The sequence below is a fragment of the Barbus barbus genome (genome assembly GCF_936440315.1).
Source record: "Barbus barbus genome assembly, chromosome: 19".
NCBI lineage: Eukaryota > Metazoa > Chordata > Actinopteri > Cypriniformes > Cyprinidae > Barbus > Barbus barbus.
The window spans coordinates 16,104,388-16,165,249 of record NC_136747.1 but is presented as its reverse complement, the minus strand read 5'-3'; the positions used below and the strand labels follow the sequence as shown (position 1 = coordinate 16,165,249).

Genomic DNA, 60,862 nt, shown 5'->3' with positions numbered 1-60,862 from the left:
CTCACCTACCGTTCCGCTCGCTCCTTATCCCATTAGGTGCTCTATGGCTGCCCAGTTAACCATGGATACAGGCACAGGGATAATCCACCCTAACACTTAGGAACTCATTCACTGCTCTCTCCATGCCTTTTATTTATTGTTAATTCTATTATGCACAGGGGAGGAAGAAAGAGTCAGAGAGGGAAAGAATCATACAGATTTTCTTTGACTGATCAACAGTGCAGTCCTGAACATGTATATGTATATAAACGTATACATACACACACACACACATATATATATATATATACACACACACACACACACACACACACAAACACATTACATACATACATAAATATACATATATATATATATATATATATATATATATATATATATATACAGTGGTGTGAAAAAGTGTTGGCCCCCTTCCTGATTTTTTTATTTTTTTGCATGTTTGTCACACTTTAATGTTTCAGATCATCAAACAAATTTTAATATTAATCAAAGATTCCCCCCCCCCCCCCCCCGTTAAAACATAACTGGTTTGTCACACCTGAGTTCAGTTTCTCTAGCCACACCCCAGCCTGAGTACTGCCACACCTGTTCGCAATCAAGAAATCACTTAAATAGGCCCTGCCTGACAAAGTGAAGTAGACTAAAAGATCCTCAAAAGCTACACATCATGTTGAGATCCAAAGAAATTCAGGAACAAATGAGAAAGAAAGTAATTGAGATCTATCAGTCTGGAAAAGGTTATAAAGCCATTTCTAAAGCTTTAGGACTCCAGCGAACCACAGTGAGAGCCATTATCCACAAATGGAGAAAACATGGAACAGTGGTGAACCTTCCAAGGAGTGGCCGGCTGACCAAAATTACCCCAAGAGTGCAGTGACGACTCATCCAAGAGGTCACAAAAGACCCCACAACAACATCTAAAGAGCTGCAGGCCTCACTTGCCTCAGTTAAGGTCAGTGTTCATGACTCCACCATAAGAAAGAGACTGGGAAAAAATGGCCTGCATGGCAGAGTTCCAAGACGAAAACCACTGCTGAGCAAAAAGAACAAAGGCTCGTTTCAGTTTTGCCAGAAAACATCTTGATGATCCCCAAAACTTTTGGGATAATACTCTGTGGACTGACAAGACAAAGGTTGAACTTTTTGGAAGGTGTGTGTCCCATTACATCTGGCGTAAAAGTAACACAGCATTTCAGAAAAAGACTATCATACCAGCAGTAAAATATGGTTGTGGTAGTGTGATGGTCTGGGGCTGTTTTGCTGCTTCAGGACCTGGAAGACTTGCTGTGATAAATGGAACCATGAATTCAGCTGTCTACCATAATATTTAAATTTGTTTGATGATCGGAAACATTAAAGTGTGACAAACATGCAAAAAAAAAAAAAAAATCAGGAATGGGGCCAACACTTTTTCACACCACTGTATATAATATATATGTATACATACACAGACACACACACACACACACATATATATATATATATATATATATATATATATACATATTTACAGAAATAAATATGATGCATATCATCAGATTTCCATAGAAGTCTTGAAAGTGGACAAAGAGAACCAAATCAAACAAGTGAGAGAAAAATATTTTCTTTGTCATTTATTTATTGAGAAAAATGCAGAAATATAGAAAATTCTAAAGGGTTCACAAACTTTCTAGCACCACTGCATATACATACATATACACATATTTATTTAGTCATTTAGCAGACGCTTTTATCCAAAGCGACTTACAAATGAGGACATAAGAAGCAATCAAAACCAACAAAAGAGCGACAACGTGCAAGTGCTATTACAAGTCTCAGTTAGCCTAACGCAGTACAGATAAATATTATTATTATTAATTTTTATTTATTTATTATTTGTTTTTGTTTTTTTTTATAAAAAGACATAGATAAAATAAAATTAGAATACAGAGTGCTAGAGTTAGAGGGTCAAGTAAAGATGGAACAGATGAGTGTTTAGCCGCTTCTTGAAGATGGGTAAGGATTCGGCTACACGGATTGAATTGGGTAGGTCATTCCACCAGATGGGAACAGTTAATGAAAAAGTCTGTGAAAGTGTTTTTGTGTGTCTTTGGGATGGTACAATAATGCGTCGTTCACTTGAAGAACGCAAGCTTCTGGCATATAAGTATGAATTAATGAATTTAGGTAAAGGGGTGCAGAGCCAGTGGTGGTTCTGTAGGCAAACATTAATATATACACACACACACACACATATATATATAAATAACCAAACATATCGGCACCCTTGGTAAATATGATCAAAGAAGGCTGTGAAAATGTATCTGCATTGTTAATCCTTTTGATCTTTTTTTTTTTTAAATTCACAAAAATCTAAGCTTTAATTGGATAATACGAATTTAAAATGGGGGGAAATATCATTATGAAATGTTTTTCTCTAAAACAAATTGGCCACAATTGACGGCACCCTTTTATTCAATATTTTTTGAAACCTCCATTTGCCAGTTTAACAGCTCTAAATGTTCTCCTATAATGCCTGATGAGGTTAGAGAACACCTGACAAGAGATCAGAGACCATTCCTTCATCCAGAATCACTCCAGACCCTTCAGATTCACAGCTCCATGACGGTGCTTCTTCTCTTCAGTTCACCTCACTCATTTTCTACAGGGTTCAGGTCAGAGGACTGGAATGGCCATAGCAGAAGCTTGGTTTTGTGCTCAGTGACCCATTTTTGTGTTGTTTAGAGGTTTGTGTTTGGATTATTGTACGGTTGGAAGATCCAAACATGGCCCATTATAAGATTTCTAACAGAGTCAGTCACTTATTGATTTTTTATTTGTTGGTATTTGATAGAATCCATGATGCCATGTGTCTAAACAAGATGTCCAGGACCTCCAGCAGAAATATAGACCCACAAAATCAAAAATACAGCAGCATATTTAATTGTACACATGGGGTACTTTTTATCCCTGTGTTCACCAAACCCATCTTGAGTGTTTGCTGCTAAAAAGCTCATTTTTTAGTTTCATCTGACCATAGAAGCCAGTCCCATTTGAAGTTCCAGTTGTGTCTGATAACTGAATATGCTGGAGTTTGTTTTTGGATGAGCTAGGAGAATTTTTCTTGAAACCCTCCCAAACAACATGTGGTGATGTAGGGGCTGTTTGACCATTTTTTATGACCCCGAGACTCAACTATTTTCTGCAATTCTCCAGGTGTGGTGCTTGGAGAATCTTTAGCCACTCAAACTCTCCTTCTCACCATGCATTAGGACGATATAGACACACGTCCTCTTTCAGGCAGTTTCGTAACATTTTCTGTTGATTGGAAATTCTTAATTATTGCCCTGATGGTGGAAATGGGAATTTTCACTGCTCTAGCTCTTTTCTTAAAGCCACTTCACTAATTTTGAAGCTCAGTTATCTTTTGCTGTACGTCAGAAATATATTCTTTGGTTCTTCTCATTGTGATGGATGATTAAGGGAATTTGGGCTTTGATTTCCCTCCTATTTATGTTTCTGTGAAACAGGAAGCCATGGCTGGATAATTTCATGTTCATAATCACCCTGGAGTGCTCAAAATTGTGAATATGAATGGGAATATACTTCAGAGATATTTTAGAATAGACTTTCTAGGGGTGCCAATAATTGTGTCTAGCATGTATTTGAGAAAAACATTTCATAATGATATTTCCCCCCATTTTAAATTCTTATTATCCAATGAAAGGTTAGATTTTTCAGAATTTTTTAAACAAAAGATCAAAAGGATTAACAATGCAGATTAATTTTCACAGTCTTCTTTGATCATATTTAGCAAGGGTGCCGATATTTTTGGCCATGACTATATAAATAAACATCACTGCAACACTCCACCGATCCAAACATCACTGCAACACTCCACCGATCTGGGCTTTATGGCGGTGTGGCAAGACTCAATCCTCTCCTCAGTGAAGACAAAAGAAAACACACTTGGAATTTACAAAAAGCACCTAAAGGACCCTCAGACTGTGAGAAATAATATTCTCTGGTCTGATGAACCTCAATTCATGTTTGAAGGGAACCCTACTCATCACACGAAGAGTACCATCCCAAAAGTAAAGTGTGCTGGTAGCAGCTTCCTGCTATGGGGCTGTTTTTCAGCGGCAGGGACTGAGGGACTCGTCAAAAGCTCAATGCACCAAAACATTGAGATAGCCTTAATGAAAACCCAGTCCAGAGCATTCAGAACCTCAGACTGGGCAGAAGGTTTACCTTCCAACAGGACAGTGACCCTAAGCACACAGCAAGAGTGGCTTATACACAACGCTGTGAATGTCCTTGAGTGGCCCAGCCATGTTGAAATTTATAGGTTTTTCTCTAATATATATATATATATATATATTCTATATATATATATATAGGTGGAGGAGGGTGAAGCTGAAGAGAAAAATTGTGTATTGTGTTGAATAAAGTCGTTATTTTTGTTTTCTTTCACAAAAAGCTTTGTAAAATTACGTTTGAACCAATGATGTCACATATACTATTTTGACAATGTCCTTACTACTTTTCTAGGTCTAGGAACAATTCAGTTCCATAGCTCTCTATGGAGGGTTGGAAAGATCTCGGATTTCATCAAAATTACCTTAATTTGTCAAAGATGAACAAAGGTCTTACAGGTTTAGAAGACACGAGGTTGATTAATGACAGAATTTTAATTTTTGGGTGAACTATCCCTTTAATTCACTGGGAAATCTGAGGACTTTGGGAAGGATCAACAACTACATCATGGGATAATAGAAAGATGGTGAAAGACAGGTGTGTGCTAATTGTAAGAGGTTTGAGTTGTAAATGGCATGAAGGTAAAGAAAAGAGAAGGAACGAGACACCAGGAGTTTTAATCAGCTAGAGAAAGATGAGGCAATAATTCTTTGGTTGTTGCTAGAATTATGCATTTGAGCACTTTTTCAAACAATAATTTTATAGGAAAGTATAGGGATGACAGGAAATAGTGGGGAAATGAGAAGGGTGTTGAATCTAGAAATGAGGTTAGCTAGATTTGAAGGCCTATTACCGTGCTGAGTGCCACATCTTGCATTATTTATATATTAAAATGTAACTAAATAATTCAAATATAATATAACTTAATACTATATATAGACAAAACTTATGAGTAAAGTAAAATGGCAAATCTTACATTCGTCTTAGTTGTTACTATTTGTTGGGATGTTTTGAAAGACTGCAAGAACAGGCACTCACACAGCACAATCACAAAAACTTGAGTATTATTCTACACATATAAAATCCAGAGGTAAAAAAAATGTGCGCTAATAAACCAATACCAAAAACACAACAGTATTTGGGAAAATATGAAACATCTGCATTTCATTCTCATACCAAATTCTCATCCTTATGTCCATTGGATATAGTTTGTATTCTTTTAAACTGTCATTAAAATTAATATAGGCTTTAAGAATTATGAATTCTGGAATATGTAGGTCTACATTAGATCTGAAAATCTACAAACAAACTGGGCTTTAATTAGAGCTGGTGTGGATGTTCCAAGGACTCCGTATGAAAGCACATTACCTCAGTTTGTTCCAGGGAGATTGTGAATCTTCTAAATTATTACTTTCTTACTAATTATAAAATAGGCACAATTACACACAAAGACATAATAAATATGGCTGTAGCACTTTATTTTTCAGTCCTGTTACTTATGTACATACTATGTACTTATTATAATAATTACAATAACTAAATAAAAACAAGGTTCTAACTCTGAATATGTAGTTAACCTTATATTACCGGTTTCTTAGGTAAGTACACTTTAAGCACACTGTAAGTACATGTAAGTTTACATACTGTAAAATAAAGTGTAACCAATATGGCTTTTCTGTGAGTCTGTAAATCAGTCCTAAACTTTATAGTAACAATATCTGAAAAAGTAGGCTTAGAGGTATTAGTCCACTTTTTAATTGCAATACTTCTGGAATTAACAGATGGTGTTTCCGTTCATAATATGTCATTAATTCTGTCAGAAATGTAAAATGTATTCCAATATGCATACTGTGAAAATATCTTTGATTTCACATTGAAAGACAAATACTGAAACACAACATGACCTCTACCAGAGAGTGATAAAGCAAAATTAATATGAAAATATAATTAAACTGCATTTTGAATGTCTATGAAAGATGAAACTGCAACAAAATGATGATACAAAAATTCAAAGGCAGGTGTCTGTCAACGGTCAGTTACAAGAAGTCACAAAAATGACCCCAGTCACACTATAACATGCAAACAAATGGATATGAAATCTATAAGTCTATACATAATAGTTTTGATCTAAATGTTAAAGAGTAAAATGTTAAAAAGGCATCAAGACAACATTTTGATGAAGTTAATTTATGCCCTAAAATAGCCATTTTTTCTTACATTTCCATATTATACCAGTTATTCTATGCTAAGAAATGTGAAAATATACATTTCCTAAACAACTCATACATGACTTCAGCTCATGTATCTGTACATAATCTATTTATACTATTTATAATAAAATATAACCAAAAAATGCATATTAAGGCACCTGCTATTTAGGACCTCTGTGTGCAAAACTATTTATTAAAACATACATTTCCTGTTTGTTCCCTTAAAGAACCTTTTAGCCAATTAATAGTTTGCCTTTTATTTGATTCTAAGACTATATTTCAATTCCACTGACAAAATATATTCTCTTAAAAGTGTACTTGTCCAAATGAATGTGTCATAACACACATGTACATTTTGATTCACTTTTATGATACATTCATGGCCAACCTAAGTTACTGTCTAGACCGAACGTTTCTAGATCAAACTCCAAAACAGAGTCCGGCAGACTTGATATGTCCTGGTCCAGCCAGGATGACGTGTCTGAAAAGGTGGAAAAACATGGTGAGAGATTTAAGGGAATGACAGGAGAATCTAAAAAGAAATATGATAAGACATACAGGCTATACACTCTACAACAATATAAAGCCTACTGTATCATATTTAATACGCAAACCTGTTTTACACAATCTACTACATGCCTTCTTGTCAGCTGACTGATAGTTTATACTTTTTTAGCAAGTAAAAGTCCTGAAAACAGGTCATAGTACGTGAAATCTTTACTGATTTTTATAAAGTAAACATAAGAATAACTGTTATTGAGTTATAATTATGTTATTGTCAGTAATAGTAAGAGGCAACCTAGCTTTATTTGATTATCCACACATCAAAATTCATATTCAAATCGGAGTATCAAATGATTCATGTGAGAAATGTTTGTTTTATTTATTTCTAAATTATCATTGTAATGCATTACATTATGTTCCCCCCCCCCACAGTAAAAAGTACAAAGCTTAGATCATAAAACTAAGCCTTAAACATCATCTTACTAAGATATTAATTGGATATATTGAGTGGCAAAAGATATTTATATGCATTTCATTCTAGTCTGCTATACTTTTATAAAAATCTAATTGATTTACATTGCAAACTATTAGAATGTCACTTTTCGGCCATATAAACGTCAGCAACTGCACCAAATTGGTTTTGCTCATTACCTCGGAGTAATAAATGATAAGCCTTTTTGGACTATTTGGATGAACGCGGATCTTCTTGGACTATAAACCTTTACATTTTTTGGATCTACGCACAGTATATTATTGGTTTACTGGACTTTCGGACAAGTGTTTGGTGTTACGACCTTCTCTATTCGTTGATTTAAACTGGCTACTCTTACACATCTTACCAGATAAGTTGATGTTGAACATATTTTGTGTCTCTCCAGCACTGCAGCTTTGATTCTGTGCTAGCAGTTCCTTGCTTTCTGCAGCTTCAGAGTTAAGAGCTGACATTCTACGGCCACCTAGAGGCTCCTTTTGAAGCACTCCAAGCTGCACAGAGGATAAACATCTTTGAAGTCAGTCATAAATGCAAAGTCTCTGCACAGCATCAGACCATATGGCCAAGACATGTGCAATCTAAATTGATGATTCATTAAACAAACAATGTACCTGCTGGGAAAGGGCCTTTGTCTGACTAGGGGTAAGATGTAAGCCAACATACGATTCCTGTAACAAAAAAGGTGTTTATTATAATAATTATAATCATTACGTCTAGCTTACATACTCTAATGCAAACAGGGCTCACCTTGTTCAGTTCAAAACCTTTATCCTGTAAACCTGGATTTGCTTCAGCTACTTCACTTTCGTTATAATGAGGGACCTTTGATCCCTTTCCTTGAGTCTCCTGGACAGCGACCTTAGATAGTAGTTTTGGTTCTTCTGCCATCTGCATACAGTGTCTACGTTTCATTTGTGCATGTTGCAAGCCATGTGGGCCTGTTACATGATTCCAGTTTTTCTCCTGATCTGGAGAAGAGAAAGTTACAGGTTGATTCTGGTACTGGCCTTCTTGGTATGGCATCTGCCACTGGCCTGGACACTGGTACTGCTCCTCAGGTATCTGATGAGGCTGGAACTGTGTGTACAGTTGATGTTGTTGTTGCTGCTGGGAAAGCGCTTGCAGTGAGATGTGTGGTTGGGGAGTCTGGGAATGATACAGTAACGGTTGATGATATTTAGCGTGTGGTTGTGAATGATGCTGCAGGGGCCGACTGTGTTTGTGAGTGTAGTGGTGTTGTGTCTGACTGTGTGTTTGTTGATGTTGGGATTGGGGTTCATCTAGACTCCATTGTTCAATCTCTGGGATTGATTGATGCTGTGCCTCTGGCTGGAAATACTGCCGCATTGGCTGATGGGATAGTGGAGGAGCGGATCTGAGGTGCTGAGTACAGGGATACGCTGGTGGCTTTGTCTCCTTCAGAACTTTGTTGGGGTTGAGGAGAGCACCCTGTGTGAAATATTCAGTGCACATTAGAAACTGAACAATACTAAACAAGTAATAAAATCAAAAATTAGGACCAGGGAGATGAAAGTTTCTTGAAAGTTGATTCAGGGTATCTGAATGTTTGATGGAATGAAATGCCTCTTTTAGTGTCAATTTTAAAAATCCGAACCGCAGGCAGTTATTAACTAAAACATTAAATCACATTTAGTCATTTAAATAAAGCTAAAATAAAATCTAATAGAAAAAAAAGATGAACAATAAAATAAATATTAGATAAACGTTGCCTTGGTAAATAACTGAAATGAGTACTAAGCAACTAAAACTGAAATAAAAAAATTAATTAATGATAAATAGAAATAATAAAAAAAAACAACTAAATCTAAAATAAATAACTGAAAATAAAAAAAGCTACTTCAAGTATATATAAATAATTATTTACATATTTAATGTTTCTTTCTGCCTTGTTTTGTTGTCATGACTCATTATATATAGTAAATTACTTTGTACTAAAACTAAATTAATAAGTGAATTTAAGAAATTAAAACTTAATGTAAATAAAAATAAATTAATGATAAATGAAAATATATTATATATATAAAAAAACTAAATATAAAATAAAAAACAAGCAAAAAAAAAAATACTGAAAATAAAAAAGCCAATTCATTTATATATAATAATTATTTACATATTTTATATTTTTAATGCCTTGTTTTGTCATCATTACTCATGACTCATTATATATAGTAAATTACTTTGTACTAAAACTTTTTATGGCCTTAAATTAATAAGTGAATTTAAGAAATTAAAACTTAAAAATGTAAGATTTTTTAAGAAACCTACAGAAACCCTGTGAGCAAACATGATCATCAACAATGCTCATATCTTGCCTGGGATAGAGAAGACATGGTTGGAGACAGTGTGGGTGAGAACTGCTTTGGATGCTGCCAGCGGGACTCTCCGCCACTGGGCACAATGAGTGGGCTGAGCTGGGCTCTCTTGCGTGATGTGGGGGCATGAGTGTGGCCTGTTACACGGGGAGAACCAGAGAGAGAAGAAGAGGAGCAGGAGCGAGAGCCGCCGATTCCGCTGCTGTGGCTGCAGCGGCTGGCCGATGATTTAACGGACTGGTTACTCAGTGAAGAGCTACTGAGGGAGGACTGCAGGGACTGGTTGCTCAGCGATGACTGCAGGGAAGAGTTGCTAAGTGACAGACGCAAAGAAGTGGAGCTGAGAGAGCTGGGCAGGGAGTGGCTGCTCAGACAGGTCTGGATGTTGGGATTGCTGAGTGAAGACTGGAGCAAAGGATTACTTAAAGATGCCTGAAGAGATGAGGACAGACCTACAAGTCAAAATTGAGTGGAAACTTTAGTATTTTTTATTTATTTGCATTATAATGTTTTTTTTTCTTTCAGAATGCTAAAACCAAGTTTATTTCCAAGTTTCAATTAGATTTTGAATTCCAGATTTTTAATGTGGTCTCAGACATTTAGACTACACTGTATAATACAAAATTGGTGAATTTAAATTAAACACTAGTTTTACACGATATTTACTCCAAATCACAAATATTGGCTGATTTATCGGTTCATATATCGGTCATTTACCGATCTGTAAGCACTTTGCATTAATGCAAGGGTTTTCAACCTGGGGTCCAGTTATTTTATTATTAATATTAATATACTATTAGACGTAGTCTGTCTGTGTAGATTCCTAACATTTATAGTCCAGTGACTTTAATAGAAATAAAAACAAATTGAACTATTGGATGTTACTTACTAATATTTGAAATCAAATTTAACCTTTATATTCTCAGTTTTTATTTTTAATTTATTTTAGTCATTTTTTTGTGTGCATTTGTCTTTTTTTTGTCAACATTTCAATTTAGATTTCTTTTCTGTTTTAGTGATTTTAGTACTAATACATTTGTTTCAGTCAGTTGACAAGGCAACATTTTCATTTCAGTTTTTAAGCTTACGGTTTTCATGTAATAATTATATTTTAATATATTTTGTTTCAAGTTAATTTCAATTTTCAAAAATGTTTTGGTTAACAATAACAACACTGATCTGGGGAATGCAAGATGGACGACAGTAAAAAAAAAAAAAAAAAAAAGATTTTACAATTATTTTTTAATGACTGTCAATATTAACATTAAAATTTTCTTCCAAATTGTTTAAAAAATATTACATGTATCATGGTTATATTATTTTAAAACTTAAAAAACATTTTAAACTAAAATATTATTTTATTATTTGTAAATTAAAAATGTTTCTATACAATACGCTTATTAATAAAGTAATATTTTTCAATTCATATTTACATTTGTTTGGCTATAGTACAAAGAAGCTTATTTTTTCAACAGTACAAATAAAACTTTACACACAAAAATACACAGCTGCCTTTATATTTTAGGATGGAAAGTGATTATCATATTTTGGGGTCCTAGGCATCAAAAAGTAAAAAACCACTGCTTTGATCTTAATTCAAACATTGCCAGATCCTAAAACATACCTTGTAAGTTAAAGTCAGCCATAATGTCAGGGTGAGTGTGGCTCAATTGCTCCACACCGCTGTGGGAATCAGAATCCTGGCCTACAGGAAGAGAAGGTGGCAGGTGGAGGCTGGAGAGGTCTGGAAGTGAGCCACTCGTACTGAGGGCCGACGGGACAGGGAGGGACGATACCTGCTGATCGGGCAATGGGAAGTTGCTGGAGAGACAGCAAACAAACATTGTTTAAAAAAGAAAAACTTAAATAGCTTAATGACTAGGACTAAAAAGAAACTTACTGAACCACAGGTGTTTCACATCCTGATGATCCCATTGAGGATAACTACGAAAGAAGATGAGGCTTGCGTTATCAAAGTGTTTAAAAACAATTCATCAGTGTGATATGATTGAGGCAGAATAAATACCTTCTTCAGTTTGGGAGATTGCGTCTCCTCTTGAATATTTTCTTCAATCAGTGGTGCAGGATGTGCAAACCCTTAAAGAATCAGTTTAATATAAAATAAGCATGTACTTTAAAACAAAACACCAACATTTTCACGTTATATTAATATCTGAAACAATCTTATCTTAATGTCAAGTTTACCGACTGATTTGCAGTGCATAAACTGTTTGATATATATGTATGCATGCATGAATATGTAATTATATATGATATGTAATTTTATTATGATACATTTTCAATATGTAATTTACTCCTATTTAATTAAAAGCAACACTGCAACAGTTAAACTCACCATGGTGTCTGGATTGAGGGTTCAGGGTTTGGACAGATTTCGGGTGGCCATGCAGCTGGGTGTTTCGCACACTGGTGTGGAGGGCTGAGTCAGAGTTGGTTCTGTGAGGATGAACAGAATAAGAAAGTGTGCAAAAACAGGGTGATGTGGGAATCTAAATCTTCCACAAAAATGTTCATCCCCAATTAGGGAGATCAATGGGTTCAACAAATACAATTATTGTACATGCACACGAGCTGATCTGGAATCAGCAGTCTGAACATTCATGAGTTCTGTTTACCTATTAAGAGCTGTCAGAGGAAGACGGACCATCTGGCTCTTCTCAGTGGCAGAACAACTAGACCAGTTTCTGCTTGGACACAAGCAACACTTCATTAAAGTACTGGCACAAACAAAAGCTCAGGGAGTTACATCTGATGGTGACTTCATTGTGAAAATCACACGATTGTTTAGCACCTAAATGTAATGGGGTGATCCTGATAGATTTGAGAACACTTTATTTACAATCTTACCTTCTCCAGGTAGGGCCTCGAGGAGGAGAGAGGTGGGTAGAAAGATAGGGGGCACTATTAAACTGTAAAATGAAGTTAAGGCTTATTTTGGTTTCAACCTACAAATTTCATGATTACTGTGTAAGCATTTTAAAAGTTTTTTTTTTTAGATTATTACGGTTCAAAAGTTTTTTGGTTCATGATTGTTTTTTGGAAAGATTTCTCTAATGTTCAAAAAGGCTGCATTTACTTTTTTAAACATAGAACAGTAATATTGTGAAATATTACTGCAATTGTTACAATAATAAGTGTTTTCTATTTTAATATCATTTAAAATGTACTTTATTCCTCTTATGGAAAGCCGAATTTTCAGCAGTCATTACTTTAGTCTTATGTGTCACATGATCCTTCAGAAATTATTCTGATATGTTGATTTGGTGTTCAAGAAAATGTCTCATTATTACTGTGAGATTTGTTTTAGGATTCTTTGATGAATAGGAAGTTAAAAAGAACAGGATTTATTCGAAATATAAATCTTTTGTAATATTCCAAATGTCTTTACAGATCAATTTAATGTGTCCTTGCTGAATAAAAGTATTAATTTCTTTATAAAAAAAATCATACTAACGCCAAATGCTTGACCAATAGCATACTTACTACTGAACAAATATTTCCAAAAAATGTCATTAAATGAAAAAACATAAGAAAAACAAAAAAATTCACTACAGAAATTTGCATGGCTTTTCCTGCCCTGCAAATCGTACATTTTTTGATTATGGTAGAATGTATCATTATTAAACATAACTGTTCTTTGTATACAACTACTGTTGTGTCTGTTATCAGTACAATACAAGACTAAAGCAACACAATTACAAAGACTAGAGTTGTAGAATTTCAATATTCCTTTGATACAACTACAAACATGAATCTGTACGACTATCAGCCATTTTTAAAGTGGGGATACATGTCTTCTGTGCAGCCTGCCAAGAGGACTGGGCTGGACGTCTCTGTACTCTTCATCTGCCTCTAGGAGCTGCTGGGTGAGATAATTTGGGTACTGTAAATAGAAGAAAAGCAAATCAAATGAAATTCATTCAAACAAAAATCTTGAATTTTTCTTCTGCTCATTTCTTCTTTATTTAAAATGATAGGATAATAATACTGAAAAACAATCAAAATTGCACACCTGGGTCTCTGTGGAGCATCTTGAAATCTGATTGACATTTGGCAGCGATCCTCCATAGTACGGGACCAAGTCTCTGGTTTGCCGAATTCTCTCAGCCTGAACCTGAGGAGGGAATGGAAGCCCAATAATAGCAACAATAATAGCCATCTAACACGGAGTTAAACACAAATCTCATCTCACTCTCTCCCAGACTGCTTAACCCTCAGGGGAACACATGCCTGTTGCATCATAATTTAAAACAGACATTGTACCTGGGATTTACAGATCCCTCAGTCTGCAACACTAATGTCAAACAGACCCTAGATGAGTGACTGGCAAAGCTATTTATGTGCATTGACATAATCCACGTGGACCTGCTGAATCACAAGTCCATAAACAGATGGTAAAATACTTCCCAAGTCCAATTTAGTCCCAACTCATTTATCATGACCTTCTGATTTTGAAAGGGTCTAAAAATGTATATGAAAGTTCATCTTTCTTATTTTCATGTAAACATCTTTTTAAACAGCTGTTGATTGAGTTAAATGGCCAATTCAGATGTCTGTGTCCATGCTCCATAAAACATCATAATTCAGTTACAACTACCACATTTAGTACATATAATATTTCAAGGGTCTATTGTTATGCATTAAGATTGCGGTCTCATAAAATCATGATCATGTGTAAACAGCCCTGTTTTTAATAAGTAACTGATTGATATACATTATGCAATTGCAGAGACTGAAGTAACATTAGATAAAACCAAGAAAAAGAACAAAGAAATATGCATTTATTTAAGGATTATTATTTCTTCTTCTCCACAATTGCCTGATGTAATTGTTACTTTATTGTTTGCAACTTTCTGTTGGATCTTATGGACCAAGTTGGTCATCCAGTTAAAATTCTGTCCAGGATTAAAATACATTTATTTTATTATGATTAATATTTATAATAATAATAATAATAATAATAATAAAGGCATGCACGTGTGACTACCTATTCTCATTTAGCCAGGGAAAAACGGGGTTAATATGTACGAAGAGAGCCGTTCCCAAACATAACTGTTTAAGTGTTTATAATAGTTTTTTTTACTTTCTTATTGGTTTTTTGCTTATGAAATCGAACTTCCCTTTACCTAAAGTTGTCCAGTTATCAGGAATCAATAAAACAGACACTAAGGCAAATAACATTTGTAAGTTTAAGCACTTCCTTCCGCTGCAAACATTATAACGGAATTATCCAGGCCAAATGACAACTTTCGTAAATGAGCCCGACGTGTCTTGAATAGAGTTAGACTCACCCTGATGGAAGTCATGTCCATCATAACCTCTCGGAAAGCGGCTGTGTCTTCAGCCTGTCGCAGATTGTGCAGGGCGATTTTCTCGCTGAATTTACGCGGATTGCAGTTTCCAGGCGTCGGTCCTGCCCCGGGCCCCTGTCCGTGCCCTATTTCCCCAAGGCCCGCGCCTGACAAATGCATTATTCCGTCAAATAAGAGAAAGTAAGCGGGCTGACACGGCCAGAGTTCAATAAGTGACCCAAGAAAGCAAGACTTTTGTCAACGGTGAGCAGTGCATTGTGGGTAATGCAGTCCTGAAGGCTGTAGTAAACATCGTTGCCAAGCTCATTCGTTATCTGTGAAGTGCACACGCCCAACTACTGTCGAGAAGGAAAAAAACAACTCTGGTATTTTGGGAAACGTAGTTTATGCCAATTTAACAACTACAATGCGGACAGTTTGCATTTTTGTCGCTTGACTTTTTCGCATTGAAAATAAATAGATAAACTTTAAAACACTAGTTTTGAAATACTGTCATACAGTTGCAACAATTTTAACAAGTTTATGAATGAAAGGATAAATCAAACTTTTTATTAAGTTATTTTACATTAAAATGATAAAACATGAACAGTATAAATTATATTTATTTTAATTTTATAATTCCCCCCTCAAAACACGTTTTTACTGAACTAATATATATATATATATATATACATATACATATATATATATATATATATATGTGTGTGTGTGTGTGTGTATGTATATATAATTGTAACATTTAATTAAATAATTTAATATTCAGTTATTTGAATTGATGCTCTCTGTAATACAGCAAACATGTTCAAATATTGTTTTAGACACTGGGAGCCATGGAGTCAAAAAGGTTGAAAGCCACTGTTTTTGATCATTTGACTACATTTTATCTCTTTTTTTTTGGTATAAATCTGCGGTTCACTAACGAAATATAAAATGAAAATTTTTCATATTAAATCATATATAATTTTCTCAGATTATTTATTCACGATTTCAAACTGCTTTATGAAATACTGACGAAAAATAATACATTTTCGAAGGACTACAAACCATTCGTCATAAACCTACAATTCCCATGTGACCGTCGTCCAGTGACGTCTATTTGATTTACTTCCGTTACGCGGCTGCTAACAGAACAGAACAGAACGTGTCTGCAAAAAAACATGGAGAAAGTTGAGCAAGCTACAAACAGTAAAAATATATCTCTACCTATGTCGAGGGTGCGATTAATCATGAAAAGTTCTCCCGATGTGTCCGCAATTAACCAGGACGCTCTTTTCTTGACAACAAAAGCAACGGTAATTTGATGTGTTATTAATCAATGGTCAGTTGCCAGGTTATCTGCCTTTAGTTAACTTGCTTTAATTGAAAACTGTTTTGGTGTTAGTCACTAGATACAACTGTGATATCCGTTAGCTTTTAGTTTAAATACACATTCCCAAAAATAACAAAATGAATGTGCATAGTTCTAATAACTCTTTTTATTTTTTTAAAAATATACTCACACAGGTATGAGTACAAAGGAAAGTGTATTTCTTGACCACTGACTTATGTTTTTATTAATGCATGACATTTTCATAATTTCGTCATAGGAGCTTTTTGTCCAACACTTGGCTCTGTCCTCATTTAAAAATGGTTCTGGTAAAGAGACACAAACACTGTCATACAGTGATCTGGCCAGTACAGCAGAGGAGACGGAAACATTTCAGTTTTTAACCGGTGAGTCCTGGCCATTTGTGAGTCAAACTAAATCAGCTGGTGTGTAAACTGTTTTGTCTCTTCTATTTTTAGATATCCTTCCTAAGAAAATCTTGGCCAGAGACTATCTGAAGTCACTGGAAGAAATGGAAAAAGATGATGAATAGCAAGTCGGAGGAAATCACTGTGAACTGGTCCTGACCACTTCCTCACTAAAACAGTGGATAAAATCATAGGACATTGTCTTACATATCAGGACATTTCACCCAAGGAGTTGTACGTTTACATCTCTGTTGTTTTAGAGAGGTAATGTACATGTTTTACTTAATGTAGTCTGTATGTTTTAGCACCCACTTACACTATGCCATGTGTCAAAATGTCCAGTAGCTGCTGCAGATTCACAACTGAACCACTTTGAATACTGGAAACCAGGTTATATGATGTTTTGTCATGCGTCATTGGTGTTTTATTACTGCCTGACACCTTGATTTGTATGTTTAGGGACGATCCAAACATCTATACAGTCCATTCCATTCAATGTGAAACCAGACGTTGCTCATATGTCTTGGTTTTTCTCAGGGTTTAAAATGTATCTTAGAGGTATATTTCATGGCCATGCTTGACTCTGGACTGCAGCTGAAGATTTATATAGTGTACTGTATAGTTTTTAAATGTCTGAATTTTGTATTTGAATAAACACTTTTGCTGATTGTGTTCACTATAATCTTATCTTTTTTTAATATGGCATTCAGTCAGAATCTATGATGTGCAAAACATTTGAAAGTGAACTCTTGTGTTTTATTAAGCGTAATATAATTGTACCTTACATTTCATAGGGAACAGTCTATAGTCTGGGGGTATAAAAATAGATTTTATTGCCATTACCTAATATTTATCCCATTTACTTAATGGAGTGGAAAAACAAGAGGAAAATCTGTACCAAAAGAGAAATACAGAGTGCTGTTGGCATGCAGTACATGGTCATACAAGTCTGTTTGATAAAATGTAAAAAAACATGCATTATATTATTTTCCACATGTGTAGGTTGTGCTGCTCAAATGAAATTACTAGGGAAGTAGTTTGGCCAGTCGAAGCTGCATAGTGTTCAAAGACCTCTCCAGATTGGCAAGATGTTTCTCTAGAAGAGCTGATACTTGCTCCTTTTTAGCAATGGAGTCTTTCGTGTTGTCGATTTGTTCCTTCAGACTGAGAGAGAGAGAAAGAGGCAGAAAAAAATGATTCCAAGAAACCAACCTGTGATGACATTTTGCAATCATATGCCGCCTTTCCACTATCTCTGACATAGAGTGCAACAGTCAGATTCCTGGATGTAAGTTTTCTCAACAGAGAAATTGATTTTTAACGATAACTTATAAACCTTTAAAGATGGTTTATGCTTTTAATGAAGTCATCAGCCTGCATTACCTCAACTTAAACATGTTAAACAGCAGAACAGGTGGTAAAATTACAGTAAAAATTACTTTTTGGTTTGGCTCATGGCTTAAAACTATGGAAGCCCGTTTCTGCCACTATAAAAATAAAAAACTTTATTTCTCATAATTATGAGTTTCTCTCTCACAATTATTACTTTTTAACTCGCAATTGCAAGTTTATCAAGCAATTTTGAGATTAAAAGTCGAAATTACCTTTTTTTATTTTTTATACAGTGGCGGAAATGGGCTTCCATATAAAACTCTTAACAAAGATAATTTTGAAATCCTTGGGAAAAATACTTTTGGAAACAAGGCCACTACACAAGTGGGTATGCACTGCACTCTTATTTTTATTCACACTATTTGTCACATTTCATCCTATAGTGGCAGTTGTGCGAAACTTTCAATTTGGTCATGAAGGACACATTATCTTTCATCATGGTAAAATGAATAATGAATGTATGAATATAACCACATAAAACAAATCACCGCCAATACGTTTAAAATATTCAAAACTGCCCGTTTTACAGAAAGTGTTTAAAGATTAACATTTTAGTGCAGAAATATTGGTCATTCTCACATTGTGTCCATAGTTTTAAAGTCTAGTCGCAAAGTTAAAATATTTCAATGCACCAGAAGCTCAAATGGGTCTAAAAATCCTGTATATGTTCGGCTCCAATACTATTCACCTTCAGAAGTGAATGACTTCTGGTTAGTCGTTTGTTGGAGATCGTAAAAAGGTGACTTCATAGTAAAAATCTCCTGAAGGTTTTATATCTCAGCCAAACCTATCTTCCATGAAAACATTCTAAATTACCTTAAGGTGGTATAATGCTCTTTCCCCTCCTTCCTCTTCTCATTCAAATCTATGAACACCTTCTGCATTGTATCAGCCGTCTGGGCCACAGCGAGATGGTCAGCCTGGACTCCCTGCGTGTTCTCCCTGGCCTGTTGATCATAGGATGCACCCCCTTCCTCGAGACCACTAGATGTGGATACTGCCTGCAGTGCCGCCCTGTTCTGCAGCATGAGAAGGCGGGACTTCTCAAACTCCTCTGGGCCTGCTATATCATCCCAGCACACAGGGGAGGATGGAGGAAGCCAGAAGCGCTGAGTGCAGTTGGCCGGCCTGCTGGGCGTCTCTCTGACAAACGGACTATCAGCTGGAAAGCTGTTTAGGAGTTCGTGTAATCCAGAACCCCAGTCCAAATCCTCCAGCTCAAGCTCCGTCACTATGCTGTCTGCTGGGTACCAGACAAACAGCAGGAAAAGGCACCAGGACAAACAAGTCCTTCTCATTCCGTCCTGGAGCAACAGCATACTGGTGATACTGGACAAACAGTAAACAGTATCGAAAGAATTAAGTGTCCTTTCACTGTGTGAGCTTAGTGTGTCAAACCCATATTCCTGAATTTGTAAGCATATGATGCTGCATATAAAAGGATCTCAATACAATGCTTAATAAAGACCGGATGACTTGGAAAAAATATATATAGTTCAATTATGACATTTAAGGAATTTTTAGAAACGTCCCTTTGAACAAAACATTACTGGTGTGCATCTTGAGAACAAAAACAAAGGCACTGATATATTTTAAGATCAGTGCAGTTTCTTTCAGTTGAAACAGCTCAGATTTACATTTTAGGGTTAAGCCTTGTCTGTGAAACCGGGGAATAGTGTCATTCTCCTACATCTAAATAAAAAGGCAAAAAATAAATCTTTAAAAAAAAAAAAATATATATATATATATATATATATATTGGGGTTACACTACATTCTTAAGGTTATCTTAATATTTTTTATAGCATGCCGAAATAATCTCAAATTATTTGTATGTATAGAGTAGTACTCAAGTGGCTTCAGCAAACGGTCTTCAAAAGTAACTCATTTTTTCAGTTTACTTATTTTAACAATCTTAATTAAAACATAAAACACTAAAAATACAACACAAATACCTATCAGATTACATAGGACAGCAAATACTGTCTATTTCAAAAGGGAGTCAAAAATGTTGAGAACCACTGCTAGAGAGAATATTAATGTGGTCATATTTCTAGTTTATTGCTGTTATTTAATACATTATTAAAGTATGTTATTTATGTCTTAGTAATCTGACTCTGCTAAGTGTACTGTACTCCGTTTCCACCAAGAAACAGACTCAAAATGGACCCCCTTGAATAGTTCTTTAGAAGGTTTTCGATTATAGCAATAAATTGTAAAAGAACGATTGGTTTCAAATACATTCATTCAACATTCCTCTAGTTGGTCAGACAAAGAGGCAGGTCGAACCATTACTATTATGTTGAGCCGATGCTCAAACAGAGCAATATTTTATAGTGCCAGAGAATATACACACTTCTGAGGAATCAGACAAAACTTAAGTTGCCTCTGCAGTTATGCTGGAACAGCAGACAGTAACATCGAAACAATGTGTACATTACATGCATCGTTTTACTAGGCTAGTTTACTGTTCTCACTCGCGACCGATCTGAAGTTAGTGTTACTGAAGGAAAGTAACTAACTAAATCTAATACCGCACATGGACGAAATTGTCAAATTTATGAATGGAATATATATTTATTAACTTCTGACTTAATATTCCGTCGAATTCTGTCGCCGTTTATGAAACGTAGAAATGTTCTTTCCACTGAAACGCAATAAAAACGGCGTTTTCGCTATTGAGCTTACAACTAACAAATGAAGAAAAGGAATTTGACACCTTAAAATGTCAAAACTATTCAAAGTTTCAGATAAACTTACCTCACAGACTATTGTATATCAGCAGGCAGAAAAGGAGCTCTCGTGCTGTTCATAAATGAGCTATTGGAAAATCTGACTCTCTCTTCACAGCTCAACTCAGAGCTGCTCACAGCTCATTTGTCTAGATAAACAAAGAAAAGCCTTTTATTTTCACAAACATAATACACTAAATAAACAACGGGCGTTGTACATAAGTGTCAAGAGTGGAGTAAAACAAAACAGACTTTCTGAGATGTGATTTTCCAGTTCCAGAGATTTGATCAGCTGGAAGAGTGGCGGTGTCTCAATACATAGCGAGCTGCCTATCTAGACAGCATTTTAGACATCATTTGGGCGCGGAATAACATTGTTTCTATAACACTGTGCATATATGCACTAGGTTTTGAGACACGATCACTGTAAATGTTTTAAGGAGGATTTCCCTGTCTGTGAACGTGACTTTTTTCTTCTGATGTTGAAGGGGGAAGGAGAGACGGGAGTCTTGGTTTTATAAGAAAGTCTGCGGCTGTCACAATTTATTTTTTTGATAGATACAAGGATTGTCCTTAAATAAACCCTAACTTTTACTTATGTGATCTAAACTGTAAAACATATAGCTTGGTTTTGTACTGTAGTGTGAGAAGAGGGAGTAAACACCAGTTCTGGCCTCAGGCAACATTGTTTTGAGGTTTGCAAGAATCCACGCAATCTGCCTTCACTTACAGATGGTTGGTTGGCGATCTAGAAGACATAAGTGTAGAGGGATTTTAAAGGCCAATATGATCTCAGCAAACAGGAATGGGAAAAAAGCTGCCAAAAGCAGCAGACATTAGCAGAGGCCAGCATGTCCAAAAACATCCTAGCTAGAAGTTAAAAATCTGGCATAAAACATTTAAAACACAAGACACGGCAGTCAGAGGAAATTAAGTTTATTAAATGATGCAATACACAGTCAAGCGAAAGTGAGCTATATTAAATGATACGTTTTCACATTATGTCTTAGCAGGGTTTACAGCATATCTTGGTTTGTAAATTTATTTGTTTTTTTTAAAAAAAAGCTCACACTTTACATTACCAAGAAACAACAACAAGGAGCTTAGCAGTGAATGCAAACGCATCAATCAGAAATGAGAGAATTCATGACAGGAATGACAGCAAATTTAATTTGGCATGTTATAAAGGAGCAAACACAAGGTTAAATGAAAGATAAATTGCTGATGTGAGAGGGAGGTTTGATACCACGACGCAGTGCAAGAAAGCCTTCGAATAGAAACTTGGCTTGGCTTTTCCATCACTAGCATGAATATGGTTTATATAAAAAAAAAAAAAAAAAAATCAACAAGAGTGTCCTGGAATTTCAACTAACTTATGAAAAAAGAAAAGAAAAAAATGATTGTCTACTTATGTACAATTTGGAGGGGAAAAAAAGCCATCTGTCAGTTCCAGGACACTCATACATTCTCAGGAGGTAGTTTTATGGCAAAAACATATGGCCTGATTTGTAGAGACTTGCATGTTGTGGTTAATAGTGCATATTTTAAGGCCAGATACACTTTATGTTCCATCCATAAATGCAGTTCTAAGGCTACATTAAGACACAGGTGAGGGGATTGAGGACGAGAGGCAATAGCAGATACAGCCCTTAATGGCAATACCTGAGTCAACTGTAACTTTTGACTGCAAGACGTCACTACATATCTAATAGGCATGATCAACTGAGCAATGCTCAAGCTAGAGGCTCAGTAATATTGTATCATGTCAGTGAATACGACTAAAAATCTGTCAGAATTGCATTCGATGTGCATCGCTGCTAATCTTTTAAATAGCGGCTCTGGTCAGTCACGTAATTCAGAAGGTGCTTGCACAGCTTGTGGGCATCAAACCTCCCTATAGGGGAAATTGTTTGAAATGAGGTTCACAAAAGAACAATAAATGAAGTGTATGCAGCATTTATCAGGCTTATGAGGTACTTCACATCTATACATTTTTTTTTTTTTTTTTCGAAAAGACCAACAAGTCATATGGTTCCTTAGAATTCCTATTGTAGCAGAAAATACCTCGTCTTAAATAGTCTTAGTCTGTGTGCCCAATTACAACAGGGCATCCTTTAAAACTGCTTAGAAAGTGCAAAATACAAATACTGATCATTCTATGCAGCATTCACTCGAGGTTGCATGATAAATGTACAAATTATTCCATGTGGCGCTGAGTATTAAATTAAAAGGATAGTCCCTCGATTAGGGGTGGGAGAGATTTTAAAAAGGCACACATACAAAAAAAAAAAAAAACCAAACAAACAAACACACTGGACATTTTTAAGCTCACGGATGAAAAACAAGAATCTGAATGATTTCCATACAACCTCTTTGTACCTTAATATTGATCTCTCAAGAAACTCAAATGCCAGTGTATTAGGATGCTAAACGCATCCTTAGTGTCTGAGAGACATCAAATCAAAATTTAATTCCCTTCATAAAATGTAGCAAGATAAATACACATCAATAGCAAAGAAAAGCACTGACAATGTTTAAATACAAATAGCTTATCGCAGACTCATCGTCGAACTTTCATCAAACGGATCTGGGTCTAATGAGTGTGAAACATCTTTATTGCAATACTGGATATAAATCAAGTAGAAGAATCGAGTAGAGTGCTAGCACTCCAAAGACAATAAAGCTCAACGAGTGCCATTTGACACAGGTTGACAAGCTGCTTCATAAGAAATTGTTGTCAGTTTTCCCCGAACATACATTAAACACAGAGCAGTGGTCATTGGACTTTTCTTGTCCAGTATGTTACCCATAATATGGCACAATGCTAGTGACAGACATGGGGATGACACTGCCACATACCAGATCAACCCAACTCAGTCAAGATCCAGAAAAGAACAACAACTTAACCACCATGTTTTGGCAATTATCTTGGCCTGAATTCTGATTTGTTCTCTATGGATACAACCAGAGGATCTGAGAACAGCTCCACTCGAAAGATTTGAATGTACCTCTAAAAGCTGATGAGTATTTATCACTACATTTTAAAAAGGGAAACTTTCGAATCAAATTTTGGTCCCTTGCAATTTTGTTACATGCTGAAACGTCCCTCTTGTTGATCCATCATACAAATTTTTAAAATCGCTTGAAAAAAACCAACAGACTGAAAGAAAACTAAACACTTAACACACAGTATAGGCTTGTGTTGTTTGGTCACAATTATTGTTCTTTGTCATGAGCACATATACATAAATGCATAAGGGATATTTTAATGTTAGCACCTGACACTATTGAGGTAGTTTTCAAAGTTGGTTTAAAAAGCCAGGTCACGATGAAGCTCTCAATTATTCCAATAAATCAGTCTCAAGACCCCATTTTCATCTTGCATGCATGCTCATATTTGAATAAATAACATGTTAGCATGTAATGAACTAATGGAACGGTGCTCTTTAACTGGACACTTTGCAATATTTTTATCCCTCACAACAAGCTTCAATTTTGGTCATTTTAGACTAGTTTTAAAACTAGTTTAGGACTTAGAAATGGGGGAAAAAATCCTAAAAAGTGTTTTGAAACCCAATAAACAACTAGCTGAATGGCAACTGACCTGTAACTAAACTGAGTGGAGGTTTAGTGTGTGCACACAATGAACTGAGGCTCAGCAAGTACCACTGTCATGATTACGGGACCACCACAGAGTGTTTGCTGGTAAAGCAAAAGGGCTTCAATGAAAATGAATTTGGCTTATTGGGTTGATACATGAACATAGGTGTTACAGCTCAAAAACCCTTTGGATGAAACTTTAGTTGGAAATTCTGGCAAACATACAAGTAGTACATGGCAATAAACACGAAACACCAAAACATTGCCTTATGTACACTTTTTACAGTACAGCACCACAAACGTCAGCGATACAAGGATCTTTGTGCCAGTGTGTAATCTGAATAAACTGCCCATATCTGTTAATTCAGTACATCACAACCATGAATGGTGAGATACAGTTCATGGATAAAAGCCCAACAATTCAATGCTGCTTAAAATGTGCATGCATAAAAGTGGAGCAAACAGATGAAAATAACACGGATGTTCTTAACCAATACGTAGGCATATGAAGTACATTCAAACTGTTTGTTTGTATCCTTATGGTTTTAGTAGGTAATAAGGTAGCGTATTTTGAACTTGCCACCTTAGGAATTAAAAAGCAAGTATACAGTAACAAAACTACCATGGTATGTTGAGAGAGGCTTACATTTCTGCTTCGGGAACACTATAGTGCAAAGTTCTAATGCAAATACATTAGCAATATGTTTCTTAAGGTTAAAAGACCACCTCTGATCATCAAGCTGAGGGGCACGATTCTTTTGAGACTGGCATTATTTTTTGTCTGGCATGAATAATAAAAAATAAAAAAAGTTTCTGAAATTAAAATCTGAAAGTCATCAGGGCACCAACTAAGAATCAACGCAACTAACTAGTTTTATTCAAACCATAATGTGTAAAGCGAAGAGGCATGTGGACACTGTAACCCCACACAGAGCTGGAAAGATACTTCGCCAAAGCAATATACAAGCTTCACTCAAGCAGCAAAAGACAATACTCTAGAAAAGACGACTCGAGAGACAATGTTAATGGCATAACATTGATAAATAATTCAAAGTTTCCAGGGAAACTGAGGCACCATTTCAATTTTCAGTTAACACTGTATGTGCCTCTTAAGAATTGAAACAGAGATGCTGCAGCATAGATTAACACGACAATCTCTACAAAACCAGCACCGTACTTCATTCTCCTCCCTTAATCCTTGGCCTCCATTACATTTGCATTCACAGATATTATTTGAATCAAGCAAGCATTTGTATCAGATTGCTAAAAACATCAGTTGATTGTATTGTGGAAGGAGGGAATGAAAAACAAAAAACACCCCACACACACACGTGAGACTTGCGTTCACTCAAAGTCCCTAACTCAATTTGGTATGCATGACAGATTTCACGAACAAAATCCAACAATTTGACCCCTATATATATATATATATATATATATATATATATATATATATATATATATATATATATATATATATATATATAGATAAACAGAGTGAATGGAAATGAATTTCTGAATGAATAGTTTTTGCATAGTGTAACAACTCAAGAGCTCTTACGTCTGTTAACTTTTAATAGATTAGTGCCAATATGATTGTAAATGAAGAAATAAACAAGGCCAAGACTATTCTAATATTGATGGTTCTTCTCTATAAACTTACAATCTGTCCACCAGTATGCAAATTAGTAATACCTCTTCTGATATAGTGCAAAAACATCTAATATTTCATACTTGAGAAATTGCATATGTTGTAGAGCTGTGACTAAGGTGCTGAATTTAAAAAAGGTTAAAATACTAAAACTCAGTAACTTCTAAAAACAACTAAAGCAGGTCATGAGGATGAAAAGAATGGTTTAAAAAAATCTGACTGTTCCAGAGAATATCTATTAGTAGTAGTTTGAGCAATGATATCATCTCATGTTTTTGTTGCTGAATGATAAATACTATTATTCAAACCTAAAGTTAAGAAAAACAGGAAACCTATGAGACACAAATTCAAACAAGTATATGGATAAAGCGACAATGCGCTGCAATTTAAAAAGGACAGAAAATGATCAAACTGAAATTCACACTATACATTTATGAAATTTTTTATAGCTTACTGAGCACACTTAAAAGCATCAAGCCACTTGTTCACGGAAAGCATATAATGATCTTTTGGATTCATGTCTGACTTATGAAACATCAAATGTTTGACATCTGAAACTTGCAGCACTCAATTGTAGCTTTGAATACATAGCTTAAAACTATCATCATAAAACAACAGCAATGCTAAATCATCTAGGCTAAATGGCAGCAGGTATGGCCTCTGAACAAATATGAAATAAAGATGCGTTCAAGATTTTCTGTGACATCTACCACTTTCACTTTCAGAGGGACGAAAAGACGATGTTCCCCATTAGTGCAATTATGAGGAAATGACCAGTGCGGTAATGTTACCATAATACAAGTAACAGGTAACAAGAGGTAGGACATCTAGTCATTTCCACACAACTGCACCCAGATAACACACTCGTGATCCAGATAAGCACCGGAACTAGGGGTCTGTGTCCATTGCTCTTCAAAGTGCATCTACTTTCACGAGTTACAAGATCAGCGCCAAATAACAACATAACTCTAGTCAAGTATTTGAAGAAATTAAAATGCCCCTTATACACAGTCTGTTGGGTTTAGAAAAATAAGGGTTAGGGTTTCAGGGTCAAAAGTCATAGATTTCACCAGATCAAAAACCAAACATACCCATTAAGCTCTCTGACCAGTCTGTGATTCTTGTTTAAAAGTTGAAGTTAAACAAGATATTTAAAAAAATGGTAGTCTCAAGAATAAACTCTAGCACCTACAATTATAATGTCCTATTGTGCTTCAGTTATGGTAGGACATTAACTACAAGTACATATGTAATCTTGTTCGGCTAACAGGAATAATTGAGAGCCATATAAAGAACATCCAATTGTTGATAATAAAAATAGAGTATTTTGTAAGCTAATACTGCTACAGTGGGTACAGGGTTTGCACTATTTACACTACTAAAAGTACCCAGCATGAAAACGACTACAATACAAATGTTCTATATTTAAAATTCATATACACAAACAATCCACTAAAATCTCTTGGTTAAGAATGCATAGTTAGAAAAAGATGGTTAAAAATTTCAAGAATTTCAAGTTAAAATTGAAGAATTATTTGGGGAAGTGATCTTACAGTTATTTCACTAACAATACTCAATCAATCACTACACATCATGATGATATGCTTTAGAAGGGATAAGACTGTTTTCCGACACACATACAATGTATTGCGCTTCAATTTGAACTAAATTTAGATTCAAACTAAATACATTTTCTATTCAACTCGCCTTATGGCCCCAGCCCTGTTACTCTACAAAAAGATTTCACAAATTTGTTTAGTTTTATAGATCTAAAAAGAACATATAGAGTGTTAAAAAGGGATTTTAAACCTTTAAGTTACAAGCTAGAGATTCTTGTTAAAAAAAAAAAAAAAAAAAAAAAAAAAAAAAAAAAAGTGCATTTGAAATTTGTATTAAATTTTCACTCTGACTTTGTGTCATTGCAACTGTATGTGTATGATTCTTAAAAAAAATAAAATAAAATAGGGTTGATTGCCTGTACGGCCAGCTGGAGTGCGATGACAGCTTCTACACCTGGCCAGCGTATTACAGTCAAACTTCACCATTAGAAACAGTGCACAGAACCAAGCAAATCCCAGGGCTCCAGATTCCCCAATGTTCTGCACAAAACTGGCTATGCGTTTCAATGTGGGGAAGATTTGACAACATCATAATGAAAATTTCAGAACAGTTGCTTAAAGTGAAAGGTGATGGTGTTTTTTCCTTAAGGGAGTTTTAGACGCGTTTTAGAAATTTAACTCATACACCCAACCCACTGAAACCTTAGGTTACAATCCCAGCGAACAAATAAAAGAAATGCTCAGGCAGTAGAATTTAAAGAACATACAAGATAATCTCGCTTAGATGAGATTTTTCATGACAATTATCCATATTCTAGAGCTGTTTCCGCACTAAGAACCCCAGCGCAGGTACACGGAGGGCTTCACTTACGAGAACCAGTCTCATGCGAGAGGCAGAGCGCCAGAAAACTGATTGTCAGAACAATTCCTACATTCTCACTCCCAAATGCATTCTTGATTCTGCACATACTGTGTTCAAATTTCATGATACAAGCACATGATATTGCTCGGTCGATCATGTCATGGGCGGACAGGTACAGTAGGATGACCGAGCCCTGGAATGAACAATAAATGACACCACGACAAAAAAAAATAAAGTCATATTAGCACAAATAAATGAAACAGAACAGGATAAGTACTTTTGTCCTGAAGTCCCCATCTGGTCAGTGCACTTGCTTTTGCTGATAAATAATTTAGCTGTGGAAACTGCATCCCCACAACCCCTAAACCTGATCTGCGTTGTCCTAAACTAGCCCGAACCCATTGGTTTGATGAGTTTGTAAAAACTACTGTTCGACAGTCTCCATCACCAGCCTTGGCAATAGTATTGAATCAAGCCCACCCGGATGCAAATGTAACTTTCAGTGTAAAAAATAGTCTGAATTTTTGGATTGACTATGTAAACGTTAACCTCTAATCTGACATGCACATGTATGCAACAGAGACACACAACCATGCCCTCCAAAAAAAATATATATTTTTTTTATAAATTCACATATTACATTTCTAAAAATCATGGATATTTAGTTTGTACGGAAATTGGCTACGTGGGCAATTGGAAACCTAACAGCATGGTCATTCATGTTTTTTTCCCCCGTTTGAAGGTTCTCATTTATATAGTTGAGGCAAACACATAAAAATACACACAGACACACACACCGTGCTGTTTTCAGGATGTGGGGCTTGTTTCTGGCTATGTTCATGCGAAGTACATGGTACGCAGTGTGTCCTGGTGGATCTGCACAGCTTTGGCCAGGGCTTGCTGGTCTCTGCCATTACTCTGACCTGACGTGTGACTGCCTTCAGCACTGCCAGCAAACAAACACAATACACATAAAATCAGATCTATAGGTTTAATAATGCACAATGTGAATAAGGTTTGCTTTATAAAAAATAATAATAATTAAAAAAGTGTCACATTCAGCCGTGTAAGGAAATAAATGTGAATAAGCTGTGGGTTGTAAGCATTAATTACTTATTTTAGCATACTGTATAGAGTGGAGACAGGATGTTGCAGCAGTAAGACCCAGTACCTGTCATGTTCTTTGTCAACCAAGTGGTAGCGAGCACGAAACGCCACCAAGTGGGCATAGTAAGCTGGTGCAGGAATGGAGACAGAGCGGGTGCAGCGCACGTAGGTGTGGCACAGCTGGTAGGTGAGGACCTGCAGCTCATCAGAGGTGAAATGGTTGTCATCCCACAGCACGTGATAGTGGGATGGCCTGCTGGTACCCTGTGGAGATTCAGCAATTATGAAGAACTGAAATCACACACATTTAGACAAGCAGAATGATCACCAACACTAAAACCAATGACAGCTAGGAACAAAGCATTCATAAGCACTCACTTTATATATTCATTAAGTCTATGAATTCTTTATCGACCTTTCAATGGGATTCCATTTGAAATGCTCAATGGTACCTGAATGCCGGCATGACTGCAAAGATAAAAGTCAAACTCAGACGGATGAGTAATTTTGGTGTCAACTGTGGTACCAGCAGGGATGTTGCCACTCTTTCCAACCTTGAACATAAACAGCAAATTAGAAAGGCAAATTAAAAAGACATTTATAAAAAAAACTCAAGGACATGTACTTGTAAAATAAATTAGAATAATCACTCTTTAACAATGAAATGAACAAAGGCTTTTCTGATTCAAAAGATATTTGCAATAATCACATTTCTCACTGGATCCTTCCTATGCAGGAAGTTCTCTTCAAACTGAGCACTGTTTATAATCGTACAAACTGTGTGTACGCATTGCTATAAGCATGTTTTCTGCCAAGAAACACCTAAATAGGCTAAAAAACATTGCCATAACCAACCCGTTCATTCCTGTCCATGCAAAACAGCCTGGTGTGGTGTCTCTTCTGCACTACTACGAAGGTGATGCCTGGTTGATAATCTTTCTCCAGCTTGATGCAGGCTTCACGAATAGCCAGCAATTCATGCTGTAGAACCTGAATAGACAAAACAGAACAATGAAGATTAAACTAAACGTGTCAGCACCACTTAGCAAGCGTTGACAAAAAGTGTAAGCCTGCAACCTACCTGGTTGAACTGGCCCTCTGAGATGCCGTCTCTGTAGTAGATGATGCGCGTTGGTTTAAAGCGTGTGGATTTGTAGAACTGGATCAGCAGCTCTCTCACCATGGTGGCTAGATCCTGAATGATGTCCTGACGGTGCTGCTGCACCCGCACCGTGGCACAGTATCGGCTTGGGTGAGCATCCATACTGCCAACAACCTAAATATTTTATAAATAATTTTTTTTAAATTTATTTAGAGGGCCCCCTAGCTCTGAGATGTTAAAAGCTTTATTAAAGAATTTTGAGGTTATATGATATGGCTTAAAAATGTGTACAAGACGTAGATTGGTCACACTTGAAATATTAGTGCTACTTGGCACTATGCAATTAACATAATTAGCCTTAAAATATCAAGGTTTGTCAGGCTTACAGCAGCAATTGAGGGTTTCTTGCCATCTCCAGCTGGTGGATGAGTCACATCTGCACCCAGAAAGATGACTGGTTGCTGAAACACCAAGGGCCTATAAACAAAAACAGTGATCATGCAATGCAAAAAAACAAAAAAAAACGTAGGTAGCTGTACTTTCTGGTCAAGTTTCATGGGAAAGCAGCCCAGGCGTTAACTAACAATCAAACAAAGACTCAGAAAGTGCCTTAAGCTTTCTGCATGTCAAAGGCTTTGGAAAAGCTGCCCTCACCTGCCCTGTGGAAGAAGAATGTTGTTGACTCCACCCAGTTTGACATTAATCTTGAGGCAGAGGTTGGAAAGGGTCTGAGGTGTGGTTTTCTGTACATTCTTCACCTGGACACACTGTGTGGCCATGCCAAGAACAGTGTCTCCAACACGCTTCACCTCAGCTGTGAGAATTGAAAGTTTACAGTATTTATTACAAAATACACTGCAAACAAAAACACGAAAGAAACAGAGAGGAGCTAAATTACCATAAACCGGAGTCTTCCCAGGTAGGATGACCACCACCAACTGTAAGCCTTGGTATGTGTACTTGAGGTGTTTGAACATGGGCTCCACACTGTCTGCTCCCTGGGCATATTTGCAAAAGCACGGCTGGCCCTGAATGGGCATCCCAGCATCGCGTGATATCTTACGGAGCTGGTCAGTAAATGCCCTAGAGAAAACAAACAAAGGATTATACCATGCAAGGGTTTGAACTCTTAATAATTTCACCAAATACAAAAACTTCTCCAGATCCAGGTCAAAGCTGACTTACTTCAGAAGAAGTTCTGTACACTGCCTCTGCGGGGCAAAGCAGGCAATAGCCCACACTTTGATCTCGATCCCTGTGTGGAACTGCTTGTTCCTCATGTCCCACACACCCTGAACTGGGGTTGCTATTGCTTTGTTCTGAAAAAGCCAGAGACACAACCAAATTAGGAAGACACATCCAGATTTCAGAATTCAACCACAAGGTCAGCAAGACAAATGTCAAGTTAATCAGGACAGGTTCTTACCCTTCCACCATAGAGAATTGAAGGTGCCTGAAGGACCCGCCCATTGACCTCAGTCATCTCGTCTCTTACCATAACTCCAAACTCACGCACATAAGGATCGGTGTTGAAGTTGGCACTTCTCATCTGTCACAACCAAATGAAATCCATCATGAGGTGTGGAGGAGATTTATAAAACTGAAACTGTACAGAGAACTATACATACCAGTTTGCTGATCTCATCCTGGCGGTCAGGCGCAGACCTGGCTGTGGCACGTATCATAGTGGAGGTCTGATTGTCTGTCAGTTTCTTGATGCATCTCTGTCCGGCTACTATGTTACAGACCTGAATTAGAAAAAAAATAAATAAAAGGTTAACAACATTCAGAGAAATAAATGACAGAGATGGGTGGAAAAAGTAAACGTAAGATGTAGTCTTGACCAACCTCTAACGGAAGGTAGGTGTGTTTCTGCTCCTGACCAACTTGTAAACATGGGAGATGTGGATATCGCAGCACCAGTTTGTACTTATCCTTGAAGTACTGGGCGACAGTGCATTCAATGGTCTGACCATTCTCTTGCTGCAACGGAAACCTGGAGGCAAGTAAAATACATTTTTAAAACAGTAACCTTTACCATTGCATCATGACAACGAGGAATATAAAATGGAATGACATTCATACAGGAACACCTCCAAGTCAGTGTTTTTTTTTTTAAGTGCTTTGTGAAAGATCTTACGTTTGATGGCTGGCTGGTCTCCTTGTCACATTACACACCCTGTATTTTCTCTTCATCTGTCCACAGTGAGTGATTTCAACCTTCAGACCTGATAGGTGAAAATAAGTCAGTGTTAAGAAAAATCAAAATTAAATTCCATGAAAACCATTAGGGAGGTCACTAATTACTGTTATAATTTACCTTTGATTTCCTTGGTAAACTTCACTCTCTGGGAATCCGTTAAGGGCTTCTGTTGCTCTTCGATGCTTTTAAAATCCAAAACCTCACACATGAACTCAATCACAGGTTGAGCTTTGTAGAATGCAGTGGCAGACACTAAAGATAAATATTACAAAACAAAGATTAGTATAAGAAGTTTTCAAGAAACATTTATTAATGATATCAGTGCACACTGACCATCAATGTTGAGCATCATCTTCCAGAGGGATGGTCGAACAGACTGATGAAAGCCAAACCAAACTTCTCTTCCTCCACCGAGGGGGTTGGAGCAGCCCTCAGAGGGAGTGAAGAATGAACGTCCGACTGGGGTGTACCTGCAGACACAGCAATGATATGTTCTTAAACGGCATAGTGTGCAGAAAGATGAAGTATGACGCCCCCTAATGGGGATTTATTAAAAACGGAGTTGACAAAACAACCATTAACCTCATAGAGGGCAAATGTCTCATGACAACATCCAGAGCCTGAATGGTCTCAAAGGGGATGTTTGGTAGCCGTCCAGACAGTGCTTCATGTAGAGCTTGCAGACTCACACAAGACACCCATTTTATAGCTACTTTAAAACTCCTGTCTTTTCCCTCTCCTGGAATTGTGACCTCCAGCTCCACCTAAAAGAGCAGTTCGGGACATCAGTATGATGTGAAAATGTGAAAGACTTCAATGTAGCATTTTGAGAATGTACAGAGTAACAGTATAACATATTTCACTAACTGGTCTATCAAACTTAAACATCAAAAAGCCAACACAGACTTTAATATGGCTTAATTAGTGCATACTTTGTCTCTTCCAATGGGTAAAGGCATGGCAGTGTAGAGATTCTTCCTTCCATCATACACAGGCTTTCGATCTCCAAAGATCTGTGTCTTAAAGTGCTGGACCATGTGCTCAACAATTTCTCTACAAAAAAAAAAGTAAGTATAAATGTCCTTCCAAACAATCGGTTGAAATTTCAAGTTTCATTCAAAAGATGTTACCGGTTAACTCTCCGTGGGCATTTCTCAGGCTTTATATCTATGTCGTAATGGTACACCTCCAACTTGGGTATTTCCATTTCAAAGAAGTTGGCCTGAAGCTTGATTGTTCTACCCATTGTGCCAAAGTCTGGCCGTTGAGGTGGTTTGAAGACATACTCTTGTGCTGGAGGAGACAGGGGCGCTATGGGACACACACAGTTAAATAAGATTAATTAGAAACACTACCTTTTTTTAACCAAGTCTATTATTTAGAAATGTCAATTTTTAGATAAGTGTCAACTTAATCCTATTAATTAGGCCCATACAAACATTTAGGTAAGCCTATTAGAGCTCTGCTGTGCCATATAAACTCAAGCACCCCACCTTACATAACATCTTTATTTTCGTATATACAAACTAACTGACTAACTTTAATTTGAAACGTTACTAACTTGCTATTAACTTTGTTTGTTTAACTGTACTGAAAAGCATTATCGCACTTACGCTGTTGTACTGAATGTTAAAACAGAATAATCACAGCCATGTTGATGTTCAGTACAACAGCACTTGTGCTCATGCTCTGTTAAAAAAGATAATTTATTGCCAAGAGATCATCCATTAATTTTTACAGACATTTCAGTTTACCCTAAAACACAACACAATGAAGTGCAAAATTTAAAATACGGCTAAAACTGTAATTTTCTTCTAATACATACAGCATATTGTGCCCTATGTTTTGGATTTTTTTACAGTGCGATACTGTTTAAATAATAAACGTTACTACTGTACTAACCCAATTAGTACAGTAGCATATTTAAAATAATATGCAATACTGAAGGTTTTAGAGAAACAGTGTTAAAACAAAGCTCTTAACAGTAAATTAAGTTTCAAGACAATCATTCCTTTGGATTAAGGCTTTAAACATTTCAAGCAACTTGATAAACAGTACTGAAAATATATGCTAGGCTGTCAAGAGGCCAGCTTAGTCTGGGTTTCTTACCAGAAACATCTGACCCTGTAGACTGATGTCCCTGACTCAGCTCAGCAGCTATAAAAGACATAATAACTGGTTTATTTCAAACAAACCTCTACAATAGTGATCATGTGCAGAAACATATGTAAAACCATGAAATTACAGCCATTTGATTTGAATACAGGTTTCCAGTGCAATGCCAGATTAGCACTGTAAAATTACACTTTGATTATAAAATCAAATTAAAGCAGTTGATTTTAATCATTAATATCCATCAGATTTAGTTGTTTACAAATGTCTAGCATACAATAAAACTGGGTCACAGCAGTGTTTGTTAATTTGGGAAAAACAGGTCAAGTTAGTGTGAAAAACTTTTAATGTACAAGGAGGCAGGGGTATCTGAAGTCTTTCGCTGACAGATTGCTTGAACTGTCTCACCCCATCTTATCACCCCTAAAAACACAACACGGCAGGAAGATACTAGGGACATGAACCCATCCCACTGGTCGACAGGCCTTTTACCTCCTTATCACCAACACCACACAAGCAACTCAACAACCTGTCAAACCCTCCCACACACAAGTACCAGGATGTCTTTTCACTGAACTACAGCAACTGCTTTTCTTTACAGCACTATTTCAGAAGCCCCACACATATCAACAATGCTCTAAAGCATATAATACAACACTCATCACTTTATGAAACCAAAGTGTCAACACTTTACAATAGGGTCACATTTGTTAACATTAAAGCAAAAATCAAACAATTACATTTATTACAGCATTTATTAAGGAGTGTTAATAAAACAATTGACTTTAATACTATTAGCACGTTGAAAGCAACAACGTGTTGTAAAAGTGTTAACTTTTTATTCATGTAAACTAATCTAATGCAGTAAACTAAATGGTACTTTTTTGTAAAGTGTTACCAACTAAGTTTGACTTGAACAAAAAGTTCTGTAGTTTTTCTGCTTCTTAAAATGTGTGAAATGCGTTTGGAGTTTCAATACTCCTTTCTGAAATGTAATAAAGATACATAATACACAAAAACTACTTCTCATATACTCCAATAATAATTTTATGTTCGTAATTTAGATAGACACATTCAACTTTAGATGACTGTGCAAATACACAGGTTACAAATAGACCAGAAACGTGCAAAATTTGGAAACATAATTAACAGTTCATTAACTAGAACGGAAGTTACTAACTTTCAGTACCTGGCTAGCTGCAGAAAGTCAAACTGGTGCTGCACCAGCTAACTTTATCCAGGTAACGTTACTGACCACCGGTGCCTATCTACCAACGTTAAAACATCCAAAACTCACATAAAACAATTAGACAATAAAACTCTAAACTACGCCAATATATCCAAACCTAACGTAGTTAGAAAGTACGTCATTTAACTTTTTAAAATGGAATAAAATAGGAGTTTAACCAGCTGCTGTAAATTCAAAAGCCAGCAGGTCAACAATCTTAGCTAGCAAGCTAACAATAACAATGGGCCTATAAAACAAACCATCAACAGAGATGGAAAAACACTTCAGAACTATAATCTAAAACATTATTTGAACATTCATGTCATGTACAGCCGAACGCCATTAAACTACATTTTTATCTATATCAAAACACCACACTTATTCCGTTAGCGTTTCGTCGCTAGCACGCTCGCTAATCATAATACTCACCACCAGCTGCTCCAATGGGATACATTTTAAACGCTTTCTGCACCAAAATTCAATCGCAGACCGATATTTTTTGCTTTTCTGGTGCCACGTAACACATGCGGTAACAGGAAAGATTAATTTTAATTCAAAACAGCATCGATATAAAGGAGAAAACTAGGATTAAGGAGCGCGCGGAGTTAGTAGAGCACGAGAGCTCTGAGTGGCCCCATCCCATCCCCCCTTCACAGCACGAGCGCCTATTTACCCGACACTCTCACTGCTTCACAGCACAAGGAAACAAGACACTAACTTATGTGTGAGGTATCTCTGCGCGACTTATCCTTTATTTAACGTATTTATTCAAAATTACCAAGAGCAGAAACAAAACATTCATTAAATCGTATTTAACCATGTCTAAATAACGCTGGCGGTCATGATACGTCATTTCCGGCTTTGTTTAAAGGATTTAAAAAAATAATTTAGTAGCATATATTAATGTAAAAGGTTTAGGATATATTTATGTTGTCATATTTATTTTATATCTTTTTATTTTAGTTATTTCTCGCAGTGTGATATTCTGTTATATCACACAATGGAATTTCTGGATTTATTAATTTATCATATTTTATTAAAAAGGTTCGGCTAACCTAACTTGTTTTTAATTTTTTTGCTCCCACATTTTAAATGAGGGAATTTTGTTTCACAAAACAATGACACAAAATTTGTCTCCGACCCTGAGGGTGGGTTTTTATAATTTGATTAAGCATTCAAATTTAATTTTAAATAGTCTTGTTAAAAATATATTTTCTTCATAAAATATATGCCTACTTTATTAATATGGAGACCTACTGAGTTTGGAAACATTTGCTTTACACCAGTGAATGTGTAAATTGTAGTTATTAACTTGATTAATTTGCTTTTGGTTGAACCGTACACTGTTTTTGCTCATGCTTTTTTTTTTTTATGGTCAAAATAATTAATTAGATTGTACAGAATCATTAGGCCTATATTTTAATCGTGTGATCAGTCAAACCTTTTGGGTATTAAATGTTAACCTAACCACTAACCTTGATTTATTACTAGACTGACCATTTTTCATTAGTAAAACAGGTTAGACATTTTCCTCATCATTTATGACTAGTCAACACCTGCATTAATGCACTGTTGCAGTGGCCATGTATTGTCTTTTTCGAAAATAGATTACAGATGTAAAGAAACTTGGACCACCATGACTTATATCCACTTGGTGGCACTATTTCATCACTATTGCTGACCACCTCACTGAATGCTTGCTGGACGACTTTTCATTAACATTTAAGAAACAATAATAGTACAAACTAGCAAAATTTTGAGTCGTTAAATTATATTGTACAGATCAAGGTTTGTGTCATTATCATAAGATCAGTCACACTAACCGTGCTGTAAGCAGGTCTTTTCATGCATTATTACTGCCATAATCCTCAAGCATCCGCTGCTGACACTGATATGAGATCAAATCTTTAGTGTATAATGATTAATTATTGGAATCTGAAAAATGTGTATTTTCTGTTTACACATATACAAATCAATATGTAGGTAAGCACAGGTAAAACAGAAATGATTTAGACAGAATAGCCTACAAAAACAACAAGAAAACTGTTTATACGCAGAACGTCTGAGAGGATATAAACAAAACAAAACAATAGCTGGATATGCAATTGTATCTGTCTTAAAAGTAGTAATGTGTTCCAGACATATTTAAGTAATCAGACATTTCTGTTGCATGGTGAGAGGTAGATTTACATTGAATAGATCAGCAGCCGTCTTCTTTTCGTCCAGTGAGAGACTTATATCAAATAATAATCCATTTCCCTTTCGATTTGTTTGTAAACATACCATAAACACCTCTATTAAGAGTTTTTTGTTCTTCTGAAACTGGTTGAACGAGTTGGGGAGTAACTGCCGTCTGCTGTGCTGCTTGGCCAATGGCACTAGATCCTCCCTGCAGTGCGTAACAGCGCAATTTAGGATTTAACCAAGTCTTTGCTGCGGGGCTTAAAGCAGTCTTCAAGAGAGACGCTTGACGCTTGCACACACAATGTTAGTGTAGACTCTGTGGACCCCTATAGAGTTAGACTGCCTTTTTACGTTGTCTTATCCAAACTATGACTGGAGTATTCGACAGAAGGATTCCGAGTATTAAACCTGCAGATTTTCAAAACCCTTTTCAGCTCTCCACGATGCATCATCCATCTCAGGAATCTCCAACCCTGCCGGAGTCGACAGCCACGGATTCTGGCTATTACAGCCCTGCTGGAGGAGTTCATCATGGCTATTGTTCACCGAATTCGGGCACGTATGGGAAACCTCTTAATGCCTATCAGTACCAATACCACGGAGTCAATGGATCTTCTGGAAATTACTCTGCAAAATCCTACCCTGATTACGGCTCCTACTCCACAGCATATCACCAATATGCCGGAACATATAATAGGGTGCAGTCACAGCCGAGCCCGCAAGGTCAGTTATTATAGCCTATATATTCAACAGTTTATTATTATTATTGTTATTATTAGCCTATTATTATTATTATTACTACTACTATGTATTATACATAATAAACATTATCATGGTTGAGCATTATTGTTGAACATATTATATAACCATGGTATTACAATTGCTTCTTATTATAAAGTCTGAATTTTGTAACTAAGTTGGACAAAATTTTAAGCTGTTGCAGCATTGCATCTAATTCGAAATGGGTTCTTTAACGATTTACTGTTTTATTTATGCACAGCCTATGCAAAATACTGTTTGCATTAAAAAAGATAATTACATAGAAAATAAGAGCTTGTAAAATGCGTAAAGATTTAGCTAATTATTCTCTGACCATCAAAAGTCTCAATGACTTTATGCGAGTAGCAATTGTTAAGCACTGCGACGCATGCCATAAATCACCGCAAGAATTACCAGCGCTTTTCTATCCCCGTGTATTTATCTAATTTCTGTTCACCCGTTAGAAAAAGAAACAGCCGAGCCCGAGGTGAGGATGGTCAACGGTAAACCCAAGAAAGTCCGAAAGCCCCGCACCATCTACTCCAGTTTCCAGCTCGCTGCTCTACAGAGAAGGTTTCAGAACACTCAGTACCTCGCGCTTCCAGAGAGAGCCGAGCTCGCGGCATCGCTGGGACTCACACAGACACAGGTTCGACAATATTTTATGCAATGTTTTATTGTAATATCTTTCATGAAATAGTTATATAGTGAAATTGCTTTATATTTTAAATTAAAATATTAATATAAGCTTGCGGCTATATTGGGAATCACACAAGCGCTTGTTTGACATTTAATAGCTATTTTTAAGGCTGTTAAAATAATAAACGATGTTAACGACATTATAAATTATTTTTATTTTTTTTATTAAGAAGTGTAAATCTAACAGAAACAGCCATAATGTTTTATTAAGGAATTCGCACTCAGAGAAAACCTTTTGTTTCTTCACAGGTGAAAATTTGGTTCCAGAACAAGAGATCAAAACTGAAGAAGATCATGAAAAACGGCGAGCTGCCTCCAGAACACAGTCCGAGCTCCAGCGACCCGATGGCGTGTAATTCACCGCAGTCTCCCGCGGTCTGGGACTCACAGGGTCCTCAGAGACCTCACCATCAGCCTCAAAATATTAACACACCGGTATCCACGTTTCTGGAAAGCGCCAGCTCGTCCTGGTATTCCTCCACCGCGGCCATGAATTCTCACCTTCAGGCACCCGGCACGTTACAGCACTCGTTGGCACTCGGATCAGGAACGTTGTACTGAAATTTGTTTATTATTTTGTTGTATATTGGACTTGTGTTAACAATTTTTTTGAGGAATATGCAATGTATCGATATGGCAGTCCTAGAAGAACGTGTATAATGTGTAAATTGTGTGCATGTAATTTATTGCATTTGGAAGAATTATTAAATGTTTTAAATGGACAATGGACCCAAATATTCTGAATGGTGCCTTGAATTTTGACCTCAACGCGTACATCCGACGATGTGCCAAAACATTAAGGACAACCCCAAATAAATGTGTGTTTTCTTTAATTATCAAACATTTTGTCTTCTTTTAGTTAATTTGTAACTCAAAACAGATCAATGCACCGAGCACTTTCTTTGGCTCTAGCCTTTGCGATATGCTGTTTGCTCGAGATTTCTGTGATTGCAAAAGGGACTTAAACTTTGCAGTCCTAAAAAAAAAAGAAATGTTAAATGGAATTTGAGAAAACCATGATATTGTATTAACATTTTGGGATCGTTTGTTCAGGGCTGAGTCGCTATTTAATGGCGAATAATTTTTTATTCAAACTAATAAAAAAAAAAAAAGAAGAGGATTTGCTTCGGATTTGGTCTTCAGTTAATTACATGAAAACGTACAATTTTAACTGAGTGCATTTGGTTATTATTATTATTAATAATCTATTAATTCCAAATACATTTGAGATTTTTTTTACGAACTGAATATTTGATCTTTATCTTGATTAAAACCACCCCTGACGAACGAAAAATTTGGTCTGGCAAACAGTGTGCTCTTCCTTGCTGTCTTTGTGTTCCTTACAATTAGAAGCTTTGAATTGTAGTGAGGAGGCGAAGGGACGGCGCGGAGATCTGAAGCAGTCCGCATGCCTGTGGGGGCAAACCGGCTCCAGCGACCACAACCCAGCCCTGACAGATCCTCCTCCTGGAAAAATGCTGAACATCTCATTAAAACCAGTGCTAACATTTTTACAGCTGAATGCCACGATAAATCGTGAAAAGGACTACCAGGGCATGGCTTAATTTGAGATTTTCTTTGTTGACTAGTTGATAATATTGTAGTCCTATAAACAATATAATATATTTTTTTTAATCAGTCCAGCGCAATAGTCGACTGGCAATATTTCCTCACAAATCTTCAATGAGCGTTTCAGTGTTCAAAATACACAATCTTAAATTCATAAGTAAGACTGCAGACTGACTTTTTCCCATAACATCAGAACAGAATTGGCATTTGCCATGTTTTGAACACAAAAATAATGGTTACCATAACTATAAAACAAAAGGTAGCCTAAATCGCTACACATGCTACAGGCCTATTGTTTATGGTTCTATTTGAAAGCCAAGATAAACACCAAGTCGACGTGACGAATATACCCAATAGAAAGCCAAGACACGGTTATGAGAATAACGTATTATGTAGCTACTAATAGGCTTGTGCATTTTGTTTATATTCCTCGCCCCCCTCCCCACACGCATGCGTTGCGTTCACGCTCAAAACACACACGCCAGCAACTCCAACTTTGCCTCTCTTTCTATTTCACATACACAAACACGCTATATCTCATGCCATTATATCGAGAGCCTTGTTAAATTCCAACTGAACATTTTCCACTCAACGATTTCACTGCAAACCGTGTATAAATAATGACAGTTAGCTTTACTGGACACCCTCAACTGTAACACTCAACAATAATTATACTTCCACCAGGATTAGCTCCATTATCATAATCTGGACATTTACAATTATCTATAATTTGCAAAGATGCGCCTGGTTCTTGATTGCAGAAGGTTTTTTCCCTGGCTCACCATCACTAAACAGTGACAGTAATAAGGGCTAATTTTGCAGGCAATATATAAGAGGTGTCGGGGTGTGCAAACACTTTCACACCTGGATTTGCTTACTCAACGCAAGCAGTAGGCTACACAGGAGCGTCCGCTTTCACAACGGTATCTTTATTGAAAAATTGAAGCCAGAGATTTTGATCTATGCCAAACAATAAATTTATCGAAGGTAAGTGTTGCTCTATTTCCATGTTGTTTAGTTGTTGGCTGGTCTTAGTGTCGCTGATGGGTGGGCATTGTTATGGTCTGCAGTTCGACTTGTTGGGAAAGTCAGGCTATTTTACAGGAAAACGTGTGACAGGAACGCTGGGATGTAATAAACCTGTCATGAATTATATAGGTGTTTTATCTCTCCATTTTTCACATGCGCACACACATATTCTTGTATATTTAGCCTGAGTGCTTTCTCACAATTAGTTTAGGTTAATTCTCAGTATTGTTGACTTTGCGCGTGTCGGTATCCACGGCTGTGTGTCTGATTGTGTCTGTCTGTCTGTCTGTCAGGGGCCCTCTATGTGTAAGGGCCTCAACTCTCACAAACACATTTTGTTTTTATTATATGCTTAATCAGTGGTGATTCATCCAAAAAAGATTTAGCTGTAGTATTTTAGGTTGCAAAAAATCTCAGGGTATATTTTGAAGACATTTCTGTGTGCATAGTGCTGCAACCAATAACAAGCGTGTTTTTAACAGTTTCTATTTCAACATATAGCTACGTTATGTTCCTATAAGCAGAGCAAACATGTAAATGAACCTTTTTAGAAAATCAAGCCTCATTCTCTGCGTCTGGGGCATCCACGATTTGACAGCTGCAGGGGCTTCTCGTCTCCCTATTCAACATTGTAATTTTAGATAATATCCCAAGCGTTCACTCTCCTCGGCAATTTGTACATGAATAACCGAATCATTTCATCTTTTGTTTCGTCTTTGCCACTTCAAATCCAAATAAAGATGCCTTTTAGTATTAAAAGTGGTAGAAAATTACAGGTAATTATCTTTGACGGTAAAAACGCTGTAATCAGCGGGCTACATCAAAAATTACCCTAATTATGTCTGCATTTATGAGAATGGAAAAAAACCCTCTCTTGGATAAAACCCATAAATTGTCCCAAATATCTCCTTCATATTGAACGAGACTGCAGCTGGATGCTTTGTTCAGGATCGATCCTGTGGCGAAAGGCATTCAGCGTCTCGCAGATTAAGGCAGAGAGAAAGGGGGAAACACATTTTGTCAATACCTTAATAATTTAGCTAGAGAATCACAAGATGGATAAGATGCAGCCCTATTCTGTAGGAAAAACACTTTGTGAAAACACCAACTCGGGTAAGCTATTTTGCTATTGCTTCAGATAGAAAAAAAATGTCATAATGTAGAAGTAACTGTTACTGTGCAAGTCGTTTATAGGTCCTAAATTTGAATGTTTTATAGAGAAATTATTTATTCAATGCAGATTATTCCAATAATCAAGTTCCTAACTGATTCTAAAAAGCCTGTGTCATAAAAAACTCCAAAAGAAAAAAAAGGCACGACACGTTACTTGAAGTCATGTTTACTCCATTTATGACAAAACATAAAAAGTTTTTAACAACTAAAATCGGGCAATATATTTACAATCAAATTGCTTGCTTTTGCATGATCAGAAACATCTACCCAAGAGGTTTGAGTTCGTTTTCAAATGCGACTCAAGCGCGTGCGTGCGCGTGTGATGTGACAAAACGTTTAGCTTCCTGTTCCGATTTCATGTTGGCGATGAATGTGTTTGATTAGAGTCAAAAGTGAGAACAGATTTTTAATCAATCTGTTTATGATGCTACCGACAGTTAGTTCCATTGTTGACCTTCGCCACACCACGTCTTCATCCTTCAAAAGAAATCGTCCCCTTAATAGGCCAGAATAGGTCTCTATTAAGGATGTTAAGCCGATGACAATGTGCGTCCTAGCGCACGTGAACTGGGCGAAGACAGGATGTCAATATCAAGGCCTCTGGCCTAAAAAAGGGCTAGTTGCCTATCTCTGCATGGCGTCCTGATGAGGCGACGAGTACCAGTGTGAGTAACCGGGCATGTAGCTGTTAGCAGACATGTTTACTCCTTTAGAGGAGGCTGAGACGTCCCAGATAGGAGGAATGGCTGGAGAGCGCGGGGACAGGGCGATGGAGCCGGGTAAAGGGTCACTCTCGTGAGGGTTACCGCCTTGTTTTATCAACTTCTTGAACTTGGACCTTTTGTTTTGAAACCATATCTTTACCTGAAAGACAAATAAAAAAATGTAGGTAGCTAAATTGTTAAGCGAAGGCGATGTCTAATTCAGTGTAACATGATATTTTATTTTTGTCAGGGTAAAAAACAAACAAACGTAGCCTATTATATAGCCTACTTCCAAGACACCATTATTCCACCATTATCAATCAAACAACAATCAAGGTATAATACTCAACTTAAATGAGAAGCACAATACACTAATAATCCAAATGAGTCCACATCTCACCTGTGTCTGTGTGAGCCCGAGAGAGGCAGCCAGTTCCGCGCGCTCTGGTAACGCCAGGTATTGAGTCTGCTGGAAACGGTGATTTAGTGCCTGGAGCTGCAAACTGGAATAAATCGTCCTCGGCTTTCTGATCTTTTTGCCTTTTCCGTTGAAACGTATTTCTCCATTTTCAATCACTGTTGTTTTCTGCTGTTCTGAAAAGGGTGAATATCGTGGAATGATTCCCGCACATAAATATGTACAAGTCTGTACAAAATTTTAAATGCGTTTTTTTCGACAAACACAAATAGTCTGTAGGCTAATGTTCATTCAAGCACTCTATAGCATAATTACATTGTCTGTCATATTTAGGAAATTGCATGTAGTGACATGTCGAGACGGAGACAATTAGATGCTAATTATAATTTGCAATGGTGGGTAGAATCACTGGCGGAACGCAATAAATCATTTTGAGGAGAACACCGTTATCGCTGACATAGGACGGCCAAAACTAGTCGAGAACACAAGAGAACGGGTAAGGTGCTTTAAATACGAGCTGTATGTTTACGCGTGCAAATACGCTTACCTGCGGCGTCTAACCTGGTCTGTGCTCCGCTGGCGTTACTGTGGTAGGACGGCAGGTATGGACTGTGGTGGGGATGGCTTACATAGGAGTAAGGTAGCGACCTGTTATAGGAGTTCGAGCCGGAGTACGGAGAGCTGTCGTGCTGCTGATGATGATGAGACCCAGAATGAAGACAGTGGAGGGGATAATGGCTGGCGGCCATCGACGGGGAGCTCTGTTGTGAGTGCGATTGCTGTCCAAACTCCATGAAAGCAGATTTTGACGAGTCTTGAGCCTCCAGACCGTCAGCCATCGTAGTCATGGTCATCATCAAATTTTCTGCTTTGAGAGCACTTACCCCCTATCTCTGAAGTCCAAATGAGTCCTTTCGTTGTGTTCGTTTCTTTCTCTCCTTGGTTAGGCGATATTGCGTTATTACCTCCACAATTTATCCTTTTTGTCCTGTAATTCTCACGCGGTATGGTGGAAGGTGGGCTTGAGTAAAGGCAGAGATTTTAAGGTGGATTCTGTTAAATTTGAGTCCTTGCTTCCAGACTTGATGCAGCCACTACAAGTAAAATGGTTTGTCTCCAAAGGGCAGCGCCTTCCGATTGGTCATTCAACCTAACGTCATCAGTTCTCTGCTTTAGCTGAGACTTCACAGTGAGTTAACCTACCTTAACAGCTCCCACCGTAGCCATAACCATGTGGAGAATAATAATGCTGGGATATCCCTCTGATATTCACTAAATTCCCAGTCAGTTACGCGACTCCGGAGACAATATCACGCGCTGCCCTCGAAGTAATTAATCTCGTGTTTCGTAACCGCGGTAGAGGTGCCAAATAACACTTTAGCCTACAAACCGCGCAAACACTGAATGCATCGAACCGATAGAATACGATACAGGACAGCTACTTCAATGCCTTACGTAGCCTACTACTAAAGTCACTTTTATATGGACTTTAATCTCTAAAATGCATATACAAAACAGCAGAATCCACAATAGTAAAATAATAGCACAGCAAAAATAAAACCACACAGAACACTTAAATAAATAGGGTGTGATTTACAGTAGGCTATAGAAAAAATATATTTGGCCTAGGTGAAAACACGTGATGTCAAAATAGAAAAGGCATAGTTTTAAGCGTCTTCACGTGAACTACTAAACATGCCAGATATGGTCGGGATTAATTAAGCCCCCAGTAACTGAAAGGCCCGGGTTAGTGACAGCCTTTCCTTGTCGTAATCATGAGCCAGTCACAGTTGAAAATATATGCAAATTACGAGTGCAGTTTGTGGTTTGGCAAATCGCGATCACATTATAAACCACGATGTAAATATACCCCACAACTGTAAGGCTTTCTTCATTCTCATCTCACTCAATTTTTATTTTATAGACAACGAGGTTCCTCATGATATGGCATAAATTTACTTTAAATGGTAATGAAAACGCAATTATGGTCGCAATCAGTTATATCCAAATCCTCTTTGATTATCCGTTACTGTATTCAGTCTGGCGCTATAAAATTAAGAACAATTCGTCTGTAATGATTATGGACCTTGTTTATTTTGGGAGGTGGATTAAAAGTGGATATAGCATAAATTATCCGCTAATTATACACCAGTGTCGCCTCAATTATCCTCTTATCAAAAATGGTAGCCCTAAATGCAGCATTTAGTTTCAATTTTCTCCTTTTCTGTAACAAGAACTGCGTACCTTGCTATTATTACCAGGGATGTTATTTACTTTGCCGGATTTAAGAGTGCACAAGCGGCGTAGATAACCATTTTCCATGGTGGACTGAACTTGGGAGAGACAGAAGGCAGCTGGTCGCTCTGAGAGCTTCTGGATTTCTTCATGTAGTCAAGATATCAAACATTTTGAGTTCAAAATAATTATTCCAGGTAAGAGGAAACGTGGAACATTAGATCATTCCTTTGAACAATGTAATATTTAGGCTACTGAATGTGTGATGTTTTTTGTTTCTTCTAAATATATATATATATATTTTAATTCTGCCACAATTTGCTTAAATGCAACTGTCAAATGAGTTAACAGTAGTGATCAGGAATTTGATTGATTATTGCTGCTGCATGACCAGTGTGAAAATGTTTGTCAAGCAAGTGAGAGCGAAACCAGAGACATATAGCCTTGGCATGGTACAAACAAATCTTCCAATTATGTTTTCTTGCTGGCATTTTAAGTGCTTAATTGATCGAGACTTCATGGTTTGGTACCTTTGCTACCTGTGTTGACAGTTTAACTTTGACAAATTGAGGACATAGGCTACATCTAATGGCTATATTATCCAGGGACTGATCTATTAAATTATTTGGTAAAAAAATCTGACAAAATTCTGCAACAGGCCAGTGAATCTGTTTCAGTGTATATTGTACACAGGCTCCGTATGTCAAGTAAAACTAAATTAATTTACATGCTGCTGAATTATCGTAAATGGTGTCGTGTTGTAGAGAAATTGTATTCCAGTATCTAAGGAGGAACAAATGCGCAGAAATAGAAAAATTAAAATATGAATAAAATATGTGCCTTTGAGTTTGAGAACACCATAACCATTGTGTTACAAGTAAAAAAATAAATTACAAATATTTCGTTGGACACAAAAATGGCACAAAATAATATATTTTAATTATAATTAAATATCTTTAATATCTGCATTATAAAGGCGAAACCAAACTCGTCTTTAGTATTGCTGAAAAATGATTATTTATTAAAATGATTTTTTTTTTAATTGTAATTTTTAAAAATGTGAACTATAATGTGAATAATAATTAAACTGTTATTATTTTTATTAGGATTATTATTGGGAATATAATCATAGCAAAGCATGCATGTAAACCCATAAGCATCATATTACAAATCTGTCAAAAAGAAAGGAGAGGGGATCTGTGTGGACATGCCGGCGCTCGAGTGCATCCATGCAGCCTTATCTGAGCCTTAACCCAAAACTAGTTTGAAATGGAATCGTCTTCATTCCGAAAGCGCACCGGATCTTCTTGTCATTCGTCCGAATAGACATATTGACCGGCTCGGATGGAAAGACACCGTCTTGATTGTGCAGACTTGCCAGTCCAGCAGAGGCGGCTGAACGGGTCTGCTCTCTCCGATCTCAAGCCCATCGGCTGTACGCAGACTCGCAGGCGTCGACGGATTTCCATGGCTGCTGAGCAGAGGAAGCGGCGAGGCAAAGCGAAGGCAGATGTATAGCACGCGCAGCTGTCGGTATTTTGCGCGAGATCACTACAATAGAAATCGAGAGGAGAACAAATACCACCAGACCCCTCCCTGCCATTTAGCCTAGGTCTCATATTAAATAGTGCATTTTATTTCAGATCTAAATATTTAACTGAGTCGGTAAACTTTTCGGATGCTTTATTTGATTGGAAGCCGGTGTTAGAAAAATAAAGACAAACAAGACAGAGACATAAAAAGATGGAAATATGAAATCGGCTACCTAGGCATAAATTCGATTAAACATTTAGATTGATAAAGGGCAAGCATTTAAATTATATAAATAAAAAAAGAAGATTGTTAATATCGAAATAGCCTTTATATTTAAATATAGGCATACGCAATTAAGGCTTGTGTTTTTAAGTTGTTAAATCTCGCGTCATATCCTCATTCTTGCTAAAAGCTCCTCCTGATTGACTGGTGGTTTGATTAATGTAACTTTACACTAACAGTGGTCATGGTTTAGTGACTATGGCCTTAAAATCATATCATAACGGTCCATTTTTGATAGTGTTAACACGAGCTATCTATGTCACAGATAGCATTAGATTTGCATCTCTGTGCATTTGACGGAGCCTACTGCATCGGATATTTCATCCCGATGTACAACAAAGAAGTTTGTTTATCTTTAGGAAATAAGAACATAGGACTGTGTAGTACACAGACCTGAAAGGATACTTTAATGTTCAATTCAAAATTACAGCCAACGCAGAAGCGCACGTTGCCTCTTATGAGCATTCATTTTCAGTTCATCTAAATGAAGGTGGCTCTGCTGAAATATCTTTTATCTTTTGAGAAGGTTGCACAATTGAGAACAGTGGGATTTTTCGAGGTTCTTTTTCGACTTAATAGAAGACATTATTAGCTCTGACAGCACAAGGCTCAGGTCTGGGGGAGAGGATTTTCTAGAGAGATGACAGACAGGAAAGCCAGCAATCACAGGCTTTTTTATCCGAATGTACTGTTCGATGCCGTTTATCCCTGATGATAGAAAATTGCTCTGTTGCCAGGACGAGGCTGCTGAAATAGAGGGCAAGAGCAACATTTCCATTTTCCAGTTTGAAAGCCATTGAAATGAATTAGTAAAATGAAAAAAATCCCGCGGTAAACAAAGAGAGGCAAACAAAGATACACTTTTTTTTCCTTGTGCCGAGCCCCCTTTCATTTTGTACATTTTCGTTAGCTGCTTTTCTGAGGCTTTGAATTCAACACTTACAAATGCAATGGGCTCCTGATGTGCACCGGAGATAATTATGCATTTTCAATACATTCTAAATGTAAAGCAAAGTGTAATTTGTTCCTGTTTCCATAGCCTATCAGTGCAATATTTGTTCACGTAGCCTATCACTGTTTACAATAGCACTATTTTAAGTCTTAATAAATACTGAAGGTCAATTGAAATATTTGCACATTCATTATACTCGCACAATAATAAAATTACTGTTGGGAATACATACGAAATTATTTTTTTTTTATCATTTTGATAAGTGGCTTGTCATTAGCCTCGCATTGATAATATTTCTTAACTTGTAATCTATAAAGTCTCAAGGAGGAGTTTGTCAGAATATTACTTGTTATGACAGTTTGAAAACACACCCAACGAATAGTAGGTTTACGTGTCATGACAGACACATGCTTTATTGTTATTTGGGCGCTCAGTGGCCGACCACAACACGCGCATTTGGTAAACAAGCGCGCGGAAAACAGACCTTGTTCCAGATGCAAGAATAACCAACACTCCTTGTCCAGACATTTCACAGGTGAAAAAAAACAAGTTTACAAGAGTAGCTACAAGACAACCGTATAATCATAATTTTGATAAGCAACAGCACCAGTCATTGCTCGCCAAAACGGGAAAACTCGTAAATATTAACTGCAGGAGATCAACACGACAGTTATTTTCATGTGTGATAGTGGTAGCCTGTAAATGTTAAACGGAAAAATGTACGATAAACAACGAAATATTATTTCTTCCAATAGTTGGAATTATGATATATATATATATATATATATATATATAGCCTATATATATATATATATATATATATATATATATATATAGCCTATATATATATATATATATATATATATAGCCTATACATATTCAAGCATTGGAAAAAATATTATTAGATTCTTATTTGGTATTGTTCTGATTATGATTATCATTATAGTGATACTTCTGTTACTGATATAGAACTGCAATTTAGCTGTCGTTAACAATTGATGCGTCACTTTTCAACCATTATAACCGGAAACTTTTGAAACAACGCTAGGTACAGTTAGAATTAAAAATACATTTTTTTACGCACTCCATTAATCAGAACATCGTACATTTATTTCTTTATTCACATTCACAGCATATTTTAATCCACTGATTTCTCTTTGATCTTTAAAAGCAGGTGAAATCAATGGCTATATTAATATTTACGTGATACGGAGATCCTGTGGCCTTTAGAAGGATAGCATTTTGCATATGAATCTTTGCATGGGCAGGTGGTTTACCTCGACGGTGCTCCATGTTGTGTATTAATGCAAGTAAAACATTTTCTCTAGGCCTATGTATATATTTGCCTTTGAATTTGTGCCTGCATTGTCTGAATACAGCTTCTGGAGCGCCTATATCCTGCAGTGCATTTGCCTGAGCTATTTATCCACCCATAGCCATTATTTATAATCATTGCTATTAGCTGGCTCTGATAGATTTTGATCTTTGATTGAAGTTGGTCCAGCTAATCTGATTCGAGGAACCATGGTTACGGTTTCTTTGTGTGTTGATCATGTATCCATACAACAAAACATAGCCTACCAATTGTATTGGCTTAATTTTTACTGATATTTCGATTGTTTAGTTTTTTTTGGATACAGCTGGGAATTACAGCGTCAAACAACAACAACAACAAAATTATTATTATTATTTAGATATTGTTATATAGATATTTGAGCTGGCATTTGGTGGGCTGATGCAACATCAGTGTGATATAAGGAGAAGTTTCCCTGATCTGGATTTCCTCAGGTCAGGTGAGGAAGTGACACAAACAATGAAGCACAGACAATAATTGTTTGCCTGAAACTCAAGAACATTGAGTCTGTTGAGGCGTAAAAAAGCAGAGAAAAAAAGTCACACCTGGAGAACCGCCTTGTGCTACCACATTCATTCTCCTGCCATGGTTCACATGAAAACCAGTCTGCAGGAGCTGCGTGCATTTCTTAAGTTCCTGTTCATGGCTTAAAAATCACAAATGACGAGCAAAAATACAAAGACTAGCTGAAACTACAAACTTCTCGCTGATGAAGAACATTAGAAATTCACTCACAAAAGGTTTTGCGGGAGCTATAAAGACTGCACAGTTACACCAATAAAGCTGTGAAGCCAAAGAATGGCTTGCTGGCAAAAAAAAAAATAATGCATAAAAACACAAGCTGTTTAATTCAGTTATTAGTATTTAAAAGTGGTACTGAAAAATTTGCAGAGAATTAAATTGAAATAGCAAGCAAGTCCATAATACATTAAGCCGTAAAGGAGGACTAATGTATATTTTATCAGACACTATTAGGCATATGCAAGTAAAAATGAGTGTATGGTACAAAAACATTAGTCTCAGGATTTTTGGCTATGTTTTTGCATAGTAATGATGGATTAATGGCTGTAAGGTTAATGGAAGACAACATATCTTCCATTTATTTCAGATTAAATGCTGCAAATGCACTAAAGGTGATCAATTATTTTTGTGCAGATTGAAATTTGGAAAAAAAAAATACATTCCTCATAACTAAGCATTAACCAGACTATTAAACTATAGGCCTTCTGTGCAGTAACATTAAATACAAGCGTAAAATTACAGGAGAATAAAGAAAAAAACAAATATTAGTGTGTACATTTAATCTGTGAATTTATTCATAAGATCATCTGAATAAATGTTGTTAAAGCTCATATAAGTGCATTAATGCTGTGCAAAAAAAAACCAACAAAAAAAAAACAATCCCCTTAGCATTTATGTTCATAAACTTTAACAGCCATTTCAATTGAAGGGTTTTAAGCTTTTCTCATTTTACCAAAACACACGCCGGCAATCACAGTGATAACTGCTCTTGGAAATGCATTAAACCAAGGAGCTCATTCAATCAATCTAAGGAGAGGGTGTTCAAAAGAATGCTGAATATACAGTCAAATAATTCTACGGGATGATTGTACAAAACATCCGAGAGGCAACAGTAAAGAAGCTTTCCACACATTCCATGAGAGCTGGCATAGAAATAATAGAGATGCAGGTATGTTTTTATGAGGGGTAGATTTGTGTGCGACTGAAGTGGGGAACTGGGGGTGGGCTGAGCACTGAAAATCATCTCCATATAGAGCAGCAAAGATGAAGGACAGTGGGAACGTTGTTCGAGTTTGGATCTGGATCAAAATGGATCTGATCACACCAGACTTGGGACATGTGGCGGTTTAAATGGCATGGCAGGGACGGCGAGCCGTCAATCATAAGCTCTCATGCTTGCCTCAACTGCTTTCCTTCTTTCCCAAAAGCCAGCAGACCAACGTAGGAAGAAGGCGAGCGTTTGTGGAGTCTCTTGAATATTCAAGCAAAACCAGCATCGTTTGATGTTTCACAGCTGTGGCCTTCAATAAACATTTCTTTCAGAGTAAAAATGTAGCTTTAAACTATGATATATTTCAAATAACCCTGAGAATCTGATCGTACACAAGCCATTCTTTTGTTTCAGCAGCTCAAAAAAATCTATCTTTTCAGGTGGGTGTGCAAATGCTTGTCCTAAATAACAATGGAAACCTGGATGAAATAATGTTATTGTTTTGTTTGACACAGTGTGCTTTAGAATTCTATTGACTGAATATGAAGCACCTCATCCACACATCCTGCTGTCTCTCTCTGTCCAGCACCTCCTCTCGTCTCTCGCAGTCACCCCTGTTCGGTTTCTACAGCTGCAGTGAGTGAGATATGACCAGAGAATTGGCCTCTGGGAGAGCAGCAAGCCATCCTGGTGCTATTAGGCTCGTGGCTAATAATAGGTGTTTCAGTCCGGGGGAAGATCAATCAGGGGGAATCATGGGGAATGTTCTGAGGAGCGCTTTTACACATCTGTCCAGATGGATGAAATTACACTTGTCTGTTTTTAGTTGCATTACTCCCAAATTGGCTGTCTACTTTCTTCTCTCTTTCTCTCACTCTCCCCTCATTCATGTGTCAGTGGTCTCCTAAAAGGATTCGGCACTAAACTCCCTGTCATTTTGGTCTTTTCTCGCTCGCTCTGCCCTCTCCCATCAGTCACCTTATTTACGTTCTTGCATTCAATAAGTTGTAGGTAAAAATGATGTAGAATGTACACAAAAAAACCGACAAGTTGGTACTTATATTAAGTCATTTATGGTCGAATTTGATCACATTTATGTCATTAACAATAAGGTTAATGAAAGCTGAGAGATAATGCTAATTACTGCAGCTGCTGAAAACCATATTTGGCAAAAACACAAAATTAGAATACAAAAACAAAAATAGAAATTACGTCATATAAAATTGGGTTCCTTAGTATTAGGCCAAATAAAAAAAAAAATAAGGGGAATAAAATAAGTTTTGCATGCAAGTGAAAATAAGCATATTAGGATTTTTAGAAAGTTTTGAGTAGGGTTTTACTAAAGTTTTAACTAAAACTAAAACCATAAAAAAACATTTTCTGTTGAGTCTAGTAAAATATGAATGCATATATTAAATAAAATGAGATATTAAATAAAAATGAATAAAAACACAGCTAACTAAAATTAAAATAAAAAACAGAAAATGCCAAAAATAGAAACTAATCCAAAATATTAAGAAATACCATAACAGCATCTCAATTAATCTAAACTAACACCTGCTTATGAGGAAAAATGGACAAACATTTAGACCACTGATAACACCATTACACAAAAGCTAGATCTTCATTTATGCTGAAAATATCATTTGCAATTAAAAATGTTGCATTAAAAAAAGAAATGTTCCCTGGTGTTCTCAGACATTTGGACCCCCGCTATATTTCTCATCAGCTCTGCTATCTCTATAATTTAAAATATATAATTACATGCATTTGCATTGTGCAGCTGCAATCGCAAATCCCCAAGTTTCCCATCCAAAACAATGATATTTTGTGTACAATACTTGCAGCAAGTCATTAGAAAAGAAAAACCACCGTTGCCAATGCTTATGTGAGCAGAGATCCTCTAAAAACAATGGTTTTTGCACCTAAATCCAAAGAAACACAGAGATGGCAAGCAAAAGGACACATGAGAATGTGTGAAACTGAAACTGAGGTATTGAAATCCTGACCTGCAGTAACCCTTGAACAGGCGAGTGCACTAGCTGAGGAGGTAACCACATGCTGGACGGGCCGCTTGCGATGCAGCACCGGCAGTTATCTAGCACAATGTGTCAGTCAGAGAGTGGGGTATAGAGACTGAGAGGGGTCATTTGCAGACTACGAAACAGCTGTATGCATCTGCGCTTCCTAACCACGACGGCTGACAACTCGAAATATTTGATACTTGAAAGTGGCTGTCTGGCAAGTTGTATTGAATTAGCCTTTTTCAGATTACGAGTTCTTACACGAACCGATGTCACTTCTATCAAAACTTGCGGTGTGGTTCGCGCACACAATACAGGCACTCTGAGAAATTACCTCTCAAGAAAGACACAGCGGGATTCTTTTTATCAGTGAAAATGAATACTGTACATCATTGTTGATTCTAAGCCTGCAGAGAACCTGATTTGAGATGTTCTCCTATTTTTGATTGCCCAACATTGAGAGATATTTCAAGCACTGAGCAAGCTGTCTGAGAAGAAAGATGCAAGCTCGATGACCAGAGGAAGAAAATCAAGGCTCCCCAATGTGTTACCCCTAGCAACGAGGGAAAATTAGCATTGACATGTGAGCGAGGCCACGGAAAGGCCTCTGGGTATTTTACGGCTTGAAAAGTGACAATCAAAGTAGACGTAAAGACATGCTCCCATTCTATTTATATTGAAATCAGCTTCTTTTATATTTCCCGAAGGAAGAGTGACAAACTTATAATGTATGTTTTTTGTTCATTTCACCGTGCTGCACGTAGAGCCTGCAATGCCTGGGCTCTGGTGTTTGCCCCCCGCTGCGGTAAACAGAATGCGACTCTCATAGCGGATGCATTTCATGCCACTCACAACACGCTAGTGAGGCTGACATGGCCTCCCTCATTTTCCGCCAGAAAATTCAACTGTGGTGATTGCCAACACACATAATGATTGCATCTCCCAGAGTCACTGAGGTGTCCCACTGACGCGCCAATATTCTCTCTGTCATATTGCAGGAAATTCAGCGGCTGCCCTGGAGAACCTGCCTTCCGCATGCATCAGAAGTTGTTTTGTTAATCGAAACAAAGGGCGGATTGCATGATCCAAGACACGTTTCCTCTCATTACAAGACGGCCTTACCAGCGAGGAGGAATATGCATGAATACATTAAAAGGTAATGAGGAAGCTGTCAGGGGAGGGTCGTTCGGGGCAGCGCTCGGCATTGGAGAGCATTCAGAGCGTTACGTGATGGACTTGTCATCTTGGGACGAGAAGCAAAGCGAGGTGGAGTTCAACGGCGTTACTAATGGCAGCTGTTGGTCTTCCTCCATGCTGGTAATGTATAGGTGCAGAAGCATCTCACCTTATATGTGATGTATTTTAAATGCTAAATTAAATATTTCAGTTCTCAAACTATGAATTCTGTCATTTCTCAAGAATAAATGAAAATATACACTGACTTTTTAAAAAATAAGAAGGACCCAAGGGTGAACCATCATTTGCAATCATATTTTGGAATATTCACATCAAGGCAACGTGGAATCGCATAATGGAATGTCATGGCAACAACACCTGGCAGCAGTTTGTCCTCATGCCCCTCCCCCCAAACTGAAAGCACTGGAACATTATTGCTGTGAGACAGAAAGCCCTATGAACAAATAATGGGTGAGCGCCAGTTAAAATAAAATATGGTTTATGACTTGTGGTCAGGACCGTCTCTCTTTTTTAAAAAGTGTTCTGTATGAAAACTGTTGCCAACATTTTTTTTTCTCCATACGGTTATAATACAAAGTCGTTTTTTCCCCCTCCTCACAGTGAGAGATTCAGTCAATAAAGGACCGGCAGTAGACCAGTAGTCTGCAGCCACAGGAGAATGGAACAAACCACACACGCCAAAACAAACTGGTGCTCCTTTGCGATTTTTCAGTTCGGGCATTTTATTAAAACATTTACAGTCCTTCTACGCGGGGTAAATGTTTTACGAGCATGCCCTGTTTCGCTTTTGATATGAATCAACAAAAAGACAGGAGGGATTCATTTCCTTCACTTCAAAAATAAAGAGCTATAAGTGGCCGATTGGATTTCTGAAATACATCTGAGCCCAGGTCCAGGTGATTTGGTCTAATTCGCAAACAATCCAGCTGTTGGATATCAAACCAATTACCCAAATGAATTGTACAATACCAAGAAACATACACAGCAATTTTCTACTTCCATTTATATGTGCCACTGCAATTATAGATCATCAGAAACTGTCATTAAGTAACACTAGGCTTGTATTAAGACCACACAGACTGTAGTCACTGTCTTGCAACTACAAAAAGAAGGCGTCCATTAACGCGGCCCGCTTTGTAATAGTCACTAGCCTTTAAACGATGATGACAACAACACAGATTTTTTTTGTATACATCAAACAGCTATCAAACACTTGCATTGGAGACAGGGATTAGTGAGTTGAAATTACGACTTGGTCAAACAAGACTCCAGTCTATGGAAACAGCTACCTTTTTGTACATATTAAGCAACTGCAGCTTTGAGAAAGTGAGAACTGTGCTAATTTATTTTAAAGTGAGACACACTAATAAGTAAGGTTTCATAAATCATATTTTAGACCCTACTGGGAATTGGGTTTTATGGATATCTTTTAAGGTTGGTGACCAACACAGCAAAGCACTTAAGAGGAATTCATTTTTCCAGCACTCAAATGTCTCCACTGAGGTATGCAGCCATCCCCACAGTCCTCGCGTTGAATTAAAACAGTTTTAGGTGGGAGAATTAAAGTGGCGAGTTAAAAACGAGCTGAGGTACATTACACACTGGCTCGTAAAGTTGAGAAAAGTCATTCATTTTAATACACACCAATCAAGCCGTTGAGTGACTTACTGTACGTGAAGTTTTTACCGTGATGACATCTCTCTGCACAGACAGACAACCTGGAGCGCAGCAATGCACATTAACTCAGCAGACAGATGGTGCACTTTACTTTAGTACCACTAAAACTCAAAAAAAGACAGAACTACTCATGTTTAAGATGAATTACGGTTAAGGTTATCCTTCAAAAGCTTCTATGTGAGCTTGTTAAGACAGACATACTGTGACAATGCACATGCCAGGAAACACTGAACGCAAGGCATCCTTCCCATATACAGATGTGACTACAAAATAACGATTTACAGGGCTCAACAATACGGTTTTTATTTGCTTGTTTGTTTTTTGCTTACTGTTCCATTAACATTAACAACTGATCCCCACTGTGCTAGAAAATAGAAAACAAAAACAACAAATGTACATTTTTGACAATGACAATGAACTTATCATATGATTGATAAATTGATGAATTAATAATTGAATATCTTAATTTTTAATTTTCATTATTTGCACAAATTTAATGTCTATTTTTAGTTTTTTGTCTTTACAAAGAAAATTACCTAAAATATATCCACTTTGGCAGAAAAAGGATGGCATACACGACAAAATATTACAGATTTGTATGTAATATTCAGTCTACTCTTAGACACACTATGTATTTTTGTAATTTCAACAAAACCAGCTAGATACAAACTTAGATCTTTTTATCTAGACAACCAGAAATTGCAAATGTCACAGAAAACAAAATGTTTAGGTTTGCAAGGCATAAAATGGTTTTAAAAAGAGACTAAATCTCATAGTGCTAGCCAAATATGCCAAGTGACAGTTCCATCAACTTTGTCTCGAAACTCGCCATGAATTGGGGCTCAATTTGATGCATTAAATCAAGACTTTGCCTGGAAACTGTTCAGTGACAAATTGTTTAAAGACTTCTCAGCGGTAGTGTGTTTATCTTAGTAGGTCTTAAGTGGTCTTATGAAAATAACAGTAGTGGCCAGTCTGAGCCACATATGTAGCAGGTAAATGCGACATCTGTACTGCAACATGCACCGCCATCAACGTATCTGATCCCTTGTGAACATTCCTGATGAAGTGCTAAAGGAGGTGGATGGCGAGAGTACATTAATATCGCTTCTTTGACTTGGTTTAAGCTAGCTGTTAGACTGTGAAAAAGGATAAACCCTCTAAAGAGGGGCTGACTGTGCGTGTCAGGTAGAGGGCTGTCAGGGTTAAAGTCTGTCTTCAGACGCTGAGAGGAGGCTGTAACGGAGCGGGGCCAAAGGCTGCAGGAGCCAGGAGCTCCTGCCAGGACTGTGTGGTAGAAAGCTGTTAATGAGCATTGTAAAGCTCTTAAACATAATGATCTGGACTTCTCTTCCAGTGTTAATGTCTGTCACATGCCCAAACCCGGCCGGCCCATCAGCCTGACTGCAGCGCATGTCCAGGATGAGACTAACAAGAAGGATGACCTGGAGGATGGAAACAGTGAACAGACAAGTGACGAGTATGTGCAAGTTGTAGCTCGGTATAAAGGTCAATGATGTGATGCTCATTTTTGTCTAAATCATGGCACAAGTGTATTAAACTAGATTTATAAAGGATTTTTCTTTTATTACAGACATCTTATTTGTCATTAATCAATCAATTTTATGTAAACTCAAATACTTAAAAAAAAAAAAAGCAAGTTACAGGAAACAAATATGGGGCGGTGAGCTCCTTTTGTCACTCTAATGCATAAACGGGAGCATTGGAGCACCGCAAGATTGGGATTTATTGGCTCTCAGCTGAAAATCAAACAACCTGAGACTTGCATAAGCATCTAAAATAGCCTAATAAATTATCACACATTAGTGAACGCTCCAAGTACAGCGCGTTTCCTGTTAGAGACTGGCTGAATGGCAAACACCAAGGGACAAACACCACTCTGTCCTCTTGATTATATCAAATAAATACTTACAACACATGATGGAGGAGGAAAAGTCTTTTGTGTGAACTCTTTTGGCCATGAATCAGAGTGCTGACATTTTAAGGCCCCACTGTTGGTTCTGCCACTGACTTGCTTTCACACAGTTTGCGGCAAAGGCTCAACACGTGTTCGTGACAAGCGGCACTAGTAGAGCACTAATAAATATCTCGCGCTTTATTTCTGCTTTGAGGTAGACTAATTAACCATGTGCTGCACGCTCTCCCCGATGACATACGTCCCCGAAGAGAGCCAAAAATAACACGGTTGCGGGAACACATGAAGGGAGGGGGAGAGTATATGTTAGAAAAGTACAGGTTTGGGGTGTATTTAAGCGCACTGCATCTGCATTAAGGGCTGAGTTGATTCTCCCACAGGGGTGTTTTAGAAAAAGCCCTGGCCTGAGGCACGAGAGAGAGGGTCTGCTCCGCTACAGCACGGTGAATAATACTAGACAGAGCCACCTGTGGCCGGAAACTAATCTCACATGTGCAGTCCTGACAGGGCATCCGTCAACAGGACCAGAGCAGCGTTGAGCTGATCCATTATCGTTAACAATTGGCCCCTGCCGTGTAGTGAGGAAACAGGCAATAAGTTAGGGTGGAGGATCTGGTTTTAAGGTGGCCTTCACAGGGCAACGTAATCAAGCCTTTAGGCCCAAAACACACTGCAAGAAGGCAAAGCCTCTAGCTGTGCAACACTTATTGCATTTCAAAATGTGGCAGGACACAGATCTTAATACAAGAGACATTATTGCGGTTAATGTAAATTGTCTACCATCCATCTCTACGGAGCCTCTAAAAGGATATGGTGATGGTAAAAAATGAGATGAGAGGAAAACTTAGATTTCAATGCTTTTGCATTCTCTGATCTTGCAGCAATTTGTACATATTTTACGAGGTAGCTAATTGGTATGAATTTGTGTGATTTTTGAGGTGGCAAATTCCCCTAAATCTGCCCTACACAAATCGTACAAAATCGTACGAGTGAGGTCATATAAAATTAATTAGCCACCCCGCAAAATACGTACAAATTGGTTGGGAGATAGTGTTGAATATTTAGAGTTCCCAGA

The 60,862-nt window shown here is 37.1% G+C and overlaps 5 protein-coding genes across 8 annotated transcripts; 2 read left to right on the top strand and 3 right to left on the bottom strand.

The window, feature by feature from the left end:
- Positions 1–5,634: 5,634 nt before the first annotated feature.
- LOC306885852 (CREB-regulated transcription coactivator 2-like) lies at positions 5,635–15,392 on the bottom strand. Its single transcript, XM_079442638.1, has 14 exons — positions 15,029–15,392; positions 13,750–13,851; positions 13,528–13,620; positions 12,585–12,646; positions 12,353–12,421; positions 12,073–12,173; positions 11,743–11,813; positions 11,617–11,660; positions 11,341–11,537; positions 9,717–10,168; positions 8,131–8,832; positions 7,995–8,051; positions 7,730–7,874; positions 5,635–6,867 (listed from the first exon to the last, which is right to left on the bottom strand). The coding sequence occupies exons 1-14, from the start codon at positions 15,206–15,208 to the stop codon at positions 6,764–6,766; spliced, it is 2,379 nt and encodes a 792-aa protein (XP_079298764.1). The 5' UTR covers positions 15,209–15,392; the 3' UTR covers positions 5,635–6,763.
- A 789-nt stretch (positions 15,393–16,181) lies between these two features.
- LOC306885459 (chromatin accessibility complex protein 1-like) lies at positions 16,182–17,462 on the top strand. Of its 2 annotated transcripts, XR_013785540.1 has the most exons (4): positions 16,182–16,341; positions 16,636–16,762; positions 16,835–17,047; positions 17,243–17,462. XR_013785540.1 is itself a non-coding variant. In XM_079441983.1 (3 exons), the coding sequence occupies exons 1-3, from the start codon at positions 16,207–16,209 to the stop codon at positions 16,906–16,908; spliced, it is 336 nt and encodes a 111-aa protein (XP_079298109.1). In that variant the 5' UTR covers positions 16,202–16,206; the 3' UTR covers positions 16,909–17,462. The 2 variants fall into 2 exon arrangements, 1 of the variants encoding a protein (XP_079298109.1); XM_079441983.1 differs by having other exon boundaries at positions 16,202–16,341; positions 16,835–17,462.
- A 58-nt stretch (positions 17,463–17,520) lies between these two features.
- On the bottom strand, positions 17,521–37,157 carry ago2 (argonaute RISC catalytic component 2). Of its 2 annotated transcripts, XR_013785535.1 has the most exons (23): positions 36,760–37,157; positions 35,100–35,147; positions 34,121–34,301; positions 33,923–34,043; positions 33,573–33,754; positions 33,324–33,460; positions 33,108–33,242; positions 32,928–33,015; positions 32,636–32,783; positions 32,416–32,535; positions 32,214–32,336; positions 31,973–32,106; positions 31,686–31,870; positions 31,442–31,601; positions 31,174–31,264; positions 30,767–30,961; positions 30,541–30,675; positions 30,138–30,239; positions 29,750–29,949; positions 29,376–29,524; positions 20,935–21,055; positions 18,992–19,504; positions 17,521–17,947 (listed from the first exon to the last, which is right to left on the bottom strand). XR_013785535.1 is itself a non-coding variant. In XM_079441956.1 (20 exons), the coding sequence occupies exons 1-20, from the start codon at positions 36,782–36,784 to the stop codon at positions 29,416–29,418; spliced, it is 2,619 nt and encodes an 872-aa protein (XP_079298082.1). In that variant the 5' UTR covers positions 36,785–37,157; the 3' UTR covers positions 28,806–29,415. The 2 variants fall into 2 exon arrangements, 1 of the variants encoding a protein (XP_079298082.1); XM_079441956.1 differs by lacking the exons at positions 17,521–17,947; positions 18,992–19,504; positions 20,935–21,055 and having other exon boundaries at positions 28,806–29,524.
- On the top strand, positions 37,006–41,261 carry dlx5a (distal-less homeobox 5a). 2 transcript variants are annotated; one of them, XM_079441975.1, is made up of 4 exons: positions 37,006–37,059; positions 38,949–39,237; positions 39,738–39,922; positions 40,222–41,261. In XM_079441975.1, exons 1-4 carry the CDS (start codon positions 37,051–37,053, stop codon positions 40,531–40,533), a joined length of 795 nt encoding a protein of 264 aa, XP_079298101.1. In that variant the 5' UTR covers positions 37,006–37,050; the 3' UTR covers positions 40,534–41,261. The 2 variants fall into 2 exon arrangements, with proteins under 2 accessions (XP_079298101.1, XP_079298102.1); XM_079441976.1 differs by lacking the exon at positions 37,006–37,059 and having other exon boundaries at positions 38,763–39,237.
- Positions 41,262–43,896: 2,635 nt separating this feature from the next.
- Positions 43,897–46,139, bottom strand: LOC306885454 (homeobox protein Dlx6a-like). The gene is made up of 3 exons (XM_079441978.1): positions 45,413–46,139; positions 44,848–45,041; positions 43,897–44,607 (listed from the first exon to the last, which is right to left on the bottom strand). The coding sequence occupies exons 1-3, from the start codon at positions 45,720–45,722 to the stop codon at positions 44,368–44,370; spliced, it is 744 nt and encodes a 247-aa protein (XP_079298104.1). The 5' UTR covers positions 45,723–46,139; the 3' UTR covers positions 43,897–44,367.
- Between the last annotated feature and the right edge of the window lie 14,723 nt (positions 46,140–60,862).

Bases quoted from the DNA above. Each gene is read 5' to 3' on its own strand.
- LOC306885852 (XM_079442638.1), bottom strand. From the start codon at position 15,208: ATGCATTTGTCAGGCGCGGGCCTTGGGGAAATAGGGCACGGACAGGGG. The intron at 11,538-11,616 runs GTAAGTTTCTTT...CTGTCTCTCCAG, and splicing joins TGTGAAACACCTGTGGTTCA to CAACTTCCCATTGCCCGATC. The intron at 8,833-9,716 runs GCAAGATATGAG...TATTTCACACAG, and splicing joins CCATGTCTTCTCTATCCCAG to GGTGCTCTCCTCAACCCCAA.
- LOC306885459 (XM_079441983.1), top strand. From the start codon at position 16,207: ATGGAGAAAGTTGAGCAAGCTACAAACAGTAAAAATATATCTCTACCT. The intron at 16,342-16,635 runs GTAATTTGATGT...ATTTCGTCATAG, and splicing joins TCTTGACAACAAAAGCAACG to GAGCTTTTTGTCCAACACTT. The intron at 16,763-16,834 runs GTGAGTCCTGGC...TTCTATTTTTAG, and splicing joins AACATTTCAGTTTTTAACCG to ATATCCTTCCTAAGAAAATC.
- ago2 (XM_079441956.1), bottom strand. From the start codon at position 36,784: ATGTATCCCATTGGAGCAGCTGGTG. The intron at 33,461-33,572 runs GTTAATGGTTGT...CTGTGTCTGCAG, and splicing joins AGACATTTGCCCTCTATGAG to GTACACCCCAGTCGGACGTT. The intron at 32,107-32,213 runs GTAAGAACCTGT...TGGCTTTTTCAG, and splicing joins CAATTCTCTATGGTGGAAGG to AACAAAGCAATAGCAACCCC.
- dlx5a (XM_079441976.1), top strand. From the start codon at position 38,883: ATGACTGGAGTATTCGACAGAAGGATTCCGAGTATTAAACCTGCAGAT. The intron at 39,238-39,737 runs GTCAGTTATTAT...TTCACCCGTTAG, and splicing joins GTCACAGCCGAGCCCGCAAG to AAAAAGAAACAGCCGAGCCC. The intron at 39,923-40,221 runs GTTCGACAATAT...GTTTCTTCACAG, and splicing joins TGGGACTCACACAGACACAG to GTGAAAATTTGGTTCCAGAA.
- LOC306885454 (XM_079441978.1), bottom strand. From the start codon at position 45,722: ATGATGACCATGACTACGATGGCTGACGGTCTGGAGGCTCAAGACTCG. The intron at 45,042-45,412 runs GTAAGCGTATTT...CACCCTTTTCAG, and splicing joins GACCAGGTTAGACGCCGCAG to AACAGCAGAAAACAACAGTG. The intron at 44,608-44,847 runs GTGAGATGTGGA...TTTGTCTTTCAG, and splicing joins TCGGGCTCACACAGACACAG to GTAAAGATATGGTTTCAAAA.